Source organism: Phyllostomus hastatus, unplaced genomic scaffold (genome assembly GCF_019186645.2).
Source record: "Phyllostomus hastatus isolate PE091 unplaced genomic scaffold, TTU_PhHast_1.1 phas_contig_17, whole genome shotgun sequence".
NCBI lineage: Eukaryota > Metazoa > Chordata > Mammalia > Chiroptera > Phyllostomidae > Phyllostomus > Phyllostomus hastatus.
Genome location: NW_025333664.1, coordinates 2,334,073 through 2,388,188, shown reverse-complemented (window position 1 = coordinate 2,388,188; position 54,116 = coordinate 2,334,073). Strand labels below are relative to the sequence as shown.

Sequence of the window (54,116 nt, the reverse complement as noted above, 5' to 3'; positions counted from 1 at the left end):
TGGGGTCGGGGTGGGGTAGGGGCCGCGGGGTCTACCCGTCCCCGCCAGCCTTGGGTTCTTGGGAACCCTGTCCCCGCATCCCACCTGGGCCCAGGCCTCCCTGCGGAAGGGCGGGGATCTTCCCAAATCTTGGAGGAAAGCCACGGTCCCCCCAGAATCATGCCCTCGCCTGGCTTTCTGAAGCCCGCTCCCCAAAGACCCGGGCCCTCTGGGGAGACCTGGTCAGACGGCAGAGGGGGGAGGCCACGCCCCCAGGGGAGGGCGCAGGGGCGCAGGGGCGCAGCGGCCCTCAGCTCTGAGTTCGGGCTCCCAGAGAGGCGGGGGCGGGCTCCGCTGGCACAGCGCCTCGGGGCGGAGTGGGGAACCGAAAGCAGAAGTGAGGGCCCCGGCCTCCTGGGCACAGCTGGGGAGTCATCCCTCCCTCCTGCTGCGGGAGCCGCGGACGGCTGCCTGCCTCCCCCTGTAAGAGAGGGGTCTCTGCGGGCCTTTGCGGGTGGGGGGGCGGGGGTCCTCCGCTGAAGCGGAGCTGCTCTCCCCCTTGTCAGTGGGCGCTCGCCCCAGTGCCTGGACCCTCCCCCCGGCGCATCAGAAACCAAAATGACTCTGCCTCCTGGGCTTCCCGCGATGTCTGTGGCCACCCTTGGGAGTGCCGGGGTGACCCTGGAGCCCCGGCAGGGCGGGCCCCCTGTGGGGCTGCACGCAGCCTCAGAGAAAAGGCCCAGAAGTTTCCATCCCTGTTTCTGAAAAGCCATCCCCGACTGAGCTGCAGCAGAGACAGGGTCTCCATGCTCGATGCGCCCTTCCTCTTCTCGGAAAGTCCGTTCCTGGTGACCCCCCATCCCTCAGCGGTGACTAGCCAGCCGCTGCCCCACGCAGGGCCCTGGGCTCCGGAGGCCCCCGCTCGGTGTCCCGCCGCGGCCCTTTGAGCTCTGTGGCGGGCCTGGCTGACCACACAGCCTGCATGCAGAGGCCAGGGCCGCAGGCAAGGGTCAGACGGGCGGGTCACGCAGCCCAGGGCGGGGAAGGCAGGACACCCAGAGGGAGGAGAGGGGACAGATTCCGGTTGCTAGGGAACAGGACCTGCAGAGCACCCAGAGCCCAGGGGCTGCGGCCCACCTGGCCTTCCCTAGCTCAGAAGCAGGCCAGGCTCAGGAGGGGATGGAGAATCGGGCAGGGGGGCGAGTCCAGATATCTGAAACCACAACTTCCCAGTCAGTGAGCGAGTGAGGTCCCAGGGACATGTCCTGCCTCTTCAGCCCCTGTGACCGGCCAGACACGCGGACCCGGGGCCCTTTCTTCACGCGTGAGCTTGGCTGTGGTCAGCGGCTGCCGACATCTCTAACGGGGGCGGCCTCGGGCCAGGTCAAGCCGCCCGCGGGCCTGCAGCAGGCAGCTACAGCCCAGGCACGGGCGGGGACGGCTGCAGGCCCAGGAGCTCCAGGGGGGCCATGGCGCATAGGCGAACTCGGAGAAGGGGCCGCGGGGCCTCAGGAAGGGGCAGGAGACCAGAGAACCTGCTGAACTGGCCGCCCCGGTGGCCTGCCCGCCTCTCCTCAAAGCAAACAAATGCACCTGCGCCGCAGCCTCGGGCCTTTGCAAACCTGGGAGCTGGTCCTGTGAGGACGCCCGGTTCTGACGCATCTCGTCGCCGGCCCAGATGGGGGCGGGGGGGCTCCAGCAGGGCCCCGCCGCTCCCCTCCAAGGCCCTCCCAGCCTGGGCTCGGCTCCGGACTCTCCCTCCTACACCGTGGGCACCCCCCACCCGGTCCCGTCACAGCCTGAGACCTGGAGTCCCCTGAAACCACTACGAAGTCCTCGCTCTGGAAGCCGACCTCGTGCCCCGGGTTTTTCCTCCTGGGTGCGCCTGAGTCACACCAGGTCCCCCATGGCGTGTAAGGGCAGAGACGATGGCGTTCTGGAACATTCTCCAGATTGGGGAGCATCTGTCCTCTTTGGGTGTCAGCACAACCCTGTGGGGTGGGGTCTGATGCGATCTCCCCATTTTACCGGGAGGAAGCCCGAGGCCCCGGGGACGTCAGGAGACCTGTACTTAGCGTGAGGCTCCTGGCGGCAGGTTGGCAGCTGCTCCCCGCCCCCTTTCTTGCCCAGAAAGCCTGACATATATGTTCAAAAACCAACTGTTTCTAAAGGTGAGGCCGAGTCTCCCCTCATCCCAGTAAGGAAAACACACACTTAGGGTGGGCCAGGGCCGGCCCACTGCCCGCAGCCTGAGGGAGAGTGCGGACAGGGTGGGCTTTCGTTCCCGTGGGGGGGCCTCTGCAGCCTCCTCCCCTCCCCCAGGGCCCACGGCCTGGCCCCCGCCACCACACCGCAGGCCCTTCCTGTCATCCCACATTCCCGAGCGGAGCCCCATCCTGGGGACCGCCTTTGTTTTGGGGGGGCGGGGGCTGGCGGTGCTGGTGAGCCTGATGGTGCAGGGTACCCTGGCTTTCTCGCCGGCCGCGGGGATCCCCTGCGTCCACGTGGCCGTGAGGTCTAGGCTCAGCCTGAATCCCAGGAGCCTTTGCAGCGGAGGCCTCCTGGGTGGAGGGGTCAGCGGTGAGATCAGTCCTGCCGCTGTCCCCAGACCCCCCCCCCCCGGACACACGCCCTCGCTCCAGCAGGAACCTGCTTCCCAGGGGTCCGTCCACTCAGCGTCTGCTCAGATGCGCTGGCCACCGCCTGGCCCACCACGTGCAGCCCGCCGGGAGCTGCCCCACGCACCACTTCCGGGGGTCAGCAGGGAGTGGTGGGGCCCCCCGAACTGCGGGGTCAGCCCCGGGGTCGCAGCGGGAGAGCCGTCCATCCGTGAGGAGCTCACACCCAGGGAAGGAAGCACAGGGGAGGGCAGCGTCCGGAAGGAGGCAGAAACCGCCTGGACGCAGAGAAAACGGGGCGGGCGGGAGCCGGGCCTGGGGGGCCTGGCTCAGGGGCCTTCTCTTAGCTCCCCGGGGAGGGGGGGTTGGAGGGCTGCGCGGGGCAGAAGGTGGGGCCGGGCAGAGCCCTCCAGGTGCACACGTGCTGGGTGGGCGCGCTCAGCTGGGGGGGCTGGCGGGGAGCCAGGGAGCAGGTGAGGCCCGGACAGCAGGCGTTCCGGGAGCCGGGAGCGCGGCGGCCGTGTCCACTCGCTGTGCTGTCCGAGGCCTCGCCGCCGCGGGCTGACGGGCCCTCCCGGTGCGGGCCTCCCCTGCCGCGTGCGTCTCGGGCACTGCCAGCTCCCTCCCGGCCCCCTCCCCGGCACTGTCTGCCGGTCTGCGGGGATCTGAACCACACGTCAGCTGTGGCGAGGGTGGGGTTCACCCTGGGGGCAGCCAGTTTCCTGAAGGGCGGCAGGCGAGATCTGATTTACGCCCTGGAGATGCCTCGGGCGGGGGGGCGGGGGGTGGAGAGGGGGCCCTGGCCGGGTGGCTCGGTTGGTTGCTCTGAGGTTGAGGGTTTGATCTCCGGTCAGGACGCGTGCAGGAACCAGCCCATGAACCCGTAGCTGAGAGGAGCGACCCAATCAACGTTTCTCTGTCTCTGCCCCTCTCTCTCCCCGTCTGGCCCCCCACCCCATCCCTCTCTCTCTTAAGTCAATAAATAAAATAAAAAAAAACCCCTCTGGCGGGCCGTGGAGAGGTGACATGGAAAGAGGCAGGAGTGAGGTCAGGTGGGGGCTATCATGGCCGTGGACGGGACAGCCGGTGGTGATGCCTCTGGGGAGACGGTGGCCGTGGACCCCAGGGGCAGGCCCAGGGGCGGCGAGCAGCCGGCCGCCCCTCACCACCTGGAGCTGGACCTGGAGGCCCGGCCCGGCCCGGCCCGTCTCCGGCCCAGCTGCACCCAGGCACCTAAGCGAGCCGCGTTCCTCTCTGAGCCTCAGGTCCCTGGACCCGGCGGCAGAGAACTGGGCCCAGTCCCGTGGAAAGGGGGCTGGGGCTGTCTGTCTCCGAGTCCCCAGAGGGCAGGGCCCACACTCCCCACTTCCCTGAGGCCCCCCGCGCCCCCTTGAGCCCCTGGCTGAGGTTTCTTGGACAGACAGAGGGGTTTCTGAGACGCGCACAGCAGAGGCCTCCTGGACAAACACCGGCCGGAAGAAACACCCACTTTTGCTCACTGTCGGCTCCCGGGGGCCGGTCCCGTCGTGCGTGTCTGTTTCTGCCACAGAACGTCACTTATCAAAACCTGCTGCAGCTCGGGGGGCAGGGGAGGGCGGCAAGGAAGGTCCACGGGCCCTGCAGAATCCTGGCAGTCCGCCCCGGTGGGGGCGGGGGGAGCGTGTGCGTGTCTCCTCCGGCCCCTCGGAGACGCCCCCGCCCAGCCCTCCTATTCCCACTGTGGCCGAGGGGACGGCCGAGGGCTCCTGCTGCCTGGGCTGGGGGGCTGGCGGGGCGCAGAGCAGCCCCCTGCGGGCACCGTGGTGCGGGGAGCTGAGGGGCGTGGGGGCTGAGGAACAGGCCTGAGACTCTGCCACGCGGCCCGGCAGCCCGACGGAGGGAGACGCAGCGATGCCCTCTGTGCCCCCTCTCTCCTCTGATCACTTCTCCTTCCCAGAGCTCCCTCTCCCAAGCCAGGGAGCACACGCCGTGGCGGCGGAGGACAGGGAGCAGGGCTGGGGTCCTCTGGTGCCCGGCCCACGGCCGCTGAGCCACCTGCGACGGCTCCTCAGATGTCGTTTCCTGGCTAAGACGTTTGGAAAACCTTCTGCTTCTGAATCCCGCGCAAACACCGTAATTCAGCAAACTTCTTCTCTGAGTTGTTCAAGGAGCTTCACTGCGCTCAGAAGGGGAAGGTTGGGCGCATGGAATCGATGAATTCTCTGAGCGCTCTTTTCCTCCTCGTTCCGTTTCATTTGTCAAGTGGAGCTGGGGGGCGTTCCTCTGAGCCCCCGGGGGGCAGCTCCCGGGGGAAGTCTGGACACGGGCGATTTGGGGGTGCTGGATGACACTTGGTTTCTCTTATCATCTTCCTTCTGTTCCCATAATAGACCCCAGTGGCGTCCAGGAAAAGGCCGGCCACCACGGTGTCTTCTCTTGACCCCGACAGTGGCCAGAGGAGAGGGCGTTCCGGCTGAGGGCCGGCCGGTGGGGTCCTACCTGGCCCTGTCAGTGTCTTCGGGCAGCGGGCGTGCTTGTCGTGGGGCGGTGTCACCTGCCGTGCATGCTCCAGGATGCCTTCTTTTTGCCCCCTGCCCTCTGCCCTCTGCCCTCTGCCCTGTGCCCTCTGCAGCTCTGAGCTCCAGCTCAGTCACTGCAAACCCGCTGTTGCCACGGCCCTTCTGCAGGGGACAGAAGGACTGTCCTTCATCACAGACAGCCACTTTCAATTCCTGGCTGCAGCTCAGGGCTGCTGGGGTTGGGGGGTGGGGGGGGGGTGACGGGGGAGTTGGTCACCTGTGTCCTGGCGGGAGAGCAGAGCTGGAGTAACTCCGGCCACTCAGGGCACACGGTTCACCTGTGTCCCGGGAAAGAGCCACCACCGTCGGTCAGAGAAGGCACCGTGTACTCACCACTGTGTTGGCTTTACCGGCTTGGCCGTCCGAGGAGGGACACGGCCACCTCCACCAGAAGGACAGAGGGACACAGACAGGGTGGACACCTCTCAGGCCTGTGCGTGGCCCCCACAGCGGCAGGTCCCAGACTCAGCCTGGGCAAGCACCGCCCGAGGGGCCGCCGATCCACGCAAACAGGGGGCCTCTCTTCGCCCTTTTGTCAACTGCCCCATTAACAGGAAAACCTTTCAGGTGCTCGTGGGGAAACCTGGCCTCCTGCTCCCTGAGCAAACGGGGGTGGCCGAGAGGAACACACTCCAGGGTGGGGCGGCCACGGAGCCCCTGCTCGCTCAGCAGAGAATGAGCCCAGGAAGACCTAACGCCCCTCCCTGCCCGCCGGGTCCCGTGGTCCTGCCACCGCTTCCCCTGGGAGCCCAGCGGTTCCCCACGTGCCTGCCTCTGGGAACGGTCTGCACTTTCAGCTGAGACCACCACCTCTTCTTCGGGGGGCTGGAAAGGCCCTGGGCCCCAGCCCGGCCCTCCACGAGGACAGGCTTGTGATGCACGCATCACTGCCTCGCAGGGACACCTGCCGAGCCGTGCTCGGCCGCTCGCACCCGCCAGGTGTGTGGGTGTCCCCTCGGCAAACACTTGCTGAGGCCCTGTCCCCAGCCTGCCCGCTGGGGCCCCCGGAGGTGAGGGAGCGGCAGTTCCCGGGCTGGGGGCGGTGAGGCAGGCCTAGAGGCAGTTAGCAAACACGCAGAAGTGAGGTGCTGGGGCTGAGGGAAGGGGGTGCCCGTGACCCAGGGGCTCCGAGGAAGGTCATGGGGAAGGTGACGGAGCCCCAGGAGGGCAGACAACTGGGGGGACTGCCCTGGAGCTCTGTGGGAGTCCGATGAGAGGTGGCGGGGGGAAGTCAGGGAGGGCAGGACGGGGAGCGGAGGGAAGGGTGGGGGGGGACTTCTTTTTCGTGAAAAGTACTGCTAGGCACCTGAGAATTCCTTCGTCTCGAGTCTACACTCTTCCCCACTGGGGGTGGCGGGGTCTGAACCAGAGGCAGCGGCGAGGCCCCGTCTGCGAGGCCTGCAGGCCCGCCGGTTTGCGTAGAGAGAAACTCCAAACCTGGGAAGTGTCAGCAGGGTCCTGACCCTGCACCGCAGCTGTGGGGTCGGGCCGGTTGTTACCGGCTGGCAGCCTTGCCCACATTGGCTTGCCTCTCCGCGCCCCCCCACCCCCCTCTGCACCACACGGCTACTGGCTAGTGTGTTGCCTAAAAGTTGGCGACGAAGTTGCAGCTCTGGTGGCTCCACCTCGAATGCGTCACAGTTACCTCCCGAAAACGAAAACGAGGATTTCTGTTTGCACAAGCCGGGCCGCTCACGTGCAGGAACTCTGATGTGGATACAACGTTATTACGCAACCCGAGGTGTATCCAGACGCCCGTCGCTGCCCTAGCCGTGCCCTTCACGGCAGCTTCTCCCCGGCCCAGGACCTGACACAGCGTGCTACCAGCGGCGCTCTTCCGGGCAGGGGCGGGCCGCAGCCGCCTGGCGTGGGCCCCGGGGGACAGAGTCCTTTTCCCTTTCGGTGCCCGGCCGGGCTCCTCCACGCCCCGGATGAACGCCTTGCGGGGCGGGCAGAGGCTGTTTCTTCCCAAAAGCACATCGTCAGTAACTTTCCTGCCCGTGCCCCTGACCTCACTCCCGAGCCTCCCCAGGCACACAGGAAGGGCACAGGGTTTAGGAGCCGAGGGTCAGGACGGCGCTCGGCAGGCAGGACAGACCCCTCAGCTGATGTCACCGGTCTGGGCAGAGGCAGGGAGGGCAGGGACCGGCAGCGACTCGGAGTCCAGTTCAGTCCTGTTCTGGACCCACGTCCTGGGGGATTGTGTCTTCCCAAACCAGTCACCTCCTCGGAGAGGTCCGTGACCTCAGGGGCCGCCCCACCCGTCTCCTCCATCCCGGGACCCCCAGCTCCCAACGGGGACGCCCGGCGTAGGGCGGGTCCCCGTGGTGGCTGTTCGGTGAGGGGGGCCGCCCTGGGGTGCCGGGCGGATGCTGGAGAGAGGCCTCGGGGGGCAGGTGCCGGCTGAGGACGCCCCCCCCCCGCCCGCATGCTGGGGGCTTCGGGACGGAGCGGTGGCCCCACCTCCGGAGCTCGGGGCTGCCGGGCGGGGCTGGCTGTGGGGAGCGGTGGTGGGGCCCCGGCCTGGGTTTGCAGATGGTTTGCTGGGGGGAGCCCAGGGACGCAAGCCGAGGACCCGGCCAAGTGGGTTGGCACTTCTGTGTCCCCCCTCATCCCCCCCGTGCGGAGCCCTCGGGCTGGGCCTTAGTGAGATGGGGTTGCGAGTCCCTGTGACCCCCAGAGAACCCACGGCCTGCTCAAGGAACCCGATGGTGAGCCCTAAGTCCCCGGACAGGGAACAAGAGTGAAGGGGACGACAGGGCGCAGGGCCAGGGAGGGCGCTGAAGGGACAGGCGGGCCCGGGCCTGGGCAGAAGGCTACGCAGGACGGGGCAGAGCAGGGTGCAGAGAGCGAGGAGCGAACAGGGCAGGTGTCGGCACGGGCCAGGGACCTGTGGTCCGGGTGGACGCGCCCTCCTGTCCCCTCACGGCCGGGCAGGCCCTCTGACGTCACCCCGTGCCACCGGTGGCTTTGGGACCACTCCTTCCGAAGCGTGTCGGAAGACCGTGGGGGCCATGGGGGGCTCTTAGGCGAGGGGGCGGGGCAGACGCCCTGCTGGCCGTGTAGCCGTGGTGAAGTCACCTCGTGCTCCGGGGCATCACGTGTGGTCTCATCTGTCAGGTTTCGACAGACGGGTTTCTAATAATGCAGGTGGTGTGGATGGGGGCTCTCGGGAGGCGGCTCCGGTCACCCCAGGGGGCTGGGAGCCTCGGCTCGGCTGTCACACCGACCAGTGCCCAGAGTCCCTCAGGCAGGCCCCCACCTTGGGCCGGACCTCCAGCCACAGAGCGCAAAGGCAGCCTTTGGCCGTGAACTCTAGGAAATGACCAGGCAATCTTGTGTGTCGGGAGAGAGAAAAACCACCCCCTTCCCTAGGATGACAGCAGGGAGCACAGCAGGGTGGGGGCTGGGCCTCTGCGCTGGCCACGCCCTTGGGTCCCCCCGGCCGAGTGGCTGGGTCAGCTGGCCCCGCCGCCGCTTGGACCAGAGTCGTGCTGGGCTCACGCGGCGAGGGAGGCTGTCCCAGAGTCTGTGGGTTCCGCGAAGATCTTGCGCTCGGGCACAAGCAAGGATGCGAGAAATCGTGCACATCCAGATCGGCCAGTGTGGCAACCAGATCGGAGCCAAGGTAAGGAGACTCCCGCTCCCGGTGTGAGCTCCACCGTGGCCCCCGCTGTGCCGCCGACCAAGACACGGCCTCGGTGAGCCGGGCCGACTTCATGTGCTCGCTGGGTATTTGATTATTAATGCCTTTAATGAAAAAGGCACAGGAAACAGCAAAGGCTTACGGGGTTAGTTTGATTCATGGAGTCCCAGGTGTGCGATACACACGTCGACCGTTTTTGCTTCGTCACCTGCAGCCACGAACGTTTCGTGTCTCCAAACAGTAACTGTCTCCGGCTTCCCAAAGTTGGCTGGTGACTTTGGATACCACGCCAGTAAGCTATCTCTCCCTTTTCTCCCCAATTTATGTTACAAAGCTAGAAAAGATCAAGTACTTGCTATTCCATTTAATGTGCAACAGGAAAGCAAAGAGGCAAACCGGAAAGTTTCGTGCACAGTAGCAGAAAGAATTAAAATACTCCCTCTGGAATATAAGTAAGTTTTTCTCCTTCCCCCTTAACACTTTGCCGTGAAGGACCTGGTCAGGTTGGCCAACACTAAAAAAACCCACTGACAGAACTCAACACCTCCAATCCTAATTTTTAAAAGCTTTTATTTATTGATTTTGGAGAGAGAGAGAGGAAGAGGGAGGGCGAGAGAAAGAGAGAAAGAGCAGAGGAGAGAAACATCGATTTGTTCTTCCACTTACCTGTGCATTCATTGTTATGTGCCCTGACCGGGGATCGAACCCACGGCTCAGCCGCACTGGGATGACTAACCTACTGAGCCACCCGGCCAGGGCTCCAGCCCTCATTTTAAGATGACCAGTGCTACAGTATCTGACTGTTCTCATTGCTATTTTAGAATGAATGTTACAGGTATGAACTGTATTAAAACTGTCTTTTAATTTAAAAAGTTGTGGTAAAACACAGCATGAAATTTACCATCTTAACCATGGCAAAGTTTATCACTCAGGGCACTTGGCAAAACTGAAACTGCCCCCTTGACCCTGCTCTCCCCATTCTTCCTCCCTGGGCCCCGGCACCCCCTTCCGACTCCGTCTCTACCCACCTGGCCCCTCCGGGCCCCTCACGTGAGTGGCACCTACGGAATTTGTCCTCTTGTGCCTGGCTCACGCCCCTGAGCGTGATGTCCCCTAGGCGGTCCGCGCTGCAGCCGGTGTCGGAGCTGCCTTCCTGACTTAGGGCTGGGTGACAGCACCCCCCTGGACAGACGGGCCAGTGCTCCGTGCACCCGCGCCTCCACCCACGGGCGCTGGGGTCGCTGCCCACTCCCGGCTGTCCTCCTGATGGAGGCACCTGGGCGAAACCAGCCTCTCAACGCAGGGCTGAGCCCCTGGGGCAGAGGACACCGTCCCTCGGAGGGGGAGGCCGCCCCCCTCCACGCCGGCGATAAGGCGCACAGGGAGGTGGGAGGCCCGAGCCCCCCCGCCCCCCACCCCCCCGGCCCTGAAGTTGGCAGATAACGCGGGCAGAGGACAGCGGGGAGGGGCGTGGCTCCAGACTGATGGGCCTTAGCTCGCTCCAGAGCGGTGTGGCCTGATGGTCAGAGCCCTGGCAACTACTTCCTGCCCTGGTCCCCAAGACCTTGAACTGGTTACATTTAATTCGTGGTGTCGCAGAACTTACATTTATGTATTCTCTCACACCCCCGACGGTGCTGACAACGTACTGTACATAAGACCGTGGCCGGAGCAGAACCGGCATTTGTGAGATGTGTTGCAGGAGAAAGCCCCGGGGGACTGGAGCACAGGCGAACACATTTTCACTGCACTGCACTGCGGGCTTCCAGGCAGTGGAAGGCAGCTGGGGGACTGCTCCTGGGACACGAGCTGGGCACTGAGCCCTGCTGCTGACAACACACACCGTGCACACGGTCGGACGTGTGGTGTGCTTCAGTGAGCCGCGTGTGGTTGTGAACGGTGTGCACACCCGACCCCCCAAACGCACGCGGCCTGACCTGGGCACGGAGGCCCGGTGGTGGGGTCTGGGGAGGCTGCAGGACCACGCACCTCCACGGTGAACTGCGATATCGGGGTGCAGTGAGCCGAGGGCCTGGCCGGTCCCCACACCGGGGCCCAGACGCGACCCGCCTGCAGCACCACGAGGAGAGACGGCAGACACCTTGTCTGCCGGGAACTTCCAATCTGCACCAGCCGCCTCCGCGCGCACGGGAGCCTGGGTTTATCGGGAGCAAAGTCCGGTGCAATAGCATGCACTGCCAGTTCCCTCTGGGAGCTCGGGGTGGGGGTGGGGGCACAGACCGCCGTCCTCGGAGCCGGGGGCGGCGGAGGCAGCAAGGGGACGGCGCCACGGGGGTGGGGACGCGGATGAAAAGGACCGAAAGCGCGTCTGCGGAGGGACAGTCGTGCAGACCCGGGAGAACAGGCCTCGCCCATCTCCCCGCTCAACCCGGGGGCTCGCCGGAGCCGACCCGGCCTTTCCTGGGGGGCCCCCCCGCACGCTGAGCCCCCTCCTCTGCTTTCAGTTCTGGGAGGTGATCGGCGAGGAGCACGGGATCGACGCGGTGGGCAGCTACGGCGGGGACTGCGCCCTGCAGCTGGAGAGGATCAGCGTGTACTACAACGAGGCCCACGGTAGGCGGCACGCCCCGCGCCCAGGGCAGTCGGTGGCCAGCAGCCCCGGGGGGGTGGTCAGGGGGGACCACAAGCGGTCACGGGAGTGACGTCCAGGCAGAGCAGCGGAATCCCGAGTGAGGGTCCCCGAGCCCCGTTCACAGCCGCCGCCGCCGCCGCATGGGGGCACACGTCTCAACATGAGCAGTATCGGCACCAGCCTCCCTTTTTTGGTGTTTAAGTGAAAACCAGAAGCGTTTCCAACAGGGACAGACTCTCTACCATCAGCAGCACAACAGGACAGAACAAAGAAAAAAGGGTTTCTGAGGTGTGTTACAGATTGCAGGGCCAGGATGTAATTTCAAGCTCTTTCTACCAAAGGCACATTTTTCCTTTTCCTTTACACCCCACGTCACACGGTTCTATTCTGATGGAACATTAACTCGCAGAAAAACAACGGTTTGCTGACTCCCCAGTTTCCCGCGCAGGTAAGAAGTACGTGCCCCGAGCCGTCCTGGTGGACCTGGAGCCCGGCACGATGGACAGCATCCGGTCCAGCAGGCTGGGAGCCCTCTTCCAGCCGGACAGCTTCGTCCACGGTAGGTCTCCCGCCTCCGGGGGTGTCCTGTTCCCCGCCCCCCCGCCCCCCGCGTCGGGGCGCCGCGACGGTGACTCCTCTGCCGCAGGCAACTCCGGGGCCGGCAACAACTGGGCCAAGGGCCACTACACGGAGGGCGCGGAGCTGCTGGAGAGCGTGCTGGACGTGGTGCGGGCCGAGAGCGAGGCCTGCGACTGCCTGCAGGGCTTCCAGCTGGTGCACTCGCTGGGCGGCGGCACGGGCTCGGGCATGGGCACGCTGCTGCTGAACAAGATCCGCGAGGAGTACCCCGACCGCATCCTCAACTCCTTCAGCGTCATGCCCTCGCCCAAGGTGTCGGACACGGTGGTGGAGCCCTACAACGCCGTGCTGTCGGTCCACCAGCTCATCGAGAACGCCGACGCCTGCTTCTGCATCGACAACGAGGCGCTCTACGACATCTGCTTCCGCACGCTGAGGCTGACCACGCCCACCTACGGCGACCTCAACCACCTGGTGTCCCTGACCATGAGCGGCATCACCACCTCCCTGCGCTTCCCCGGCCAGCTCAACGCCGACCTGCGCAAGCTGGCCGTGAACATGGTGCCCTTCCCCCGCCTGCACTTCTTCATGCCCGGCTTCGCCCCGCTCACGGCGCAGGGCAGCCAGCAGTACCGGGCCCTGTCGGTGGCGGAGCTCACCCAGCAGATGTTCGACGCCCGCAACACCATGGCCGCCTGCGACCCGCGGCGCGGCCGCTACCTGACGGTGGCCTGCATCTTCCGCGGCAAGATGTCCACCAAGGAGGTGGACGAGCAGCTGCTGGCCGTGCAGACCCGGGACAGCAGCAGCTTCGTGGAGTGGATCCCCAACAACGTCAAGGTGGCCGTCTGCGACATCCCGCCCCGGGGGCTGAACATGGCCGCCACCTTCATCGGCAACAACACGGCCATCCAGGAGCTCTTCACCAGGGTGTCGGAGCACTTCTCGGCCATGTTCCGCCGGAAGGCCTTCGTGCACTGGTACACCGGCGAGGGCATGGACGTCGGCGAGTTCGTGGAGGCCGAGGGCAACGTCCACGACCTGGTGTCCGAGTACCAGCAGTTTCAAGACGCCGGAGCGGCTCTGGAGGAAGATGAAGAGGTCGCGGGCGAGGCCGAAACGGGAGCAGGAAACTCGGCTCCTTGACCGCGAGAGGCGGCGAGCGAGCGCCCGCGGCGGGGCGCCAGGGACAGGCGCGGTCTCTGCGCGCAGGCGCGTCCGGCAGCCACCCCACGCCCGCTCCGCTCACGGCTCACGGCTCCGCCCACCGCACCGCCCGGCCGCTCCTGCTCCTGCTCCCCTGGGACACGGGACCGTGGGCGGGGCCGGGATGCGCCGACAGGCGCCAGGGCCCCCCGCCGGCACTCGTGTTCCGAGCACAGTGTACGCACGCCTTTTAGCAGTAAAGTGAATTCGTGGCAAAGCAGCCCCTTGGTTTGCAGGTGTTTGCCGGGTGGGTGTTCACGGGGCTCGGGGCGTGCGACAGCGCGTGCCTGCGTGGGGAGGGCGTCACCTCGTGGGCGGCAGCGCTGAGACGGGCCTGGACTCCTGGCTCGTGTCCTGGGCTACAAAGACTCTGCGCAGCATCGGACCTTTCTGGTGCTCGCTGGCTTCCAGAGCCTTCCCCTCACAGACCTCGGGCCCCAAGCAGCAACCAAACCGACAGGCCAAGCCGGGTCGGCCAGTCCTCCCCCTGAGCTCCGAGGGCCCGGCTCCCCAGCGGCCCACGGGGCGCACGCAGGGTCTTACTCGTGTGGGCCCGGAACCTCACCTCCCGCCTCTGGGTCTGCCCCATGCATCCAGGCTGCCCCCCAGGGGCCTGCCCCCTCCCACGCGGTCACCGCCTCCCACTGGCAGAAAGCAAGTGAGTGGCCACCGCCGCAGTGTCCTTGTCAATCACGGAGGACGCCACTGCATTAGGGAACGTTCACCGTGCACGTGAGTCTGCAGGCACTGACACGCGTGTTGGCGCGATGACACGGCTTTAACCACCCCACAGCGTCAATCTGCTCCCGCCACCACGGGGCCCAGCACGGCACAGGGCAGTGGAGTCACCCGCAGCCCCTTCCGCACAGCTCACCTGTGCCCACAGGACACGTGGCAAGGCCCCCCACCCCCCCACGCAGTCACCACTGGGCCTCACCGCCGGGGACGCCGAATTGCTGGGCACGGGGCCTCGTCCCCTGGCTGGCTCCCCGGTCTGCACCGACCAGGCCGCAGGGAGGGGGGCTCGAAGGAGCCCGTTCTGCGAAGCCTCACCTCGCCTGCGTGCGTCGGGGGAAGGGCCACAACTGTGGGGTGGGGGTGGGGGGTGCGGGGCGTGCAGGTGCTGCCGCGGGCCCCCTGGCAAGCCTTCTGTTTACAAAATGAATCAAAAAAGCTTTAAACACGTCCCACTTGTGGTTCAAGAATCACTAGAAAGAGGGACAGTTAATAAGAAACTGCACCTGCACATTCTTGCTTTGAAGTCCCTAACTTCTCTAGATGCCGAACAGACTTACAACCTGTGCCTGTATGAGAATGTATACACATGCTTCCTCCAGCCCTTTCCTTCTCATGTCTGAACAGGCATCTGCCCTGGCTGCTGGGGCTCGGTGGACTGAGCGCCAGCCTGTGAGCCAAAGGGTCACCAGTTCGATTCCCGGTCAGGGCACGTGCCTGGGCTGCGGGCCAGGTCCTGGGTAGGGGGTGCGCAAGAGGCAACCGCACACTGATGTTCCTCTCCCTTTCTCCCTCCCTCCCCCCTCTAAAATAAATAAACACAATTTTTAAAAAATATAAAAATGCAATGAAATGGGTGCAGAAAGATATAAATCTGAACTTTAAAAAGGAAACACTACGTAACAGGCATGCCAAGGCAAAAAAAAAAGGCCCAAACGAAAGAATGGATCAAAGCTCCAGAAAAAATACAACCAAGCAACGAAGAGAGCCAATCTATCAGATGTACAGTTCAAAGCACTGGTAATCAGGATGCTCACAGAATTGGTTGAATATGGTCACAAACTAGAGAAAATGAAGGCTATAAAAGTGAAATAAAGGAAAATGTACTGGGAACCAACAGTGATGGGAGGGAAACTGGGACTCAGAACAAGAGTGGACCAGAAGGAAGAAAGAAACATCCAACCAGAAAAGAATGAAGAAACAAGAATTCAAAAAAATGCGGAGAGGCTTAGGAACCTCCAGGACATGTTTACACATTCCAACATCCAAATCATAGGGGTACCAGAAGGGGGAGAGAAGAACAACAAGTGGAAAAGTTATTTGAACAAATAATGAAGGAGAATTTCCCCAATCTGACAAAGGAAATAGACTTCCAGGAAGTCCAGGAAGCTCAGAGTGTCCCAAAGAAGTTGGACCCAAGGAGGAACACACCAAGGCACACCATAATTACATTAGCCAAGACTAAAGAGAAGGAGAGAATCCTAAAAGCAGCAAGAGAAAAGGAAAGAGTTAGCTACAAAGGAGTTCCCATAACACAATCAGCTGATTTCTCCAGAGACCTTACAGGCAAGGAGGGGCTGGAAAGAAGTATTCCAAGTAATGAAAAGCAAGGACCGACATCCAAGATGACTCTATCCAGCAAAGCTATCATTTAGAATGGAAGGGCAGATAAAGTGCTTCCCAGATAAGGTCAAGTTAAAGGAGTTCATCATCATCAAGCCCTTATTTTATGAAATGTTAAAGGGACTTATCTAAGAAAAAGATAAAAAATATGAACAGTAAAATGACAACTCACAATTATTAACAACCAAACCTCAAACGAAAACAAAAACAAAGCCAACAACTAGAACAGGAACAGAATCACAGAAATGGAGATCACAGTGGAGGAGTGGAAGGGGAGAGGGGGAAAAGGTACAGAGAATAAGTAGCATGAATGGTAGGCAGAAGACAGACAGGGGGAGGTTAAGAACAGTATAGGAAATATAGAAGCCAAAGAACTTACACGTACGACCCGTGGACATGAACTAAACGGGGAGAATGCGGGTGGGAGAGAGTGTGCAGGGCGGAGGGGAATAGAGGGGGGGAATGGAACAAGTGTAATAGCATAATCAGTAAAATTTTTCTAAAGATATATATACAGAGAGAGACCTCTTACAAATTTATACAAAAACAAAAAATAATTTAACAGGAAAACGTGCAAAAACATATGAATAGGCAATTTGCAGAAAAGTCAAGATCCAAGACCAAATCTATAGAAAACTACTCGAACTCACTCTTTGCTTCCAAACTAGCAAAAACGACCAAGACGACGGATACTTCCTGTGGACAGAAACGTCAAGAAAACGCTCACCAATGTTGGGGGCAGTGAGAGCCGTTCCAGAGACCGCGGGAGCCGTCTGCCAGCACCCACTCCGAAAATACACTGAGGGGGTTCCGACACTGCAGCGTGTTCTGAAAATAAAGAAGTTCGGAAGAACAGGTGCGCACATGTGTTTACTGCACCACTGCTCCCGATGCCAGAGGAGGAAAGGAAAAGAATGTTTATTAACAGGTAACGGCTGAGTGAGGAACGTCGGGTCCACACCGTGGACTGCTGTGGGGCCCCAAAGGAGTGCGTTAGAGCCGCCCTGGCTGAAGGACTTCCTCTATGAGGTTTGGTTAAACCAGAAACCTAGGGAACAGCAAAGGGTCCACACCACGGTACCAGTAATAAAGTGAACAACATCCCCAAATCCTCACGTATTTGCACGCTCACACACGGTTATATGGGCACAGGAGGAAGTGCAGGGGACGTCACCAGGAAAAAAACAAGGGGAAAAAAAAGCACCTCTGTTGATTTACATTACTATAAAGATTTTTCTTTGCCCAACAGTAATCATTAAAGTACAAAGAAACTCAATTTTAAATGGCCCCATTGCTTTATTTCAGACTAAATAATATTCCTTTTCTTGGAGTCTAATCACCCAGACTGATTTAGTTAAAAATAGTCCAAAGTGCATCTCACCAGCCTCCTATTAAAAAAAAGAACAAAACCCCGAATCTAGAAACTGAAACGGACCCGTCCTCTCCGGTTTTGCAGAGCCGGTTTCTTCAGTGGCGTGGTCACTCCGGTGACACCGGTCTCTTGGAGACGGACGCAGCAGAGTCAGAACTTCAGGGCCTGCCCGACGCCTCCACTCCGTGCCCGAGAACTCCGCAAGAACAAGGGGTTCACGACACCCCCGGCACCCCAGACGAGCGACGGAACACGCCCACGCAGACCTGACCCGGGGCCTGGGTGGTCAGGACAGCCCTGCCCGCTGCCCGGAGGGGCGAGGCGCAGAGGGTTCTCGCGGGCATCCTCGAACCCCAGAGCGCGCCTCGAGAACTCCGCGCTGGCAGCGGGCGTCTCCCACTCGGCTCCCGCCATCCTCGCCGGGGCCCCAGCCCTGTCCCTGACTCTCATGTCTGCCTCCCTGACAAAGCACTTCTCTCTGATTACGGGGCTGCCAACGATTCGGCCCTGCGCCCGTCGGCCACTCAGGGCACCAAGAAGGCCCCGCGGCCCGGCGAGTCGCTCACTTCTGAGTGTGAAGCGGCCGGCGCCTCCATCACAGACCACCCAGGGGCCCGGACGTCAGCACGGCGGGCGACACCCTGCACCCCGCTGCCCCCCGGCACCCCGCTGCCGCCCCCGGCGGGCCAGGTGCTGAGACTGAAACACGACCCACCGGTCACGTGTCCGGGGCAGGAGCCGCCTCTGCGAGCACAGGACAGAGACGTCTTCCGGGCCACTCGGCGCTGTGAGTGGCCGTGACAAACGGCTGTTCGCGTAAGTACCGTGATGAGACCCGGGCCCGCGGCCGGTGCACGCGCTGGACCGTGTTTCCGAGCTTCCTGTTCAAGTGTTTCTCTGTCCTCTGAGAACGGTCAAAGTCAAGCAGTTAACTCTGCCGTGGGGTTCCACTCGGCCAAGTGCTTCCAAGTTCCCAAGATCAAACAAAACACTGGCACCGGCCCTGCACCCGTGGACACGACCCTCCACCCGTGGACACGTGACGACGGAACAAACCACCTCGCACGCGCTGCCGGGCAGCAGCCTCGGGTGTAACTGCGACTTGGCCACCCGCGCGACCAGCCGGTCACCGGATGGCTCCACCCCGCGCCGCGTGAGCAACGCCCCCAACGGTGAGGATTCATTTACCCAACGACAGGAGTGGCTTCCTGCGCTTAGACCCCAGCGTTTAGTTTCCCTCTGCGGGCTTTAAGGGCGCGGGAGAGAAATGAACACCCCAATCAAGTGTCTTCCCTCTGACCAAGGTTCAGTGACCATCCTCACTGCGCCTGCCGGCCAGACAGCGCCGCCTGCACAGGGGACACCGGGGGACAAGAGGCTCTCACACGGCTTCTGCGGTTCAAGGACAAGGGGCCACGGGAGCCCGATGACCAAGCCTGACTGTGTCAGTTCACGGCGTGGAAGAGAACTTGCCGTTCTGAGACATTCCAAACTGTCTCTGGATCTCCTTGGTCGCTAGTCGCTACACCCGCTCCTCCCGCCGAGGAGCCCCCGGCGCCCGCGGTCACCCCCGCCCGAAGGGAGCAGCCGAAGGAAGCCAACACCGCCAGCACGAGCGAGCCGCATTCCAGTTTATTGGCCCCGGCCGCCCCCCCCAGGACAGGCGCCCCCCCATGGAGCAGGGCCGCCCTCCACCGGCCGCAGCGCGTGCCCGCACATCTTCGCCTTGGGGACGGGGCGTGTTCAAGCTTCACCCAGCAGCACCTAGGAGGAAAAAAGAAAACGCAAAAGCTGTTAGTCCTCTGTTTCTTAAAAACCCGACGTGAATGGGGAAGGTGAGGAACCCGGGCCCCCCCAGGGCCCAAGCCGAACGGCCGCCTGTTGCCCTGCTAAGGGAACCCAAACACTCGCCTACAACACAGCAACTTTGCCTTTGAAAGACACGGAACCCCCCTGTGCCGCCAGGAGAGCGCTCGGCTCGTTGCTGCGGGAGCCGGACGCTCTCCCCAGCCTGGGGGGTCACAGGGCAAGGGAGCGGGCGCTGCGGAGGCGGGCTGGGGTCTCTGTCCCGGTTAGCTCCTCGCACAGACAGAGCCACCGGCCGCAGAGCCGGGCCTCCGCACTCGGAACTACGAGATTAGACAGAGAGCCCCTAGAAACAGGACCAAATTCAAAACACTGCATTTCCAGACTCATAATAAAATATTTACTAATTCAAAATGAAAATGAAAAGTGCTTAGGGGAGACAGTTCCAATAAGTAAAACTGCTCATAAGCACACGCTGCCAAAGGATTAATATTTATTACGTTTCGCTGCCACTGCAGGCCTGAAGCTTTTCAAAAAGCAAAGCAAGAAAAGTAAATCTGAAAAACATCTCTCTGGTAATTTGCCTTCCTTACCTTTGAAATAACTGTCAAAAAAGTGATTTGGAGATCAAATCACTTCAGCGGTTTGGAGCACAAAAGTCTCACCGACTGTCTCACACAGCATCGAGTGTCACTCCAGGTCGCCAGCACCCTGGAGCGGGGAGAGGGGCCGCGTGCACGGAGAGCACGGCGCCCTCAGCCTGGCGGCGCCCACCTCGGGGTCCTGCAGGTGCTCCTGCGTGACCCTCGGCAGGACCCTGGCCCGTACCTGCAGCCCTTCCGTTCAGGGGGGGGATTCGTGAGAACGTTAGCAGGTGTGGGGGAAACAAAACCACAGAGAACTGTAATTTTTCATGCTCCTGAACTGTTACGTAACTCCAACAGCAATTACGAAAATGAGAGTTTATCCTCCAAATTATTTGACTTTCTGCAAGTGAAACAAGTTTAATTAAAATAAGATGGCTCGCTACTCAGGCACTGCTAAATGAGTTGAAAATCAATGTGCCAATTGCTTCTGCTTGTCAGGGCCCCAAACAACACTCTTTGTTTATGCCACAGGGCTTGTATAACCTGCGTGCTTCGAGTTAGTATCCTACTCACTTCTCCGTGCACTGTTGACCAAAAAGCGGACAAAATTCAACATCGAAAGTACTTAAGGTTTTTTAAAGCATTTAAATAACGAAGATGCAACTCTTCCAAATCAGTCAGAACGTACACATTATTCCTTCTTCACTTTCACAATCTTGACGCTGCTGCCGGCGGTCTTCTCGGCGCTTGCACGGAACTCCGTCTTCAGCGCATCCCGCACGGCCTTCGCACAGATCTGGGAGTACCGGATGTAGCTGGGGGAGAACGGGAGGCGACACGAGTTTAATCACAATGATCCGGCCACACTGGTTGTGCAACTGGTTTCTAAATCACATATTTTAGATTTTATTTATTCATTTCTTTAGAGGAAGGAGGAGGGAGGTAGAAAGAGGGAGAGAAACCTCAATGTGTGGTTGCCTGTCGTGCACCCCAAAATGGGAACCCGGCCCACTCGCAACCCAGGCTTGTGCCCTGACTGGGAATTGAACTGGCAACCCTTTGGTTCACAGGTCAGCGCTCAGTCCACTGAGCCACACCAGCCAGGGCTAAATCATATATTTTAAATTTTGGTTTGATGGTGCATTATTATAGAACTGGATTTAGAAATGTCTTAATGCCAAAGAGAATCCCCACAAAGAAAAAGACTAGGAAGAAATGTACCAGAATCTTGGTGTTAGGATGGGCGGTCTTTGGTTTTTCTACTTTATACTGTTTTTACTCTTTAATGCATATTAATTTAAAATAAAAAAGGCATAGATAGTTTTAAAAAAACCCCACAGGACAGGAAAGAAAATAGACCAAAGTGTTAATGGGGTCTGTAACAGGAGGAATTCTCCCATTTCTCTACTTAAAATTTCTGGTATTATTCTTACAAGTTTTTATAATTAAAAAAGGAAAAAACTATTTTAAATGAAAAGTTCTTCCTCTGATTAAGTATTTAAAGGTTTTCCTGAGAATACTGGATTCTGTTTCACAAGTCTGCCATTAAAAATACTTCCCCATCCATGTTTCCAAATTAAACCAAAACGTCGTCCTCTGAGGACATCATCAATTCTATCAAAGTATCTAACAGCCTGCTTCCTGCTTGGTGGATGGACTCCCATCAACATCTCATTTTGCATAAGATGTCAGCTCACTTTTTACACTTTTTGAAGACAGGAAGGGGGCTGCTGCCTGTTTTCTCATGTTTCAGATTTGGGTTTGTTTGTTTTTTTGGTCCAAGAGGTGGGCGTTCCAATGCCTGCTTCCACTCTTACTAATTGGGTGACCTTCAGGCTGTTCAATCTTTTCAGCTCGTTTATTCACCCAGAGAAACAATAGAATAAAATATACGGATAATTGTACTTGCCCCGCCGGTGGGCGGGAGGAGGAGAGACAAAATGTGAACAGCATGAGTCACCGTGTCCCTCACATAGTAGGTGCTTCATAAATGGAACCCCGTTCCCGGAACTATCCTCCCCCCAATGTTGCAAAACTTTGCGTGACCTCACAAGCCAGGGACACTGGGTTGCTCAGGTGTCTCCCAGGCCCCTACCCACAGAATGCCACCACTAGAAGGTGCTCCTTTTTGCTCAGGCAGGTAGGAAGGTGTGTCACCTGGAGCAAGGCACTATGCTCTCTCGACTGGGTAACAGGTGTAACGGGGAACACAGAAACCTAGACTGCTGCCTTTCCCGTTACACTACATGCTATGTCCTCTAATGGGTGCTGCATTTGCGCTTCCGTGGGCCACGACCACCTGTGCACAGGACTCTCTGCAGGTAAGAGCAACAGGAGTTAATGCAAAATGAAATCAAAACTGTGCACCCTTACGAATGGCCCCATTGTGAAGCTGAAACTATCAGAAGACGCTGACATCTGGGGAGAACTCTCCCCAGTCCTTGCAATTCCCAAGTTTTACATCACTTGACACTTTTACAACTGAGTGTCACCAACAGGGCAAAGGCCCCGGGCGTAGGAACCGCTCTCTCTGGGACAGCGTCGCAGGCGTCGCGCCAGGTGCAGATCTGCACCCCGAGGCAGGCAGGCAGGCAGGCAGGCGGGGGCTCGCGCGCAGAGAACACCCACGAGGACGCCTGCATCCCAGGCTGCGCCCGGCCTCCCCCGCCCGCACGGCCGCCATCTTGGCGCGCTTGCCCGCCGACCCCAGCCGCGTCCGCGTGACCTCCGACCCCGGGCCGCCCTGCGTCCTCCCCGTGCGCCCCTCCCGAGGCCTGGGCCTACCTGAGTCCAGCCTGTCGCCAGTAGGCCACCATAATGTCGCGAGAGGGGACCTGTCGGACCGAATCGCGAGGACGAGTCAATGTCGGCTCAACGCGTGACCCACCGGCCGGAAGGTCAAGCCTGAGAAGCGGAAGGGGCGGGGCTGCAGACCTGCCAATCCTGTCGCCTCGGCCCCGCCCGGCCCAATCGGACAGCCCTGCTGCCCCGCCGCGGAACTCCCGCCTACAGCGCCGAGAGCCAATGGGGGCGCGCCGCTCGGACCACAAGTGCCAATCCCCGGGCGGGCCGGCCGGCCCCACCTGCCGATTGGCTGGGCTGGTGCTCCGATGCTCCCCATAGTACTCAGGCGGGGCAACAAGAGATGTAGTGGAGGGAACTCGAGACCGCGTGGCTTTAGGGGCCGGAGACGCGAAGCCACGACCTAAGGCGGTGTCACGGCGCACCCAATGGGGTCCCGAGGTGACATTAAAGACACCAGACTTGCAGTTAACAGGGCGACGGGCTTAACATCTTCCAGGGCCTTGGAACCACGTGCTGTGTGCCAGGACCCACAGCACAAGAAGGGCCAGGAAGGCTGGGGATACAAACGCAGGGAATCAGGCCGGGGGTTGGGAGACCTCCAGAGACAGGGGAACTTCTGCGTAGGTGTGTCAGGTTTGGGGAAGGTGCCTCAACCCAGCAGCACAGCTGGGTTAGAGCCCACGGCAATGAAGTGTATTCTTAGTGGGGGAAAAGGACTCCCTTTGCTGTTCACATTCAGAAGGATGATCCTCAGCCCGGGCTGGTGTGGCTCAGGGGGACTGAGCACCAGCCTTCAAACCAAAAGGTCACCGGTTCAACTCTGGGTCAGGGATGACACCCGGGTTGCAAGCGAGGTCCATGTGAGCGGTAACCAGTGTGTGTGTGTGTATCACACAGCAGTGTTTCTCTCTCCCTCCCTCCCCCTTTCTCTAAAAATAAATAAAACCTTGGAAGTGATAAGTAAAAACCATAGTTAAAAGGAAGTTTTTATTAACAAGAAAGGTTCTTAATTTGTGTAAGATCCAATTTTAGTATCAAGTTAAGACACTGGCCCAAGCCCTCTCAAATGTATATGCTTACTGTGCATTTATATTGTATCTGGCAAAGCCACAGACTATCAGCTATTTAACTAAAAGGAGTAACTACACAGAAAACAAAACTAAGAAACTTTAGAGAATGTTATCATTAGAGTAAAAAAACCAAACAAAATTTGTTAAATCTCTTTATCATCAGGGCATTCATTACACTTTTCTCAGAACAAGTATAATTTACAGAAATTAAACAAGGCAACTTTTTTTTATTAAATATCAGTATTTAGCAATGTTCTGTTTAGCTGTAAAGTTATTTCAATGGTAAAAACCATTTCTGGTTACAAAAAAATAATAAAATATGTTATTGAATTTCACTTGTTTTTACAAATGCCCTAAGAAGTCTTAAGCTAGATGATATTTTAAGTAGAGAATCACTAACTTCTCCATAGTTTGGTATACTATTCCTGTGGTTTATGTACATGTTACCTGGTTTCTTTTTATAGGAAATCTGACTAGAAGTTTATCACATTAAGCATTGTAAAATAAAGGCAAGAACTAATCACCTTTTAACAAAAATACTCTCTAAGCAACAACTGACAAGTATGAAAGATATTTTTTACTGGTCGATAATTAACTGCTACAAAACGCGCACTGAAATACACTTGCTGGATTGTTCTCAGAGCGCAGCTGGCCTTTGGCACCCGAAGTGAGGGCTCCTCGTAAAAAAAGCTGGAGGGCAGGCGGTGCTGTGGTTCGTGAGGTCAGCGCTCCTCCCCCTCCTGCGCTCTTCTCGCCCCCACCGCCCCCATCCCCTGCAGTGGCGTGCTGTCATGGAAGACATTAAGCACTGGGATTTATGCCTCAGATCAAGACATCATTTGAATAATTTCAAATGATGTACAGCTCCTCGTGTAAAAAAAGATGTTTTGCGGTCACAATTACTTCAAAAAGTAATTATATTCAAATAACCTGACATACCATGCTTTAGCAATTACAGAACCTTGATTTTGACACATGGCAATTTATAAGTTAGGCAAATGTGAAATGCTCCAAGATGTGAACAGCTGTTCTTCTGTTTAAGTTTAGAGTGCTGCAAAATTCTGGTAATTACTTTATTTTTCCAGTTAACATAACCAGCCCACGACACGGAATACTAACTCATGAAGTACAAATCCAAGGAAGGTAATGACTTTGCAAAGTCACAAAACTCTGACAAATCCATGAAGCACTCTTTAATAGAACAAAACCCTACTTTTGTTGGGGTTATACTTGAGTGGTAATTTTCACTCTGAAAATGTCATTTAAGTGCCAAATTAAAACACTGATGTTTAACGGTGGTTGATAGCAGAGCAAGTTGCTTTATACAAATTTAATATACCTCTGAAAGCTACCCCTTTTTCCCCTGCACGTGAGACCCTCTGGGAGCGGACCACGCGGCGCACGGTGCCTGTCCGGAGGGCTCTGCTTGGCTCTGGGGCTGGCCCAAAGCCAGGCAGAGTGCCGGTGCGCACGAAAAGCTTCGAATTCCACAGGAAGGACACTTAATATGCTAACACCAATTTCCAAGCACTTTTCAGAAACTTAAATTTCCACATAAATACTGGAATCTTCAAGACCAGTCAGTCATTCCACACAACACTAACCATTTCAGATGTCCCCTTTTATTCAGAAGCCCCGTATCTCGGTGTTTATTGAGTCACGTAGCCTTTCTTCAGCTTATTAAAAAAATTCTACCTAAAATACAGCTATGTTTTTCTGTTTATTTTAGTTGTATTTTTTAAATAATGAATAAATACAATGCCAGCCAGCTGAGATCCGGAGAACTGGGCGCTGCCACCACCTTCCGTCATTTCTCCGCAAGCGCGGCCGCCACCAGCGGGGTCCGCATGCCGCCTCTGGCCGACGCCGCCAGCTCCTCAATCTCGGCGTTCAGCTTGTGTATCACCCACTCCATGGCTTCTCGGCCCTTCAAAAGCCCAACGGGTTTACTGTTACCGGTGCGAGCAGAGGCAGGTGTCGCGTGACCGGCACGACAGGAAGTAGCAGGGAGCACGGCCAAGTGCGACCGCGCCTCTCCAGGGCGGCCGTGTCCGTCTCTGCCTCTGCTCCCCAACCTTCCCCTCCAAGTACCAGTGCCTTGACCAAACGGCTTGATCTACAAACCGATTTTTATTTTGTGTGCAAAAGATGCTTCCAAAAGAATCTCTAATTAAACGACAGTGATTAGCATGGTCCCCTTTTTGGAGGTGAGGTCAAGCCCCCTTTTCCTGTTATGTCCACATTTTAAACTGAAATCCCACCCAAGGTCTCAACTGAAGATTTAACCCAAATCCGGAAGGGCCCGCCCCCCCTCTCCCGGCACTCCGCCAGTTCCCTGCAGAAAAGAGAAAGCGCCATCTCATTCGCCCTGTCCGGGGCCTGTGCACACTCAGGTGCTGCCTGACACGCTTCCGGCACTTCCCTCACTCCGCACTCAGCAGAGCGCCACTCCGTGAACACTCGTGCGCCCTCTCACACCTCCCACACTCCCCTTCCCTAAGGGCACTCTCCTTCCCCAACGACGCCGTGCGAACAACGGTGCCCCCCTAGCTCCGCGGGGGCGGGGCCACACGTCTTTGCTCCCGCCGCACCGCCCGTCTAGCCAGCATCTGCCTGGCGGACAGGGCGGCCGCGAACACCTTCTTCTGACTGCGGCACGGTTACACGGGATGTGCTATAAAACAGTGCAGTAAGCGTCCTTTCGTCTAAACTTAGTTTTAAACCACTCGTTCTTGATGGGGCAAAAATTAGCCGGGTGGGGTGGGGAAACCCTCCTCTTTTCTATGCATGAAGCACACCTGTCCACCTGTCTGTCCACCTGTCTATTGTGTTACATCACCACATGGGGCAGGGCAATTAGGAAAAAAAATGTTGACAATGGATCTGGGACAGGGGGGCGATGATGACCAAGGCAGAGAATCGGTGCTTTAGACAAGGACACATGGCGACACGTCACCGAGCACATCCCAGGCGCTGGGCCCTGGGCCACGTGCTTGCTGTCACCTCCCTGCTCCGCAGCCCAACCCTGCAAGATGGGCAGTCAGTCTCCACTTCACGGGTGGTAAACTGAGGCACAGAAGGGTTACCTTAATGGCCCAAGGTTGGAGGGCTGGTAAGAGAGTGTGGGTGTGAACCCCGGGACGTGCTGGGCCCCAGAGCCCGTGCAGGTAGCAGCCTGAGGGTTCTCCCTGCCTCCCGCCAGTCAGCTGGCAAGGACAAACACCGGTTCAGTGCCACGCTCTCCCCAGAAAGCAGCCCAGGAATGCCAGCCCGGGCTGGGGCAGCCTCACACACCTTGTTGGCGTTCGAAGAGATCGTACTCGCCATCAGCCCTTCCAGGTAGCTGCTGAGGCTGACTCCCTTCACAGAGATGATGGCTTCTTGGGTCAAGACAGTTCTGGAACAAAGCACATTCACGCAGCTTCAGAACGACCTCACTTTCATGTTCTACAATAATATTTAGAAAAAGAATGAAAACATCTATAAAATAAGTTTATTAAAACAGTTTTTACTTACTTTTCTGGGTTCTGAGGATGTGGTTTATATGTGAGTCTCTCATCTACAGAAACCATATTTGTAAACGAAATCTACAGAAATTAAAAAGAAAACAACAAATCATTTTGGAAACCAAGATTAAAAACATTTTCAAAATTAATTCACAAGCCCAAACCTTGCTAGCTAAATACATAGAACAAACAAACCACTTTGACGTTACTGTGCAAATAAGCATTTAAATTTCACTATTCACTGCTTACTTCCATTAAAAACTAATACACGTGAGCAAGTGTCGCGAGAGCAATGACACGCACAGCATCCCGAGCTCCCCTCGCTGACTGCTGTCCCCAGGAGGCGCAGGCCGAGCTGCGACAGCAAGGGCGGCACCACCTCTGGGCGCCGGTTTCCTGGCCCCAGCGAAGGGCTCGAGACAAGCGCTCCAGCCAAGCCGTTTCCAGTGAAAACCGGGGAAGCCGAAACTCACATTGGTGGACTGAAGCTCCATTGTTTTCTCTACGGGATCAACCACAGAATGTTCCTGCACGTATGTTTTGGTTCTTGCTGCACCGATCAGCTAAAAAAACATCCACAATTAGTAATTAGAGGAGGAAGGATTTCTTAACAAGCATATCAGTATTTTATTTGAAGGTAAAATGTGTTACAGCCTTGAATGAAAACGTTTCGTGAAACAGGAGAAACGCGAGGCACCAGACAGAGGCCAGAAAGGAGGCCCGTCGGAGAGCAGCAGGGACTCACGCTCCAGGGAGAGGCGGGCCCACACGACCCTGCCCCTGTCCCCGCCCGGCAGGGGGCAAGCAGCCCCCCAGAACGGGCTGCAGCCAAGGCGGACGCGGAGCCCGGAGCCCGCACCGTGAGGGAGGAGTGCTGCGCCTGAGACACGGGACCGGGGAGCCCGGGGAACCACGGCGCCTGGAGCAAGGAGAGCTCAGGAACGCCGGTGACCGTGCACTCAGAGCCGCCCCAGGGCCAGGGCGCCGCGCTCCCTCCTCCAGGCACAAGAGAAGAACCTTGTGAAGGTCGCTGCGCCCAGTGAGAGCCACTCCCTGTGCTCGGACCCCAGGCCAGTCGCCCCATCCCGCTCATGTCCGTGCTCCCACAGACAGTGGCGTGTCCACGGGAAGCACCAGGGCCTCCCCCCCCGCCCCCCCGCTGGGAACTGAGGGCTTCAGTGTCTGAGCGGGCCTGCCTTCCCGAAGGGGAGCCGCTGCCGAGAACAGGGCGCTCCCCATACATACAGAGTCCCCCCCACTCTAAACGGGCACTCCAGTGTCCTGCTGGTTCGGTTCAACCGAATCACTCAAGCCTGTTTAATTGTAGCTGAATAGCGTTAGGTTTTTTAATGCAGAGGGAGGAGCACCAGGCCTCGGAACAAACGTGGCAACAGCAAAGCCCAAGGACACGGCGCTCCCTTCACGGGCACACGCCACCGCTGGCCACGTGACCGCCCGCCGACAACCCCCGGGCCCTGGTTCCGAATCCCAGCCTTGGTATACGGTGCTGGCGAGAGCAGGGAAAGTAGGACATAACTCTTTTTGGATCACAGAGCATTAGCTGGCTTCCTTCAGAAGTTTTACTGGGTGCCTTCATGAAGACTGTAATAATATTTCCAATTCATTATACACTCATAACTCGAGTTTATTATAATACAATTTGAACTGATGCAAAAATGACATTCAGAATCTGCTCCCACAACCTATTTGAAATTATAATGCGGTTTAGAAAACTTCCCCCCAGCAGTCACATTTCTGCAGGAATAAAGCCACACTTACAGACTTCACAATGGAAGGCAGGCCCCACTCCGTGCTGAGGAGTCGATGGCTGTGCAGCTTTCCAGAAGGATCCACGTGTCTGTCCAGCACGTCCACGCCCACCACGCTCGGGTTCATCGGGTTCGGGTACTTCTGCATCGCAGCTGTCGTCACGGTCTCCCAGGGGTGGCTGCCGGGGGGCACAAGCACACACTCAGCGACGGGCGTGCCAATGAGGCCAGTTGCATGTAACCCATCGAAGGACTCTTCACCATCAACGTTCACCGGGGGAAAGTTACTTTCTGACACACCGGGTGAAAGGCGATTTCGAGGGCTCCATCTACGCTTCACGCGTCTGCACGTTTCAGCATACAAGTCGTATGTGCGATTAATTTCTATAAGGGTCAAAAGAGCCTACAGAGCACCACAGTGCAATTTCTTAAACAATCTCTCCTATTACCCGTGTCCACTTCCACATGCAAATTGTAAGGACCAAATTCACAAAAATGGACTTGAAAAACAAGCAGCAAAGATGTTACCGTACCACTCGTTCTTGTCTGACCTAGTCCTAGGAAGACACAAAGTAACACGAGTACAGCACCTTACATGCACTGTAAGTTCTCACAATGATCAGACATTCAAACACTAAACACCACGTTAAAATTTTGTTTTTCTCTGTTCGAGGTAATGACAGGGATCCCCTCCACTCTTTACCCATCGCTTTGCTCTGAGGAGTGATGCTGATTTGTTTTGGGAAGATCACGCAATAAAATAAAATGGTTTTAAGATGCTCCTGATGCACTGTTTCCTAACATCCGTCCTCACACAACGAGCGCCTGCTCCTTCTCTGGGCCCGAGAGAAGAACCCGCGGCAGCGTCCCCTCCTGGAGCAGCCCTCGTGCCCGGTGACTCAACGCGCGTCCGTCCCCCTGACAACTGCTGTGCTGGAGACGCTGCACAAAGGCGCCCTTGCCAGAGGCGCTCCTGTGAGCCACGCGGGGCAGGGCAGGTGACGACTGTTCAGAGGACGGAGCCTGACAACTGCTGCTGCTGCACGGGGACACGAGGGAACCTCGACGCCACCCAGTTCCCAGCGCCGGGCCGACACCGGCAGGCGCACGGGTCACGCCTCCCCCTTCGCTGCAGCGCCGCGCCAACGAGCCTCCTTCCGTCTTCAACCTCAGGCCCTTCTGCAGCGGGCAGCACAGGCCGGCGAGCCGAGGGGCTTCCCTGCCCGGAGCCGCCCCCCCAAGCGGGCGTCCGGCCGGGCACTGGCTGTTCCCGGGGACACCGCCCGAGCGAGCGCCCAACGAGCCCTTTCCCACTCCCACTGCTCGCTCTCCAGGGTCAGGGGGCTCCCTGGCGCCCAGCGCTGTCCCGTCCCCTCGAGAAAAGCGAGCAGCTGCACGACAACAATGCGACCGTGGTGACCGGGCCCTCCTCTCAGAGCTGAGCTGGAGCCGACCCGGGCGGACCAAGACTCTCCACGACACGAAGCGAGCCCAGACGCTGCACGGGGGCCCGTCGGGGTGTCCGCGCAGTCAGGCGGCAGGACCCCACGCCGGACCGCACCCGAAGACAGGGCCGGAGGGCGCCCTGGAGAGGCTGGTGGTGGCCGACGGACCGCGCCGGCCTCCTCACTGACGACACGAGGCAGGGGACACTGTTGACCCCACTGAGGCAGCGCCTCTCCGCCAACCCACAGGGCAGAGCCCCGAGCAAGGGCCCGGGGAGCCCCAGAGGGGTCAGCGCGTGGCCTCGACCGGGTGCCGTCCACGCGCCAGGCCTCGGAGGACGTGTGCAGACTGGCGCCGACGCCGAGGGCCCCGTGGGGGCAGTAACGGCCCTCAGACGGGCACGGAGGGGAGCGGTCGAAGGCTTCCGGGGGGAGGCCGAAGAGCGGGAGGCACGTGGGTAGAGACCTCACAGGACCCGGCAGGAAGGATTTGAAGTTCCAGACGGGCCGGAGCCCAAGGGACAGATCCTGGGGCCCCAAGTGTGTGCGTGTCAGCGGGGACCCTGGTTGTCTGGGGGGAGCCGGGACCGGGACGTCTTCGCCAGGCCACGGACAGCTTTTATCCGAACACGCCCGCCTCGGGGACGGGGTCCCAGAGCCTTCCCCAAACCTCAGGGCCGTCTGTGACAAACAGAGAAGGAGGAGAAGATTACGGATCACCGATGAAGTGCCAGGCAAGGCCAGCAACGGAACCTCGCTGACCGCTCACACCGAGGGAGGAAGGGGGCCAGAGGCTGGAGAAAGAAGGGCAGGGCTCTCGGAGACAGGCAGGGGCCGGGGCCGGGCGAAGTGTTCCGAAAGACGGAGGAGAAGGTCCACAGGACAGCAGTGCCCCGGCAGGGCCGACCACGGAGGCGTGTGAACCGCAAGTGCATCACAAGGAAGAAACCACCCCGGATCCCAACAGCTGACATGGGACCCGGCTGAAGACCCCCTTCCAAATGTAGGGTCTCCCTGCCAGGGCCGTAATAAACTGGGAAGAAAGCTTCCCTGCCACTCTAACCTTCTGCATTTCCCAGGACCCGGAGGACTCTTGAATGTGCCCGGATCACTGGGTCTGTAAACAGCTCGTGGCTTCTTTTAAAGCCGAGTCGTTAAACTGAAACACACTGCAAAGCCATGGAAGTTAAACCAGTGTGGTTGCCAGGGCAAGGTCCGTGGAAGAGGGCAGACAGCTCAGACACGGATGCGCGAGTAAATCCATCAGGACCGCCTCGGGAGAGGGCGGCATTTCAAGCCGAGAGGAAGAGGAATTAAGGCAGGGTGCTAAGGCGACGGATGAACTGTTTAGGCAACCCTACGCCCCCTCACGGGGTGGTTCCTCTGCACTCGGACTCGCAGACCCAGAAAGGAATTCAATTCCAACATCCGTTGGCTTGCGGCCCGTTCACTTCCATCTCTACACGTTTGTGCTGGCCCAGAGGTGTCACTGAGCGCGGCCTCCGAGGCCGTCGCCTTCCACGTCGCAGGTGGACACAGTGACCCGAGGACACACGGCCCGTTGGAGCCTGGGGTGAACCTTGAACCCCGCTGCCAAGACTCTGCTCCTCAAGGCAACGAGCTGCCGCAGTTTCGCTTCCTGGTCGCCTGCGCTCACCAGTCACATTCCGCGGTGAAGGGCCTCCGCCCAGGCGGTGGCGGGGCGCTCGACAGCGCCCACACTTGCTCTGGGATGCTCGGGTCCGCGTCCCCGGGCCCCGGAAGTCCGGGGGAGCCAACGAGGGGCCGCTCGTATCGCGACTGTCGTCCAGGACCTCGTGCTCCGCGGCAGTCCCACCACCCCCGGGGGGCAGGCCGCAAGTGCCCCGCCTCTGGCCCCCTCCCGGCCGGGGTTGGGGGTCGGCTGGGCTTGGAGGTCGGGGCCCTGTCCCCCGGGGGCCCACTCCCGGGGCGCAGGACGGCGCGGAAGCCCCAGAACCTCGTGGAGCCCAGGCTCAGCTCCCCACCCAGGCCCGACGTTTGGAAGCTTCCCGAGGGGCACCTCGACCTCGCCGCCACTCCAGGCCCCACCTGCCCTCCTTCACGCCGCAGTTGCCCCGCGGCGCCCACCCGCCAGCGCCCGGCTCCGAACGTACTCAAAGACGTGCTCCGAAGTCCAGATCTTCATGGTGCCGGCGGCCTGCGCGGTGTCCGGGCGGCGCAAAGAGGCAAAGAGGCCACCCAGGCCCCCGCCCCGCCCCCTAGGCACCGGGCCGGCCCCGCAGCGCGCACGCGCCGTCGGGCCCGACGCCGGGGACGTCCCGACGCACTGGCCCGCGCCCTATCCCGGCCCGGGTTTGGCCCCAGACTTGCGCGCGGCGCAACCAAACCCCGCCCCTTAGCGCCGGGCGCACCGCGTCGGCGCAGTTCCGGGGGCAGCGTCTGGCGCCGCCTTGTGCTGCGCAGGCGCGGCACGCGGCCGCTGGCCCGCCCCCTCGCGGGCGTCGCGGGGAGAGCTGACCTCTGTGCGGAGTTGGGCTCGGCCCAGCGTGTACCCGGGTGCCCCCGCCTAGCCCGCCTGCTCGGTGCTCGCCCGCCCCGTCCGTGCGCGCTTTGCGTGGCGAGGCCTGCTGACAGCTGCAGTCAGCGCGGTGACAGGGACGGCGCCCGCAGTGTTCACTCGGGCAAATGTTCCTGGCGCCCCATTACAAATTGCTCCCACCTCCTATCTCCTCCTGGGCTTTGGGGGCTCCCAAGCCATCCAGCTTGCCAGTCGTTCAGCTCTGTGCTTGTTCCACCTGCCCTCCCAGAGACGACGACCTCTGGAGGAGAAGACAGACAGAGAGAAGCTAACGTCGGACAGCATGACTGATGCCCGAATGAGGGGTGTAGGTAGGAGCCCGGAGCCTGATGGACGGCTGGAAGAGCTTCCCAGGCCTGGGTTTAAGTCAGATGCCTTCCTCCATCACCCTTCCCCAGCAGACCCCCCAGCACCGAGTTCCTCCATCACGACACCCGCTGGTCTTGTTCTTAACACTCATCACTCTCAGAGATCGTCTGTTTATCTGTGTAAGGGCCACTCAGTTTAAGCCCTTGAGGGCAAGGATCTCATCTGTCTTGCTGGAAAATGAATCTCAGTACCTTGCCTATACATAATAAAGGCTCACTGATTACTTATTGAAAAACAATAATCAATAGTTATTTGTGGAATGAATGAATTACTAAAAGTATCTAGTTTATCTGTTCAATTTCCACGAGACTGTAAGCCTTGGAGGGTGAGGCTCCTGTCAGACTTGTTCGGTGATCCCAACGCAACAGTGTTCCTACATGATACTAATTTGTTACATAAATGAGCCAATGACTAAAACGTGAGGGGGCAGGAGGGAATGAATGGCATGGGTTACATCCACGGATGAGTTCTGTTTAGTGGACAGACTACCTGGCCCTGGTCTCAGGATAAGCCCTCCCTCCCCTGATCCCCCTCCTCCCCCACCGCAGTCCACAACCTTGCGCCCTCAACAGAAAACCTGACGTTTTAAAGGATGGCTGTGGAGGAAAATCTTTACATCTGGTTACTTAGAAGCTAGTGAGAGGCACTGCCTCATTTTCTTAGCTCGTTTGTTAAAAACAAATAAAAGCTAGGTTAGTTTGGGAGGGAGGATAACTTTTGAAAAAATAGCTGAAGTTCTTTATATAGAAAAAAAAGCCAGAAAAAAATACATTAGGAAGAAAATGCTGTGGTTGGGTAGTTGCTAAGTGCAATTTGTGGTGCCTAGGACTCAAAAAACCACCACCACCCTACAGTACTTAGAGTGAATTCTTGGTGGTGGCGGTGGGGGGGGGACGGTGACGCTGTAAGGCTTGCTGATCGGGCTTCAGCCTTGATTAAGACTCGAAGTGAATATTGCTGGGTGTTAAAACCCTGGTTCAGAAACCATGAGCACAGAACAGCCTGTACCTGCTATTCCGGGGCCCCCCAGAAGCTCTGCACCACCCAGGATTCCTCTCCTGTGTATTTGGAAGAATGTTGTTGGGCCTGCCCCTCCTCCCTCACTCCCCCACCCCAGTTCAAAATTTCTGTTTTTTTTTTTGTTTTGTTTTTAAGGCATGAAAACTAAATGACACCTATCTTCCGCCCACACTCTCTCACTCCAATTTACTTCCTGGATCTGGAGGGATGGGGAGAGGGCCGTGGGGTGATGGAGATCTAGGACCCGAGTATCTTTTCCGGGTGTCCCCAAGTGGATGCACTGTCGCCTGGTACTTGAGTTTGGAGAGCGAGACCTTTACCTGCATTATCTCCTGGAGACTCATTGAGAAACACCCAAAGGAATCAAATGAATGGTTTTTAGATGCCAAAGCATTGGATCACTGAAGTCCCTCCCACAGAAACAGGGAAGTCATTATCAGGTCACTAACTGGGAATTAAGTAGGTGACTGGCTCCGAGGGCCGGGCCCTTGTTCTTGGGGTGACTCACATTCCCCGGATCCCCACGCCCTTCCCTGGGGACACGGAGGAAAGAATGCAGGGGCGGCTCCCACCTGCAAGGACCTTTGCATGTGGCTGAGGAGCCAAACTCCAATCCAGGCGTAGCTAGAAGATGTGTAAAATGAGGGTTGCCTAGGTGCGTAGTGGAGCCCGGGGAGGGACCTGCGGCCCTTCTGTGCGTGGCAGTGGGCGGAGCATCTCCCAGAACCACAGTGAAGCCTTTGGCGGGAGGGCGGGGACCAGGGGTCCAGACATGAGGATGCAACCCGCAGCCCTGCGGGCAGAGGGCCCACGTGAGTGGGACCCGGCGTCAGGCCTCGCTGGAGAGGCGCTGCAGGCCCTGAGCTCCAGCGTCGGCCGGCGCCCGGCCGTTTCCTTTTCGGACTTTGGTCGTGCACACGCCGTCCTCGCCACTCGCTGGACCTTCGTACCGTTCGTTCCTTCATTACTTAACTTTTTAGATCAGTGTCTTTACAAATGCGCTTTAAATAAAACTTGACGTAACTACCGTCAGCAGGAAGTCAGTGTTTTTGTTTTCCTGATACATGCCAAGGACCGTGAACAGAAAACAGTAAGCTCCCTGCCGCCTTTCAGATTCTAGTGGTGGCCCGTCTGGCTTTGGGGTCTATCCCCCAGCTTCGTGGCTGCTTTGGGCTCTTATCCGCCATCGTCAAACTCCAAACCCAGCTTCTCCTCGGAACCTCTCAGCAGTGACCTTTATCTCCGAATCCGCCGTGGACCTCAGCTTCCCTCCTCTGCTCTTTAAAATGCCTTGTGTTCTCACGGGGGCCCCCTGTGCTTCTTCTGGCTTCAGAGAACGTAGTCTTCTTCCTCCTTTCTGATCCTTTTGCCTTTGCTCGCTTCATGTTTTCATTCAGCAAACAGCCATGATCACCTGTTGCAGGCCGTGCCTGTCCCCAAGGAGCTGACAGCACACCAGCCGTTCTCAAACACGGCGATTTCCTTCCGGGGATGTCGGGCAGTGCCCCGAGTCAGGGACTGCATAGCTTACGCATGGCAGAGCCCCCGAGGACCCATCGAGTCCTTGAACGTTTCTGCGGAGATCTCTCTGCCAAAGACCTTCGGGCTGCGAACTCCAAACATGTTGTGCAGTGCTTTCTGCAGCGTGGTGGGGACAGTGATGGCGAAAACGAGCGCTTGATTCGTCGGGGGCAAGCAGAGGTTGCAGAGTCACAGTGTGACCTGCGTTTTGTGTGTGAGCATATGTGTGTGCATCTCTCTCTCTCATACTATGTAAAATATGTCATCATGCATATGCATCGCTACAAATGTGCATATGTATATATATGTGTGTGTGCGTGTGTACATAAACGTACTATCGCCATTTTATATTTGATTTATCAGGATGAACTCTCAGCCACCATTTTTGTTTTTCACTGTTTTCTATGAAATTTGGGTGTTGGTTTCAAGTAGGTTCAGTGGGCTTATTGGGCACCGATTATGCACTAAAAATGGGGGGGGTTTAGACCGCAGGAGCTGGGACCACACGGCAAGATCAGCGAGGAGAGAGACTGATAAGGACTCAGGGTGAGGAGCAGCCGGGGCTGAGCGGGAGGAGAGGGGGGGACCGGAAGCCTGTCGGAAGCCCCCTGGTGACTCTGAGCACACACTGTCACCTTTTCATGGGGGCCCCACGTCACCCTCACCAAGCGGAGAGCCAGAGTCTGCGTGGCCGCGAGAGGAGCCGGCGAGGAGGGACCTGCCCGGGATGGAACCCCCACGGCCTCTCCGCTGCGGGCCGGCGCACCAGCCAGGGAAGGGGGACCGGGAGGCCGGGGCTGCTCGGGGCTGCTCGGGGCCGCCTGCTCGCTTCTGCCGAGGGGACCTCCCGTGTCAGGGATCTCATGTTACTTCTAATTTAACAAGTATCTCGAGTCAAATTCAATTTTGTTCCCATTAGTGATGGAAGACTTCGAGTAATTGTCCAGAATTTCCAATTTACTTGATCTCCCCCGTCTCCTTTTTCTGTTTACCTAAGTATCTAACCCAGTTACCCCCGAATTCCTGGCATCCGAGATGAATCTCTTCTCTGGGGAGAGGACTCTGGCTATTCCAGTAATTCCTCATCCTCAGAAATTAAGGGTAATTTCTTAAAGCTAAATCAATTTGTCTTATTAGCAGCCTTCCTATAAGAGGCAGTCCCTATCGAAATTAGCTCCGCTTTCTCCCCAGGCTAAAAGCTTTTGCCACGAGCGCCTCCCTCACCCACACACTCCCCGGCACAAGGGTACACAAGCCGGCCGCGGGGTCTCCCCAGGACCGTGAACGTGGCCTCCTTGCCCCCGTGCCCCGAGACGGACAGTCCTGTAACCCCTCCGTCCACATTCGTGAACGTGTTGTTTTGGTCTCTGTGACCACACCACGGGACACCAAGAGAGGCAGGTGACACCCTGCCCTGAGCTTCACCCCTTTTCTGAGATGCATGGGGAAGTTTATAAAAGGGGGTGGGGCCTGGCTCGGTGCTCGCTGTGGGGCTTGGCGGTCTCCTCCGTGTTGCTGGAGAAAAAACGTGCTCTCTCCTTGCTGGAGGCCAACGGACCAAACCAGAAACAGGGGAGGCTTTGGAAGGCTCCCTTTCCAGGACCCTCATCCACAGGGGACTTTGGGGACAGGGAATGAGCAATGCAGCTGCCTAGTGGCCCGGGGCTGGTTCAGACATCTCCTTTCTGGGTGGTCAACTCTGGCGCGACTTCATCTCCGTGACCTTTTGGATGTAACATCTCAGAGGTCAGCGGTGGCGAACACCCAGCGAGAGCGCGGTCACGGCCCGCGCCCACTTCCTGAGAGCGTGCAGCTGCCGGCAGCTGCAAAGGCCCCACTGTCCCCTCTGTCACCCCCGGGACCCATCCCGTTCAGCAGGCAGTGCACGGGAGGATGCTGGGATCGATGGCCCCCTCTCCCTTTCCCAAAGCTGCTGCTGGCACATAGACTCACTCATTTCCCAGGGGACACCGTGGGATGAGAGGAAGGAGGGACAGTCACTCCTGTTTGCAGCAAAGACAGGGAAGCAGAGCCACGGCCGTGCCTCCCGGCCTCATCCCCTCCCCACCGGGTGCGGTGTGGGCACCGGGGGCGGGTGGGCATGTGGCGGCTACACGGAACTCGGGTAATGGGATGTGCTTGCTGGTGTCCCAGGTTCCGGGAGGCCAGGCCAGCCCAGCCCCAGCAGGACCCAAATGTTCGACATCTCAGCGCGCGACCTGCCCAGCCGCCCTTGCTCCTCCCGGGAGGAGCGGGTGGGCTGTGCCTCTGTGCGTGGCGGTGGGGCTGTGGGAAGGCGTGCTGGGTCCCGGTCACAGATTTGGGGCAGAGGCAGCTCTTTGCTTCATCGCGGTCTTCCGAAGAGGGCCGTTCTGCGTTATGGACACTCAAGAAATCGGGTCACAAACAAGCACAAAAGGTCAGAGGGGTGAATGGAAAGTCAGTTGCTGGTCATGAACCAACATGGAGAGACTCACGTGGCCTTTTAAAAAAATGCCCGATTTCGTCGTCATCCAGCCCCAGCCCCCCCGTACAGAGGACGGCGCGACACCGTGGGCCACACTGAGCAGCTTCGCACGCAGGCAGGAGGCTCTTGATCGCGGCGCCGAGGGGAAGGTCCACGGGTTCTTTTGGACGGCCCAGGGAGTCAACGGTACTGGACTACGGGCACCCGGGCGCCCGCCCGGCAGGGACCCTTCCTCTACTGGCCTGGGAGTCTGCTTCCCTAACTGGCTGACGCGGTCAGTGCGTGGGAGAGAGGACATGGGGCGGCCGCCCTCACGGCCCCCTGGAGACACCTTTACGTACCTGCGTGTCACGGGGGACCGGGAAAGACGACCCAGGGGTGCGGACAGGCTGCCGCTCGCCCCCTGGGCTCTCAGGCCTCCCGCCGAGCGGAACCGAGCAACGTGAACGGAACCAAACCCAACCCAGGAGCGCGCCCTCCCCATCTTCACGGCTGCGCCCAGACCGAGAAACCGCCGTGCGCACGTCTGATGCTCCCCCTGGTGTCGGAAATAGGCCACGAGGTTGTTTCCATGACGGCCACAGCCGCCGCGGTCGGCGTGGGAAGCAGACCAAACCCACCACTGCGCGTGGGCGGAGCCCGGGGGCCGGAACTTGATCTGCTTCATTGTGGCCAGAGCCCTGGGACCCAGGGCCGCTCGGAGACATGGCCTGCCTCCTTGGCCGTGCGAGCCCCTGGCCTAGCCTCGTGCTGGACGCAGGGTGTGGTACCTGCTCCTCATGTGTGTCTGTGGTGTGAGTAAAGGAATGAATGGAAACCCAGCCGAGCCCCGGCACCAGGGGACCCCCTGTGTTTTGTGTCCATGGGGTCAACAATGGAGTGGGCAGGTTTACGAAGCTGGACGGTTACCAGAATTTGGAATTTGCGGCAGAGCATGAAGGTCCTAAAGCCAGGAAGAACTCAAGGGGCCTGGGAGAGAACCAGCAGGTGCCCAAGTTGGAGCAGTTCCCTGTGGGCCAGTCTAGGAAGACTGGTCTTGGAGGCCGGAGCAGAGGGAGCTGGGGCAGCATCACGGGGCAGGTGTGGAGGGAGGGGGTGCCCGCAGCCCAAACTGGCTTCATTCGGGGGAACAGCTGTTTGCTGGGTCCTAAGGCTGGGGAAAAAGCGCTGAGCCATACGTCCTTAGCACACCAGTGCATGGCCCTATTAGAAACAGCGCCTGAATGATCAGTTAGGAAGTAACCAGCCAGCCAGCGTATGGCTTTCCTCGTAGGCTGCAAGTTTAACATCAAAATGTACCCACACCCGCCCTGCTCCTCCCACTCCCCGTCCACATCAACACAGTGACAAATGCACGTGCCGGGCCCAGCAGGGAAGGGAGGGAAGTAAGGCGTTTTCTTAAGGGCTGGGATCACAAAGCGAAGCGTTGGTTCTAACCGAAAACACGCGCGTCTCTGGACTGCGGGTTTCGCGAACCAGCGAGGAAAGTGGCTGAGTCCTTGCAGGCTGATGTGTCAGGTGCCGCCTTGGGCTCCACACCTGGAGACACCTGGTAGCTGGGGAGACAGAGGCACCAGGACCACAGGTTGCTGATCTTCTTATTTTTAAAAAGGATTTTATTTATGATTTTTAGGGAGAAGGGAAGGGAGGGAGAAAGAGAGGGAGAGAAAATATCGATGTGTGAGAGAAACATCAGCAGGTTGCCTCTTGCACGCCCCCTACTGGGGACCTGGCCCACAGCCCAGGCATGTGCCCTGACTGGGAATTGAACCAGCAAGCTTTTGGTTTGTAGGCCAGCGCTCAATCCACTGAGCCACACCAGCCAAGGTGGGTTGGTGATCTTTTGAGTGCAGCGCAGTCTACAAATCCAGGCTTCTTGCTCCCGTGACTGGTCCGTTCCCGGAGACTAATGATGTAGAGAGAGCCTGTGCTAAGAAGTCATTTCTGTGGCTTCTCATTTCTTCATATGGCATCAACTGTATCTCTGAATAAGACCACAAATCCTCAAATAGCTTTCACAAATATGTACATCAGCCAACTGGTGTCTTAGCACAAATACATTCAGCTATCGACCTGTTTAACGGGATTAATCAGCACGGAATATGGGCGGAGCATCTATTAAAAAACATACTTTGGGTCATTGGGATTTATTTAAAACGCTAATATAAAATCTTTGAAGTGTTATTTAAACTTAATTGGAAAATACAAAAGTCAACAGCTTTCTTTCATATCAACGATGATCCCCGATAAGCAATAATGGGAAAATTTCATTTAAAATAACCCCAAATATAAATACCTGGGAAGAAACCTTCACAAGAGACCCATGACATTTTTTAGAGGGATGTGGTAGGAGCCTGGGCCACAGGAAGGTGCTCCTGGGCAGGGCGAGTGGATGTCTGACGCTGTCCTTTCTTCCCAAGTCAGTTTAATGAAATCCCAAGCAAGACCTCCATTGGATGCTTTTGGAACTTCACAAAGTGGTTCTAATATTTATTTCGAAGAATAAAGAGGTGAAAATAGCCAAGAAAATTTTGAAACGGTAAAGAAAAAACTTGGTTTGCCAGATGTTACAACATTGTCCAGTAATAGCAGCTAGAATAGTAGGATACTGAGTAAAAATGGGCGGAAATGAAATGGATCGCCTTCAAATTCACATCAATAGCGGATGTGATATTTTAGCATCTGGTTTAAACCAGCATTTCAAATCAGGGGGAAAGGATAGGTTAGTACATAAATGGGGCTGGGACAGTTCGTTAAGCACCTGGAAAAAACAGAAAATTGTATTATCTCGGGCTGTGCTCCTAAATCCCTTCTAGATTAACCACAGAGATAAATATTAAAAATCTAATTACTCATACAGGTTCGGCTTCATAAATTGTGCTGACTCACAGATGTAGGCGACATCAAAACAAGATTAAAAAGAAAATATATGAGACCATTTGGCACAAATATGATGGATTGAGTTAATTTTCTTTATATATAAAAAGACATTTAAACAATTAAAGCCCCACTAAAACACTTTAGAAAATAAAAATGTCATTAACAGACTATCTGTAGGAAAAGGGTCAGTGGTTAATGGACATGGAAAAAGCGCTCAGCTGCACCGGTGAGCCCACAGATTCAAATGGAAACAGCACACCACTTTGGTCTGTTCAATTAGCAGTGATTAAAACACAGCTCTTATTCAGAGTTGGCGCACGAGGCACTTTCAGACACTTCTGCAGAATCAAAGTATACATTGATACGATCTTTCTGGAGGGCAATTTAGCAATATCTGTCGGAGGCCCTGCACATCTCTCTTGGTCCACGTGATTCCATGCAGGTGTCTGCTGGGACAAAGGGTTCAGGACTAGGGACTGAGGTCTGGATGAGAGAATTGTTTGCAACAATGTAGCCTTGGAGAAACTTCAAGGCCCCAGGGGTGGTTTACTGGTTGGATGGCAGAGGAGCAGAAGTAGCCTCTCAAGGAGAGGAGAGGGGAAGGAGGGGGTTCTGGGGAAGGACGGGGAGCCTGGGGGGGGGGGGAACGGGCGGGGTCTGTGGAGGTCCAGTGTGGCCCGTGTGGAGACTGTAGTCTGTTCTGTCGAGGTCGATGGGAGGCCTGTAGAGGGAGGGGCAGGGGGAGAGTTCCAGAAGCTCTCGTGCCGTTGTCTGTTTTCCTCGTGGGAACAGAAGGGGGGGGCAATTCGGTGTGGGTCCTCTTTACATCTGCCCGAGTTCCCAGCGGGCACGTAGTCAATGTGTCAGTCAGTAAACACCCAGATTTCTTTCCGAAGTTGCGTGGCTTTGAGCTCCGTGGTACTGGGTCGTGTTACTCCACCGCCAAATGAAGATCCAGCGAAGTTTATGAGGGAGAAAATTAGTCAAGACTCTTCCTAAGTGATGGGATCGATTTATTTTCATGACATGCATTCAGTGGTATTTTCAAACAGACTTCTCTGGGCTTCAGTCAGCAGGGGGTGCACCAACGCTGGAGATTCTGATGTTAACGAAGAATAGCACGTGTTTATTAATCTACGGTTTCAAAATCCTGTTTACTAGTTCCTTGGTGCCCCTCTTTTTGCTCAAAAACGGCAATAATTTTTCATTTCTTACTTCCACACGCACCACTAGTAGGTAAATAATGCTTCAAATCCACCAGTTACACAATTGAGTTTTAACAAGTGTTAATTTAATATTGCTATTTGTTATTAGTTGTTAAAAGTAAGTGTGACATTTAAAAAAAGGGTGTTATATAAAGAAGAGTTTAAATTGTGCTTATTATTGACACAGGACAAATTTCCCATCAGAATAGGGAGGAAAGTACTAAAAAATGGAGGTGATATTTCAGTTGTCCAGGTGGACACTAATACTATAATTGGAACAAGAATAGTAGTAATCTTAAGAGAAAGGACACCTCATAAAGCATTTGTTAGAAAGAAAGAATTTGCTATTGGAATATTATTTTCTCAGGTTACCCCGTGAAACAGAACTAATAAGATGCTGTGGTTTATTATTGAAATTTCAAAAAGAAAGCACCAAACACTAGGGTTGTATAGAAGATTTGAGGGGAAAGTAAAATGAGGTTTGTATGTAGTATTTTTGGTACAAAGAGAAACTTGAAAGGCGTATTTAAAAGTGGAAGACGATAGCTAAAATACGGTACCAGAATGGTGAGTCTTGAGATTAAGACATTAAAAAAATAGGAATCGGCATTTGACAGGAGACCAATGGACAGTTACGGAACTCAAGAAAGCACATGCTGAACAGGAGCGGAGAGCGACCTGTGTGCGTGTTGGAGGGGCGTCTGGGACCTCGGGGGTGTCCAGATCTCATCCGGCCATGCTGTGCCCTTTCTGGAGCGATGACACAGGCAGCCGCAGGGTCTCCTCCCTTTCAGTTCCTCCAAAACGTCTGCAAAGTGGCTCAAGACAAAGGAAAATATCAGCTCCAGACATGATCAGGGAGGTAAATCAAATTCAGTAAATAGTTCTAAACCTTTCTTCGAAGGAAAAACACTGAACCTCAAATAAGAAGACCACCACGTGGGACTGAGAGGCTATGCTGTTCGAAAGGGATTATAAAAGATGTTTCAATATTGTGCTGCTTGTGAGTCACATACTTGTAAAAAGTCACAGAGACAGCCTACAATGATGTTTCTACGAAGATATGGCAATGGTAATAAGTGTAGGAAAACAAAGGTTGCAATAATCACATCAATGAGCTCAAGAGAAAACCTAGTAAGTGAAATAAGGAGAAAGTTACACAAAGGTAAGCAATACATACTTAAGATGTAACAATTGTGAATTTATATGCACCAAATAACATAGCAATAAAACACGCAAAGCAAAGAATGGAATAACTTCAAGTAAAAACTAACAAAAATTCAGTTAGACAGGACTATTAAATTCCTTATCATCAAAACCATGGCAAGTAAAATAGACAAAATTAAGTAGTTTATAAAGGAAATGTAGTTTCTTTAGAGTTACTTAAGGGCACTTACAAAATTTTATCACTTGCTAATTTACATAAAATTAAATAAATAAACTTCATTAGAGTTTTCACAGGTTCCATTCTAACCAAAATACAATTAAAAGTTGACATTAGAAACCTTAAGAATAAACAAACAAAATTTTGATTTACTCTGGTATTTTAAAATAATCTTCTAAAGAACAACTGGGACAATGAAAAAAATCAAGAACTCAATAAGACAACTTAGAAAATACTAATACTAATACACATATCAAAATAAAGCTTAGAGAAAATATCAATAAAAGCTTTAAATGTTTTATTGTTAAAATTAAAAAATAAAGTAAATAAATTATTCAACTGAATATCTTAGTGAAGAAAAGAAGCACAATATAAGAAATAAAAAGATAAAGTCATAAATTGGAAAGCATAAATTAAAATACACAAAAGCAAATGCTGATTTCTTGAATTTTAACAACATAGACCAAGTTCTGAGAGCTAAGCATGAAAAACTCCAAAACATATAAAAACAGAAATTAGAAAAGAGATACAAACTCTATTGTAGTAAAAAGTATAAGAGAAAATATCTACCAGCATGCCACTGTAGTTGCAATTCTGAAAGAAATGGATAATCTCATAAAAAATGAAAAATTCCTAAAATTGACACAAGACAAAGAAAATCTTTAAAGATCTACAGAAGAAAGAAATCAGAAGTCATCAATGAACTATTCCAATTTCCATAAAAAGGCTCTGTATCAGAGTGAATTTTAAAAAGGTGTAAAGAAATAGGTGACACTATGTTACAAAGTGTGTTCCTCACAAACACTTCATTAATTGATACACTTAATACATTAATTGATACACTTGATACACTTCTGATAAGGATAAACTCCCCAAACATCTAGTCAATGTCATGAAGACAGATGGGAAAATCCTAAATAAAACCCATCAAAAGAGCATGGTATTACAAAGTAAAATGTACCTCTGAAATGCAAGGATGGTTCAATCACAAAGTCTTACATCACATTGATAAATTAAATAAAAATCTCTATACAGTCATTTCCATAGATACTAAAAATTAATTTGAAAAAATTCAACACACATTACAGCTATACACTTTTTTTAAAAAAGACTAGAAGTATACTTTATTAATATATTATGAAAAACATGTTTTAAATCAAGAGACAATGAAAAAAACCTAGAGATATTTCTTCAAATGGAATTAAATGCTGCCTTAATTTAATACTGTTTTGGGATGTACGTTCAATAAATTAAGAACCACAATTAAGACCTAAGAAGAATGCATATCGGGCCTATGGAGACAAAATATTACATTTCAGGTGAAAGTGCAAATATACTACAGAAAGTTGTGAGATGTAGAAGAAATGTCTGAAGAAATGTCTAATGCAAATGTCTATTGCATTCGTATGTACTAGGATTAACATTTCATTTAATTATATCAAGGAAGAAATTATAGCAAGAAAATTAATTATAGGTTTATTAAGAATGAACAAGGGATAGTGCATGAAAAATAATGCAAAGCTTCCTGGAAAGTACAAAGGGAGATGCACCAGGGTAGAGCGATGCTGTGTTCTAGAAGAGAAAAAATAGTCGAGGGGTGAGGATTCTCCTCCGGGCCAAGGCAAGTCCCCGGAAGATGTTAAACAGAACCAACGAATGGAAACAACCCGAGTAAATAGTTACAATATTCCTTGGGAGAGAATGGCCATAGGAAAACATAAAGGAGCAGGGGAGGTGGGTTTACTGTGAAGCCACTGGAGCCTGAGCTTCTCTGTCCTCCCCACGTGGACCGCCCGGAGTCTTGGGGGCGGTTCTAGCTACGTGTCCTCATGACCGTGTGTTTTTGTAGAATTTGCAAAGGTAAATACGTTTTCTTTATGAGCCCTGCCCCCTCAAAGATTTAATTCTATCACGCCAGTTATAAAATTATGCTAGAAACCTACAGTAATTCCAAAAGTGACCCCCCAAAAAAAGAAAGATAAAGAGGAACAATAAAGGAAAAAAGAAACAAAACAAAACAAAAACCCCAAGAGAAGGAAAACAATGACAAAACCAAACCAAAACAAAACAAAGAAAAACCCAGCCAAACAAACAAACAAACAAAAAAAGGTTATCTAAGGGGCATAGAAAAATCAATCAATAGAACAGAAAAGTAGCTGGAGATAAACCCATTGATATGAAAAGTGTAACTGTGTGAGAAAGTATCCCAAAAACGTGACGAAAGGGTGAATAATTTAACATCCGGTACCGGCTCACAGTCTGGGCGATGGTGTCTGAGATATCAATGGCAGTCTGGTTTGGGTGCTGGTCGTTCCTGCCGGGGGCCATCGGACAGGTGGCTGGGACCATAGTCCAGCCGTGGCTTAACCTAGGGAACTGGGACACTCACACTGGATCTCCGTGTTCGACTACATTGAACTTCAGGTGGACTAGTTCTTCAGACATTGATTCTAACCAGGTATTTGGAAGAGTGATACAACGTTCTAAGGACTGAACCAAACATTCGACTGTACCACTTTTATAAATTGACAGAGAGGAAAGTCAGGAAGGAAACAAATGTTTGGGGGGGGGAATGCGGGGATGGAGCACGACAAAGGGTTAGCACTTCAAGAAGAAGCCGCTTCGGTATGTGCCAGTGAAATGGCGAGTCCAACAAGCAGACAGTGCGCAGAGACCAGAGATTAAACAGACAGAAAAAATGTTGGGCTTTCCTATGAATTCAGAAAAGCTAAGAAAAAAAAAGGGACAACAGAACGCTCAGTCCAGTGGCTACAGGGGCCCTGAGGACAGCTCTCAGCTGCAAAAACCTCTAACGAGATGGTGCCCAGCTGCTGGTGTGGCTGCGGTTACGCTGGCGACTGTGCCGGTTATCGGCGATCACGCCCTTTCGAACAGAAACAGAAGGAATGTATCGGCAACATTAACAGTAGAAGGATGGAAATGTCTCTGCTGTTTTCCTCCACAATCCCGCGTCTGAGGAAACAGCAGACGGAAGCGTGACCGCGTGAAGAGGAGGATGAACGCTGAGTTGGAAACTGTAGGCTCGAGTCCTGATGTCAGTACTTTCAACCCGGGAGAACCGGGAAGGTGTCTGACTCCCCTCTGCTGCTCGGCTTCGCCACTGGCCGAGCTGGGGTCGGGCTGTGTTCCTCAGAGGGTTCCGGGAGGGCGAAACTCAACCGTGTGCGTGTAAATGGAAAAGGCGCTTTTGGCCTGTGTCTCTGGGCTTCAGTGTTCTTATCTGTGACGTGGGGATCATGACACCTCTTTTGTGCGCTTGCTGCGATTTTGGAATCGGATTTGCGTGTGTGTGTGTTCATTCATTCGTTCTTTTGTTCACTCAACCACCAGGGTCAGCGGTCCCACAGTGCTGCAGCTACCTGCCAGCGCCGGCCACCTGGGAGTGAGCCAGGGATGCCCAGCCCGGCATTCCGTGTCCAGCCAGAGCCCAGTCCAGGGCTGGGCTCGTCCTGGGGTGCTCACGCCGCAGGTGCGGACAGAGACACGCATGCTGGCGTCGGTTCGCGGTTCTGCCCGTCTGGGGGAGACCACACTCGGTGCCCCTCGCGGGAAACCTCCCGTCTGCACCCCCGCTCCGGCGCTCTGCACGGACAAGGGGTTCGCCCTCACGCCCTACCCGCCGGCTGGCTGGCAGGACGCGTGCAGACACGTGTCCGGGAGGGTCATTGGCTTAAATGAATAATCTCGAGTCACCTAAGTGGCCTTCAGGAGAGGAGTGACCGAGCACATGGCGTTGGAATTACTCAGCAGAAGACTCTGCAGCTATTGAAATGGTAAATTAGGAGGATCGTGGAAGGCGGAAAAGTATCCGGTGTAACACGACACGGGCAGCAAAAGCAGAATACGAAACTGCGTGCCCTTCAGAATGACAACAGCGTGTAGTCCACAGGGAAAGCAGGTGCTGACAAACCAACTTTTTGTTAAGGTGGGGGGCTCTGGGTGCATTTTAAATAGCCCGTTCGTGATCGGAAAATACCACGTTAGCCATAAAAGGACAATAACAGAAAGAAAATGGCTGCTGTGTAGAGAGAGAAAAAAATAGGCGATTTTCTTTAATTTTTGTATCGAAGTGTATGTAACTGATGAAGAGTAGATTTGCACGTGCTTCACCTCCACGCAAACCAGTCAAAGTGCAGAACAACTGAACACAAGAGATTTTCCGGGGGAACAAGAGCGAGGGTGGACAGAGAACTGGCAGAAGGTGTTATGTTGCATGAAGACGCCCCTGGGCCCCCAGCAGGAAGGGAAAACGTGAGACCGTAGGAAGCCAGTAGAGGAGCTCCAGCCCCTGATAAGAGGGAGTTCAGAGGTTGACAGATTTTCCAAGGCAGACAATAGGAGGATACTTTTGCCTCCTTTTGCACTGAAAGCCTCAGATGGAAGCAAACTACTTTAGAACGATTACATGTGATATGCACAGGCACAGCCCTGGCACCGCCACCAGCCCTGCCCGAAGCTCCGGTGCAGGGTAAACACGGCCAGGTAGCACAACGGGACTGGTAACGGGGCTCCGGAGGCCGCCCCCCTGCAGAGTGGGGCTGGGCAGAGAGAGGACCCTCCAAGAAGCAATCTGCAAACAGGGAGCCTCTGCTTGTCTTCTTTTCCTGCCTTCCTCCTTCCCTTCCTCCAAAATATGAATCCCCATTTCTCTGTGCCTCTCACAGCTCTCCTAACTCCCAGGCCACAGACGCTGACATCTCCTGCAATTTCACAGTGTTTTCTTTTCCGTGGGTAATTTATCTGGAGTGTTGGCTGGGCTGTCTTATCTTCCTTCCTCTCCACGGACTCCTAAATTGCTTCAGCCCGTCCTCACCTCTCCTGAGACGGGAGACAGGCACGAAGCCGGCCGGAGCAAGGCCGGTGTGGGTGTTGAGTGACTGCTCCAGGAAGCAGGCTGAGTCACCGAGCGAGCGAGGGGGAGTGAGGAGGAGGGCGAGGATGGAAGGGCTCGGGCTCCTGGCAGATGTGCGCAGGTCGGGAGTCCTGACGTCAGGCCCCGAGCCAGTCTTTAAAAATAGTGAGGTTCCTCTGTGCCTCAGAGTGATTCGATGGGTTGGGGTGGGGGGGGGGCGCTTAATGGAGGATGGAGGCTTATATTGCTTCCTTAAAAGTAATTCACAGTCGGCCTGAGGATGAGCCAAAGTGGCCCAGCAAAACAGACTCCCACACGCTCTAAGTATTCAGGAACTCATCAAAACTGCCGGGAGTGGCCCGCCCAGGCGCCCAGGTTCCCAACAAGGACAACTGCAGAACACCGTTGGGAACAGTGACTCGAGAGGGCACCTGGTCCCGGCTCCTGGCCACGAGTCCCTCTCCCGGGGCAGGAACCTGGGCAGGTGGGGAGCCCGTTTCCTGCTTTGAGACAAATAACACGTCTCCGGTGGATCCTCGCCGGAAGTGGTTCAGGGTCGGTATCAGTTCTGGGTCCAGACGACGGACCCTTGAGCTCTGCGGGAGCTGTCGGAGGGCAGGGCCAGGAAAAGTGGCCCCGAGGCCGCTGACATCTCTCCAGGTGTGCTCTCCAGTGCACGGCACACCTGGCTGGGCTGTCCAGGCCGCTTCCTCCATCTGTGCCGGATGCGGCCTGCCTTACACAGTGCCCGCTTTAATGAATTTAATTGTTTTTCTCCTCTGGATGGAAGATAGAAATATATTAGTTAAGTGCTCCAAATGCCACTTTCCCGGAAGCCTTCGTGACATCTCTATGATGAGGTGATTAAATTCTTTAGTGACTGATTCCAGGCGAGCGTATAATCACAAAAATCATATTTAAACATTCCCAAAGCTGGACACACAGCTGACATTTAATAAATACCAAATAACTATTCAGATCACATCAGTAGTTCTAAATTCAAACCGATTCCGTAATATTAATAATAAAAATAATCACCTGCGGAAATTGGATGTTTTTTTTTTGTTTTGTTTTCTTTCGGTGATTCACAAGCTTGCGGTAATACGTGTAAAAATAGGATTTGCCTCCTGAATAAAAATGTTCTATTTATAAGAACCAAGCAAGGCCAACAATTAAACACTGCACTTCTTCAAACTATAGTCTTTAATCTTAGTCTTTTTTATAAAATTAGCTCTAATTTTTTAAAATGATAAGTAGTACAGGAAGCTGGAGAGCCTACTTTAAAAAAAAAGTAATTCGAAGCAACTCAGTAACAAGAACAAACAAGCTAATTTCAGTTTCTGCTGTTCCTCGTTGTGTATTATCAAGCTGTTGCCATCAATTGCGAGCTGAGGGTAGCTCGGCGCATAATTCCTCCTGGTTGGTTTCACGTACATGTCATCCATATGACAACACGTCAGCGCGACTGCAGTGTTACACTGGCAAAGGCCCGCAGCAGACGAACTTGTTTTCTTTTCTCGGGTGGCGCTTAGCGCTGTCAGTGAGTTGCAAGGAGGGCTTGCTACTAGTATCATTTTGTGCTGTCGAGTGCAATTGTAACAGTTTATATCGATATCGATAAAGCCTCACAAGTTGTTTCGGGGAAAAAAATCCAGCCACAGAGTGGCACAAATACATAAAGTATTACAGAGGGATACGTGTTGAACCACAAAAGACTTTCGGTGGCACTGAATATTTTTAAAGAAAGTTTACATGGATATTAAGAATGGCAAAGACCCTGACTATGTAACTGGACGTTATGACTCCGGTTCTCTGATTACCACCGACTTCGTGTGTACTGGTCCAGGGGGATGGAAGCGGTAACTGCATTTTCACATGGAATCTCGTGACTTTTCAGAGGGAAGTCACGTTCGGAGCCACACTGAGGAAGAGGTGGTTAGAGCTCTTTCCTTCTAAAAGGATGCCGAAGCACGCATGTATAATAAACAGGCCGTTATGATATGGAACCCACTTGGAGCCTGCAATGACTTAGAATAGTTTAAAAATGAAATACTTGTAAGAACAGCCTTGCATTCCCCACCCCCAAGCTATTCTGAACAATGAATTTTATGGATCAGATGAGAAATTTCAACTCTTCTTCTTGCTCAAGGGTACGTTACAAGGTGATGGGCTCAGGATAACTCAGTTGAATATCCCGCTTGTCTGACAGAGGAATGCTTTTACCTTTGTGATGACAAAACGCTAATCAGGAATGTTTTAAAAGACATACTTGAGAAGAAGAAAACCTAATCCGGAGACTGCAAGGTGTTGTCTACAATGTCTGGCGTATGGTTAAAGACGGCCTGATGTAAGGAGGGACCAGAAACACGGCCACTGAGCAAGTAGCTCCAACACTCCACGGAAGACACGGAGGTGATGCAGACCTTGGAGAGAGCCAAAAAGTTCTTCAAACACAACGGTGATGACCAGGCTAAAGAAAATAGAGACAAGTGTGGGCCAGAGGGATGGAAAGATGAAGTTTTTAAAAACGAGTGAGAATATATCAAAATGATGACAACACTCTGGCTGTGGTCCCAGCACGCTCTGGGCTCAGGGGTCACGTGGCCCCCCGGGCCTCGCTCCCCACCCGAGGAATGATGTCATGAAGGGTTTGTGTGGCTGTCCCGCTAGGATCTGGGCACTCTGCTCTCTGTAGGTCATACCTCAACCAGAAAAGACCAAGAAAACACATTTTCTCAGGAGATATTTTTACTTGCATGTGAAACTGTCCCCAAAGGGTCTAATCTCTATCCATTCCTTCAGAAATGCTGTGTTGTTCAATCTCATGTCTTAGTTGCTGAGAATTGTAGTTCAGAAGCCCTGGCTGGCATAGCTCAGTAGATTGAGCTCGGGCTGCGAACCAAAGTGTGGCAGGTTCGATTCCCAGTCAGGGCACATGCCTGGGTTGCAGGCCATGGCCCCCAGCAACCACACATTGATGTCTCTCTCTCTCTCTCTCTTTCTGCCTCCCTTACCTCTCTAGAAAGAAAGAAAGAAAGAAAGAAAGAAAGAAAGAAAGAAAGAAAGAAAGAAAGAAAGGAAGAAAGAAAGAAAGAAAGAAAGAAAATTGTAGTTCAGGACCCCAATGGTCTCCCTAAGTTACTGAAATCGGCTACAAATGGAACAGGAGGCGATCGATGGGAAACCTTGAAGATGACGTAAGATGACTGTGATCAAGATATTTTTACTGACACGTTGCTGCGGGCTGACTTCCGGTCTCGGCATGAGGCCAAACACGGACACGAGTTGAAGGTTCGGTGAGCCGTCCAGGCGGGTCTGTTCACACAGGTGTGTTAACGTTCTGACCTGCGGTCCAGGCTGCCGCCGGAGTCAGCCACCCTTCTCCCGATCGTCCTGACCGGTGGGGGGTAGGGGCGGGGCTGAGGGTGTCCATTTGGGACAGTCTGACCGGCTCCCCCTTCTCAGCCTGGGCCGGGCCCCAGACGGGGGCTGCCCCCCGCCCTCACCCCTGATGCCCGAGCAGCAAGGACACTGGTCGCTGGAGACTCAACCCGGATATCAAACTTGCAAAGCAAAGTTGTCACATGAAAGATCCCCGGTGGCCATCCCCTCACTGGTCTCAGCGTCCTGCTCGTCCCAGCACGGGTGTCTGGGGGTGGCCCTTCAGTGGCAGATAGGGACTGGGGCCGGGTGTTTATGTACCTCCTTGGTTTTTGAGAGTGTTCCAGTTTTCCGGGCACTCAGAGCTTCTTCCCACCGAGTCTCCCTTCCTAGCGGCTGGCGGGCCGCGGGGGGCCTCGGTGCCGCCTCTCTGAGTTGCTTCGCCCCATTTTCCGTTCCTGCTTCCCCATCGGCTGTGTATCTCAGGGCCCAGAAACCCTCTGGGGAGGAAGTTACTGATGCTCCACATCACGGGTGGGCGGACGATTTAGAAAGGGTTGAGAGAGGGGTTTTGTGGGTGATCCAGGGGGAGGAGGTCATTTGGGCAAGCGCTAAGCCAGTATGTGCTTATAACAAGGGGAACCTCGGGGACACACACACACACACGCACACACACACACGCACACACAGGGGAAGCTGTGTGGAGATGGAGACAGAGGTGGGAGGGAGGCTTCTAGAACAAGCTGAGGAACGCCAATGACCGCCGGCCAAGCAGGCGCCCGCGCGGGGCAGGCCCTTCCCTCGCGCCCCCAGAGGGGGTGCGGCCCTGCGCACACCTGGGACCTGCACTTGCGGCCTCCAGACCTGTGGGACAGCGGGCTCTGCTCCGTGAGCAACCCTCGGGAGCCCCGGCCGGCTAGCAGACCCGTGGGAAACGGGACCTTCTCCACCGCAAGGCGCTCAGGCCCTCTCCTCATCGCTGGCTCCTTCATTTCTGCAGACGCCGTGCCCTCCCTTTCATCTGGGGTCCCTGGCAGTGACCCCGGGGGCGCCACGGGCCCCGACGCGGTGACGCCCCGCTCAGCCACGGCCCCCTGCCCTCTGCCCCCTCCCCAGCTCCCCGCAGATGACATGCTCCTTATTTTCCCCGATAACAAGTGCGTCAGGAACTGTCAGCTAACCTCCCACCCGAAGCAACCTCGCCGAGCCTCCTAGTCAGAATGATCGTTTTTGCAAAGAGGCTTTCTCTTCAAAGCTCAGGCGAGAATGACTGTGATTTTCTTCCCACCGGCTTTCCGCCAGTGGACGGGCTGAGCAGAGTCCCGGACGACAGGGGAGCTTCCAGCGTTTCCCTGTCGGACCCACACGATGGAACAAGGAAATCAGTGTTGGGGGCCTCTCTTTCCAAACGTGTCAGGGAGCCAGACCTGCCTTCCAAAGAGGGTTCAGTTACGATATTGGATGAAAACAAGTTACCCTCGTGGGTGGACGGCCGGTCCTCCTGAGCTGTGCTGTACAATCAGTTACCCACGGTTCGTGAACTGCCCGTGTCAGCCGCGAACACCGTGCCTTCCCGTCAGGTGTAAGCTGCTGAGGGAGGCAATCTGAACGTCTCCATGGGCATGCCGGATGAGCCCGGGGTGACCACTCACGTCGGCAACGGGGCTTCGGGGGCCTGCTGTGAACGGCTTGGTTTCTGCACGTTTGCTTGTGCTTCGCTTTGGAGCACGGCCATCGCAAAAGAAAAAAAGAGAAAAGGTTCCAATTCATAATCACGGGAAAGATTTACAGAGAACCTTCTAGATGCCCAGTTCTAATTCTGGTGCTATGGGGGGGAAAATACACTGAGACATAAACTTCGACCTCAGTGGATTTATGGAACTCGTTTTTAGCCTGCTTGCAGAGATCAGAAAATGACACAGTGAAGGGCTAAATGGATGGAAAGATGTAGCAGCCCGGCCAGCGCTCACGGCCGCCAGAAGTTCGTGCAGCACCCCGAAACCACAGGGAGAAAGGGACGTACATTGGGCTGCGCCCCCCAGGAGGGGTGTGGGGTGGGGGCGACGGAAAGGGGGCAGGGGCAGGGTTCCACGTGGTCCTCTGGCGGGGCGGGGGGGGCTGCCCGGGGCCCAGTGCCCTGGGAGCTGGCTCCGAGGGTCAAGCTCCTGGCTGGTCCCCCCCTGGCTGGCCCCCCGGTTTCCTGAGGGCGGGAGCCGAGCTGCGCCCAGTGGCTTGTGCTTCTAGCAGCTGGGCTCCACGCTGCTGACGAGGGGAATTCACGACGGCGGGACGGGTGCCTGACAAAACAAAACACGGCGGGGCCGGAATGTATGGGAAGTGCCCCGAACGTAAATGGGCTATAACCTCGAAGGTTATTTATGAGGGTTCGGGGCTCAGGGCTCATTTCTCACAGAAAAATATGATGAACAGCAGCCTGCTTCCTGCCGCAGTCGGCCCACAGAGCTAATTCATCACCTAATGTAAAGGGGATATGTATTCACAATTACAGAGGAAGCAGAGGACACAATGTCATTACAAAGGAGCCACATTTAATGAGGG

General features: G+C 55.6%; 3 protein-coding genes across 5 annotated transcripts; 1 reads left to right on the top strand and 2 right to left on the bottom strand.

Annotated features, from left to right (window-relative positions):
- Positions 1 to 8,654: 8,654 nt before the first annotated feature.
- TUBB1 (tubulin beta 1 class VI) lies at positions 8,655 to 13,399 on the top strand. 3 transcript variants are annotated; one of them, XM_045833111.1, is made up of 4 exons: positions 8,665 to 8,783; positions 9,016 to 9,093; positions 11,267 to 11,375; positions 11,843 to 13,399. In XM_045833111.1, exon 4 carries the CDS (start codon positions 11,893 to 11,895, stop codon positions 13,117 to 13,119), a length of 1,227 nt encoding a protein of 408 aa, XP_045689067.1. In that variant the 5' UTR covers positions 8,665 to 8,783; positions 9,016 to 9,093; positions 11,267 to 11,375; positions 11,843 to 11,892; the 3' UTR covers positions 13,120 to 13,399. The 3 variants fall into 3 exon arrangements, with proteins under 3 accessions (XP_045689065.1, XP_045689067.1, XP_045689066.1); XM_045833110.1 differs by lacking the exon at positions 9,016 to 9,093 and having other exon boundaries at positions 8,712 to 8,783; positions 11,843 to 11,953; positions 12,041 to 13,399; XM_045833109.1 differs by lacking the exon at positions 9,016 to 9,093 and having other exon boundaries at positions 8,655 to 8,783.
- A 5,120-nt stretch (positions 13,400 to 18,519) lies between these two features.
- ATP5F1E (ATP synthase F1 subunit epsilon) lies at positions 18,520 to 22,220 on the bottom strand. The gene is made up of 3 exons (XM_045833257.1): positions 22,087 to 22,220; positions 19,991 to 20,117; positions 18,520 to 18,673 (listed from the first exon to the last, which is right to left on the bottom strand). The coding sequence occupies exons 1-2, from the start codon at positions 22,116 to 22,118 to the stop codon at positions 19,994 to 19,996; spliced, it is 156 nt and encodes a 51-aa protein (XP_045689213.1). The 5' UTR covers positions 22,119 to 22,220; the 3' UTR covers positions 18,520 to 18,673; positions 19,991 to 19,993.
- Positions 22,221 to 23,068: 848 nt separating this feature from the next.
- Positions 23,069 to 32,180, bottom strand: PRELID3B (PRELI domain containing 3B). The gene is made up of 6 exons (XM_045833403.1): positions 32,033 to 32,180; positions 28,463 to 28,631; positions 27,157 to 27,246; positions 26,694 to 26,764; positions 26,472 to 26,574; positions 23,069 to 25,104 (listed from the first exon to the last, which is right to left on the bottom strand). Exons 1-6 carry the CDS (start codon positions 32,062 to 32,064, stop codon positions 24,985 to 24,987), a joined length of 585 nt encoding a protein of 194 aa, XP_045689359.1. The 5' UTR covers positions 32,065 to 32,180; the 3' UTR covers positions 23,069 to 24,984.
- Positions 32,181 to 54,116: the final 21,936 nt, after the last annotated feature.

Excerpts from the sequence above, each read along its gene's own strand:
- TUBB1 (XM_045833109.1), top strand. The coding sequence starts at position 8,727 with ATGCGAGAAATCGTGCACATCCAGATCGGCCAGTGTGGCAACCAGATC. Across the intron at positions 8,784-11,266 it reads GCAACCAGATCGGAGCCAAG|TTCTGGGAGGTGATCGGCGA; the intron begins GTAAGGAGACTC and ends CTCTGCTTTCAG. Across the intron at positions 11,376-11,842 it reads GTACTACAACGAGGCCCACG|GTAAGAAGTACGTGCCCCGA; the intron begins GTAGGCGGCACG and ends TTTCCCGCGCAG.
- ATP5F1E (XM_045833257.1), bottom strand. The coding sequence starts at position 22,118 with ATGGTGGCCTACTGGCGACAGGCTGGACTCAG. Across the intron at positions 20,118-22,086 it reads TGGCGACAGGCTGGACTCAG|CTACATCCGGTACTCCCAGA; the intron begins GTAGGCCCAGGC and ends GTTCTCCCCCAG.
- PRELID3B (XM_045833403.1), bottom strand. The coding sequence starts at position 32,064 with ATGAAGATCTGGACTTCGGAGCACGTCTTTGA. Across the intron at positions 27,247-28,462 it reads TGCCTTCCATTGTGAAGTCT|CTGATCGGTGCAGCAAGAAC; the intron begins GTAAGTGTGGCT and ends ATGTTTTTTTAG. Across the intron at positions 26,765-27,156 it reads TGGAGCTTCAGTCCACCAAT|ATTTCGTTTACAAATATGGT; the intron begins GTGAGTTTCGGC and ends TAATTTCTGTAG.